Source organism: Netta rufina (genome assembly GCF_964035555.1).
Source record: "Netta rufina genome assembly, chromosome: 8".
Classification (NCBI taxonomy): Eukaryota; Metazoa; Chordata; class Aves; order Anseriformes; family Anatidae; genus Netta; species Netta rufina.
In genome coordinates this window covers 4,054,151-4,115,098 of record NC_140131.1, presented here as the reverse complement: position 1 = coordinate 4,115,098, position 60,948 = coordinate 4,054,151, and the positions used below count along the sequence as shown (strand labels likewise).

The following is a 60,948-nucleotide window of genomic DNA, read 5'->3' as shown; positions in this document are numbered from 1 at the left end:
TAACTTGTGGCAACTGGGGCAATTCCAGTGATCATTCATACCACTATATTCATTACCCAGATCTGAAGACATGACTGCAACCCCCAAGCTGTATCATATTAGTTCACAATTCTGCCTGAAGGATCACCTTATCTGAAAACAGTTTGCAAGACACTGATTACCATCTCAGCATCCTTGCCTCAAACCATCATGGGATGATTTTCTGAAGAAGACCAAAGCAGAGGGTTTGTAAGAACCAATGAAAGCAGTAAGATACACAGCTACTGCCCAGAATAAATATTAATCATAAGCTAGAAGTTTTTATACATTAGTAAGAATAGTTTTAGCTCTCACTTCAAGACCACAACCATGTTTATTCTGTTCTCTACTTTTACTGCTTTCTATCAGCTGTGACCAAGCTCCCTCTAGTGGTATTAAATTTAAACGATCACTTTTTGTTGGTACTGACTTGGAATGAAGAAATACCAGATCTTATGTTCAAGAGGCAAGAAGCTATCACAAATCTGGAACACGTCTTTTGAGGTACTGAACATAGAGCCTTTATTAGTAAACCTTTGTATACCACCAGTGAGGAATAGCAAAGAAGTGAGCAAAAGGGTAAAAATATTATTGGCAATGTTAATTTTCTCTGCGTTCAACCAACCACTTCTTGGAAAGTTACTTGAACAAGAAATAATGGGCAAGCCTCCTGTCCTCTTCATGAACACAAGGTATAAATACCTGTGAAAAAGCACTGCCAATAATAGCAAAACTTGACTTGGCCAACAAATGCCCGTAAGTGATGTTTGCCAGAAGCTAAATCTTAGAATAAATATATATCCCAAGATATACAGACACAGATATACACACACTATATATATATATTTATATATACACACACACCCCTGTTGATTCTTCCAGTTTAAATTTCATCATTGCAGTTGTTATTCAACCATTTCCCCCCTCTTGAGGGCTTGGCTAGGAATAACAAGTGGTCTTATATAAAAGAAAACAAACAAAAAAAAAAACATAAGAGCCCACAATATTTATACTAAAGGAAAGCTAGCATAAAAAGAATAGCTGGTTAAAAATGATTTTTCCAAGAAAAAGATTTAATGCCTTACATATAGCAGAAATTGTAGCAGAACTGACAGCATTAGTATTATAGATTTTTATCTCCTCAGAAGCATGCGACTTCCAAACCCACATTATTAGTCACACAGTCAAAAATCAAAAGCGGATTAGTTATTTTCTTACCAGGTCTCCAGCCCACAAAATTAGTAGGTAGCACAACAGATATGGTATTTTCAATTCACATACAACGTTGTGTGGTAATTTGGGATTATGGTGATACAAGCAGTTTACTTTCTCCCCCTCCACCCCACTTCCACCTTGCGATGTTGTCAATGAATAACCTTAGGTACAAGAATCACTCTTGGGAAATTTGGGGTCTTCCTGCAGTATTGAGCATTTGATACACAACATCCTCTTCTCAAAGAGGCTAACTGCTTCAGAAGTATGTTTTACTCAACTTTTCTGACTTTTCATGACTTAACTCCAATTAATACAACTGCATTGCTTTAACTCATTTTAATTAGTAAACAGAAAAGCAGCTGGCACATCGGATGTCAGCGTTAACCAAACACTGGTAACATCCTGAACTGGTTGGAAATATACCACATACGGACAAAGAACATTACCTACTTCATATTGCTGTTACATGAGGTTTAACTTTCTCTTTCTACAAATTGGAACTAATTACAGCTTTTAGTACATACAGACCCTGTGATTTTTCTACAGTACCCTATGCAAAGCTGCAACAGAATACCTTAATACTGTAGAACGCTCCAAAACTAAGTAGGGACGGAATGCTTTGTCAACAAGAGTGCAGTCTAAATGAGAAATACAGAAAGCCATGCAGTATTTTTCATTAGGAAGTCTCAAAGATGATGCTTTAGAATATACAGACAGAGCCAACATGCCTTAAATAGATGGATTGTAAATTATACACAGAAGTGGGACCTGGAACTGTGCACAAGGAGATATGACAGAGAAGAGAAAGTAGAACATTCACCAATATTTTTTAAGACCATCTCTCTTGAATCTGCATTGAGATCATCATCAATTGCTCATATTTTAATATGATCATGTTCTGAAGTTCCATTTAGAACCAGGAGACTAATGTGAGGCATGATTAAAAAAATAATTTCAACTTCTGCAAAGGAGTTCCCTCATTAGGATGCAACTCTACAATTTTAAAGCTGTTCAAACTCTATTTATCTTTATACAAATGAAAAGATGAAGTTAAAGATTTAAACATATAAAATCTTAAAATTCTACTTATATATATTGAAGCATATACATGTCTGTATTTTTCAAATAAGAATCAAGTCCATTTTCATCCCCTCTAGGATAAGCTCAAATTTATACCCTCTAGGTATAAACTCAAGTTCTTGCTTGCTTCATGTTTTCAAATATATTTCAGACATACTTGAGAAACTTTGTCCAAGATAAGTCTCTGTAAATAGTAGTAACTGTATACAGTTCACATTTCATCTTAGAGATTTAGAGAACAAAAAGTAAAGCACATTTTTCTGTGAAGATTCAGTGATATAGCTCATGGCGCTCATGCAAGTTACAATCAAGAAAAATTCTCAAATGAAGATCCATCTGTTTATGACTAATTTATCTGAAGTTACACTTATATGAAATCATAACTGAAGAACTGATAGAACCAGTGTGTTTTCTTGCTGACCTGCACATTACAGAGAACTAAATTGAAAAGTTGTGGGGATTTGTTTTGTTGTTCTTGGTTTATATTTTTCCCTCCTTCAAAAAGACAAATACTTTTCTGCTTGTTGCATTAAGCTTGCCATCAATGAAGAGCTCGTTTCCACAGGAAACAGTGGCAATTAGAAGTGGACAAATCATAGTGATCTAACAGAACAAGGTATCTTCCTGTAGAATGGAAGATCAGAAAGACCGTAACCTGTAATAAACAGGAGTTACCATTTCCACTGGAAACAAGCACAATTAGTAGTAATGAGAAGTCAAAAACTTGCCAGCCTTTCCCCAGCAAACATGGATGCAAGGCAGCAAAGAATATTCCAAAAAGCTACTTGACAACAGGGATCACTGGGGGGATGACAGCAAATTAGATAAAGTAAAGCAAAACTGAAGAAACCTTCAGATACCAGGAAAATTTAAAACGAGTGAGCTAACAATTTTTCATTTCAGTGAAGTGGTCACCTTCTCTTCTGTGAATTCATTCAAACTTAGAAACTCTAGAGCATTAAGGAACAAATTCACTGAGCATCAAATGTGTACCTGCAGATTAAAATAAAATTAAAGAAAATTCCAAAACTGAGATAAGACAGGATGCACTCTCCATGAAGACTGAATCAGAGTACTCAACTCCTTCTTCCCAAATGGCAGACCGTGGTAATTAACTAACCCTGTGATAACTTGGTTTTTGCAAACTGCTGAACATTCTTCATGTAGTCAGATCACACTCAGTTTTTCAAGGTATCTTTGAGCCATAACAATAAAATAATGCAGGATTCTTTGACTGTTACTATTAAAATGGTAATAATTTTGGAAGTTGACATAATTGGGGTCAGGAGGAAAAGAAAACGGGAAGTAAGAAAAAAAAGTCCAGTTCTGTTTTAAGCTGTCACATTGGCGATTCATTTGAACATTCATTCTTATTTTCTTCAGCATTACTCTTTTTTTCACTCTTGTATGTGGAGAGGAATAAGTTTTCTATTTGAGTCAAGAACTCTTCAGCAATGAAGCAGTTTGTTACCTTGTCTAAAGTCCTCCTCATGCACTCCAAAAGCTGCGCAAAAGAAAAATGAAATTTAAAAATTGTTATTATTCCTGGATTTTTGTTTCCTTCTAGCTGATGAATATTTAATAGGTATTGTTTTTTCCCCTTCTCACTACAGAAAGCATTTAACTGAACAACAAAAGTTTTAGAAAAAAGTACAGCCACACAGGAACAAATTCCAGATTCTTCTAGCCTGGGCCTTTTGGCTTCTCTTTTTTTCCTCCCCTTACACAATTGGAAAAGATGCATACCCAGTCATAGCAGCAATGAGTTACAACCAATTGTACAAAGAGGGACAATACTTAGAGATCTTACTTTGTGATCAGTGCTCAATAACTGGCTATGACAAAAAAAAGATTAAAATAGTGTCTTTTGTGCAAGGCGTGTATTTTGTAAATTAAGTTCTTTAAAACCAATTTACAGCTATTAGTCTACATCTCTGATTTTTACAATTGTGACATCTCATGATACCAAAGAGATTTGTATTTTAAACAGTATTTAAAATTACAAAACATTACAACTGAAAATTCAAAGAAGCAAAAACTTACTTTCTGCAAACAAGTCAGGTCAGAATCTCTATGAAAAATTTTATCCATGGGGACACTGCTGTTGAAAGAGGAAAAGGAAGTAGTAGAAGGGTAGAAAGCAGACTTATGTCTCCATTGAAACACCACTAATAAATATACAGAAATTCTAAACTGGCTATAATATAAACAGATGTATACCTGTGACAGAATTTGTATTTTTCAATTATCCATCTTGTTTTTTCAAATATTAATTCCCATTGAGGTTCCTCTGACATCTGCTGTACTTCAAACTTGTAGGGCAGGCCTGTAATCAATTGAACATGAATATTCACTCTTTATGTTCCTATAGATAACGTGTGCTATTTATAAGACCCATGACTTGCTTAAGGAGGCTGAATTAGAAGCATGACATTTTTCATTGTGAATTTAATTTTGGTAGGAGTAGGCAACAAGCCTGCTTTCCTCCTTATCCTCTGCAATTCCTCATGCCACAAAGCACACAGAAATCCACAGCGTAACAGAATAATGGCAATATTAATCTTTTTTTTTTTTAATATATAATTTAGTACTGCTTTTAGTTTTGGTAGTGTAAGAATTATTGCACAGATGTGGCCACCACTTCACTTCCCCTACAGCTATGAAGCAAGTCTCCATTGTCTGTTCTGCTTACTTCCACAGGAAAAAAACAGGAGGAATTTCAGGTCACATGGCCTCTTCTACTGTCTTGCCAAAAATACTGGAATCCTTCATGCTTGGATACAAAAATCAGGACTTAAAATAGGGGAAGGGAGGACAGAGAGGAGGCAGAGAATACAGCCATAAACTGTTATCCTGGGAATTACCCAGGGATTAATGTCAGGGAACGAGTATCTGATCAACACTTGAAATTCCATACATCTTATGCGTTCTTAACTATACAAGAAAGACATTCTGTTTTCATGAAATGCCAATGATATTTTTAAGCAACAATTTATACCTTGTATCTCAGGTTGGGATTCATGCCAACACACTATTTCTAGGATCTGCTTGACAATTTGTCTTTCATACCTTCTTTTCCGTGGACAGCTGGCAAGTTTGACTTTTTAACCTTCTGTACATTAAATTAGTGGAGTAAAAGTTCTTTGCCACTATAGCAGCCTAGTCTTTGCTATAATTCTTCTGTGTCATTTATCAAAGGATTAGAAACTTTCCTGCTTTACAAGACTTTGCAATACACATGAAACAGTTTCTCAGCTAATCATATGGATACAATACATAAATAATAGTGACCCTTGCCCCAACCTCTATTTCCTTACCAGACTGTGGGTAATACTGTGATGTTAGCACACAGGAAATACAATCTATCTATTTATAGCTGTAAATTTTGTCCCAACAGCAAGGGATTGCAAGATTACTCTTTAGGTGAAAGTTTTGGTTTTGTACAGTAGAATTCCTCCCTTAGCACCAAACATACACCCATTTCTCAAGCCGCAGCTGAAGGATACCCAACATTTTCCCCTTAGCATCCAAAAGAAAAAGAAAAATTAAAACAATGGGTAAACCAGTACTTACGGTAGGAGCCATCAGAACTGATCTCATCGCTAATTACTAGACAAGTCATCTGAGAGTACGGAAGAGGATTATTTCGGTTATAAGGACTTATAATCATTCCAATGAACATGGCACCACCCCTGGAGAAATAACTCTAGAACAAATGAACAAACCACACAGATAAGAGTCTTTTTCACAACAGCATTCTGAAATTAAAAAAAAAAAGAATAGACAAGTCAGAAAACACTGAAAAATCTGGCAAACTTGTTCACATGTTCAACACTTGTTCAACTTCATTTAAACCACCTGTCTGTTAGCATGCTCTGCAGAGCTACAAACCAATTTGTGAACACAGTTTTAATATGCATGAGTGCAGCAATGTGCGTTAACATTGCAAATACCAGAGGGGCTTTAGGCCTGTTGGCTTTTTTGGTTATTTATTTATTATTAATGTACAGACCAGTAAGTACCTGATATTTAGCTTGAGTGTCAATATCTCGTATAGAAGGGTTGGGGTCAAACGCTGGGTGGGAATGGTACCACCCTATAACACTGTATCCTCTGGCAGCAAGCGTTTCTGAGGCTTGTGTTTGCGATACCGGATCCATCTCGCACTGCAGTCCTGTGCTGAGACTATTGCACGGCTCCGCTGCACAAACCTGTTGAAAGAGTCTCCAGATGGATAAATGCAAGAAATCTGAATCAGTTAAATAAAATACACTTAAAGAATTTTAGGAGTCAGTACCAGATCTTCCTCGTGAAAGAGCTGACAAGCCAACGTTTGAACAGAAGCATAAATAACATTTGAAGATTAAAGTAATGAAGGGTAACATTAATATGCTTGAAGTAGTTGCCCTTAGGCTCTGAGCAACCTGGTCTAGTGGAAGGTGTCCCTGCCCATGGCAGGGGGGTTGGCATTAGATAACCTTTAAGGTCCCTCCCAAACCAAACCACTCTATGATTCTATGGTTCTGTGAAATTAATAAATATATTATCAAAACAGTTTTAATGTCATAAAGGAAATGGAAAAAAGATAAACACTTACTTCTACAATTTTATCAGCTTCAGAGTATCTTCCACCTAGTAACCCTATTACTTCTGCCATAGACACATGAGAGTGCTAAAATGATATCAAACAATTATTAAAGTTGTATAATTTCTCCTAGCTTTGATTTGCACATGATAGAATGCATTCATTGGCTTTCACATTTGCAATTAAATAATTTCTCAATGACATTTAGAAAGAAAACTTATGACTAATAAAGACTATAAAATAGCCAGTGTTTCAATTTGAAATAAGCAGGAAAGGTTACATTTGTTTATTATACACATGGATATTGTGCATCTTTATTACTCTTCCATATATAAAGTGAGCTAGCTTCAAACAAAGCCTGAACAATGCTGTGATGTACTGAACAACTGCACAAAACTTTGGTGCAATGCATTGATATTAAAAGACACGTTGTTCTGTAAACACCCAGAGTGGCAGAAAACAAACCGAGAAGCTTTTAAAATGGTAAACTGTTTTAGAGAGGAGTTTTTAGTAAGTTATGATTAAAGTCCTAACACTCTTATCAGTGCACAGCCATTTGCCTTCTAGAAAAACTGAGCACAATACAGAAAATGCATTAATCTTTTAGGGCTTTAATACTGGACTGTCACCTCTAGGTCTGCATGGAAAGAAGTTAAGATTTTGCAGCACCATATTTAGGTCATATTGCCCATTAAAAATAAAACAAAACTTAAAACCACACACATATGCATCATAGCTTTCTGAAAGATAAAACTTTATCCTCACCAAATCCATTATTAAAAGTGCTTCTGAAGACACTTTCACCTGAAAAGGTTCCTGAAATGATAAACACAATAATGAGCATGAGAAAAATAATACAAGTAAACAAAGCATTCTCAGCTATTCACTCATAGATACGTACCTGTTTTTCTTCAGTGAATAAACAGCATGGTATCAGCTGAAAGGGATCAAAGGAACTATAAAATGAAAGAAAATTTCTCTAAAGATGTAGGACAGTCAGGAAACTTTCCTAGTTTCCCACTGTCTCTTTAGTGTAGGAAGAATGTCTTCGTCACTGGATTTGTTCATCCCATATTAGGAGGGCTTCCACCAAGTATAGAAACCTCACCACCCACACTTGTGAATTTTAGTACTAAAATTTTGACATGCATACACGTTATTTGTTCCAGCCTGACGCCACGCAAGCCAGTTGTTTTATTTCTGGACCTACTTTTGAACATGATGTACTTTAAATACCTTTTTATTTGTCTTGAACCTTTAGAAGATTTTGCAGGTTTAAGTTTTTCTTCTTCTCTTCTTCTTGCTAATTCTTCAGCAGATAGATGCTAAAAAAATAAAATTAATCTGAAGATGTCTTACGTGTTCTTTCAGTAGTGGTTCTAAGACAAGGCCAAAATGAATTCTTGCTATCAATGTCCTCTTGATATGCTACCAATTGTTGTGTTACAGAACTACTCAAGGTAGAAGGCAATAGCCACAGCAGAATCAAACAGCGTGAAAGTAATAATTAGAGACCTAGTCTACAAAACTGAAGAGAGAATTCTTACATTTCTTACATTTCTCTTTGAGAAAAGTTAATCCCTGAAAAGGTGTCATGATAAATGTTTTCAGATTTTTCTTTCAACCCAGAGCCATATTTTGCAGAAAGCAAAACTATGAAGAAAGGTAAACTATGACACTGTAGTATGTGATTTTTTTTTTTTTTTTAAATAATAGTAGAAAGTCATCTCATTTAGCTTTCAAATATCTAGAATATAAAAAAAACAAGAATCAGGTAATTTTTTTTTTTTTTTTAAGGAAAAGGTAAACCAGTATTTTCCTGCCAGACTCGTGGTAATTTTGAATCAAATAAAACTGAACTTTGTAATGAAAGAAGACTCATTTATTTTAAGTTACAAGAAAAAGGAATCACCACAGAAATTCATTTCAGGTTTTTCTGATTCTTGATGACTTAATATTTTAAACTTAGCATCGACTTATGCTATCAACCACCATGCAAAGGTTTTATTTAACATGAATCAAAAACGATTTTTCTATAACTTAAAATAAAGGGTCATGAAGTCTCCTACAAAACAAGGCAAAGAGCTTTACAGACATGAAATTGTGTAGGTCCATACAGACTCACAACATGAATACCTTTGTAAACACCCAAGCACAGTTGTATTTATCAGCAAATGTAACAACTGTTACATTATTTTTAGCTTTGCCATTGCAGAACCAGTAATTTAAACACCTATAAGAGGAAAATGGTTGTGCAATATTTGATGCAACACCACCTGCTAGCCATTACCAAGAATTACTTCTGTAAATAGAATTTAAAAGAGGGGTTACCTCAAACGTCTGTCCTTCCAAATCCTTAGCATCACACCAGTTTCCCCAAGGGTCTCGCACTCGCCGTCTTCTTGTACGCTGCAGCAAGCAAATCAATGTGAGTGAAAGATCAAACTTCTGAAAAAAATGCATTTGCTTCATTTAATCAATCATAAGAGCATAATCTAAAAGGTTACTGCTGCATGAGTTTTACTAGCACTATGACATATTTCCACAAAAGAAAAAACACCCCGGAGTTCTCCAGAATTAAGTAGCTTGCAATCTGCCATGATGTATCACCAGTGAAGTTTTCAGTTTTTAAGGCTGTAAAGAAAAACACCTGGATGATGCTCCACAGAAAAATCAACAACCTTGGCAGCAACAGCACATTATTATCCAACTGCAAATTACAGCAGACAACACAAAGCTATAAACCAGTACGTTTACATCTACTGTATGCTACTGTTCTTCATATTTATTTTTTTTAAGTGGGATTGATTTAGTTTTCGTCTCATCAACTGATTTACTCTGGTGTGAAGTACTTAAAAATGCTACATTAAATGCAAATATGAAAATTAAATCTGGCAAGCATTTGTAACTCGTGTAATTATGAATGAGTTACTACTGTGCTTAACTGAGAGCCTTACGCACAGAGGAAGTAATATCATATACACAGTATACTTAATGGTTAAAACAGAAGCAACTTAATCACATACTACCAATACACTCCACTGTTTTCTGGCTGATTTAGACTAATAAATCATAGAGAGATGGAGAAAAGTGGCTGGGGCTACATGGAAAAGACTGAAACGTAATCTTTGATTTCTCTTCAGGTACTTATCTTTGTACAACAGGAGAGAAATTAGGACAGGTACCTGTCAGAAAGAAAGACTTCAGACTAACTTAGAACTTACTTAAGACTAACACTTGCATTGAAGGGCATCCTAATGAAACAGCAAATTGAACAAAAGAAGTTTCCTGAGATGCCCTGCCTTGAAAATACAAAATGAAAAAACTTACACGTTAGGTGTTCACTCCCCCCACCTTCTTCTCCCCTACCCTCAAAAGCGTACCATGGACTGCAAACGCTGCGCCAGCTGGTATGCTTCCACTGTGTCTTTGCCTTCTTTGGACCGTGTTTTATCAGCTGGCTGGGGCCTGTTATAGACAGCCTGTTCTGCAGAACAGATAAACAGATACACGTTGTACTTCAGGAAAGCATGAAGTGATAAGCAAATGCCATAAAGAAGAACCCAACACACTGAAATGACATCTCCTGGTGGTCATGTTACTGACTGATTGTAGTCTTCTCTCGCTACCACAGCATTTTTAAGACAGAAAATCTCCTTCCTTATTGTTGATTAATTTCTAGTAACTTCTACGTTAGACAAAATTTATCTTAGGAAATTCCTCTTCCTAGATGTCCTCCAGCTTTGAACCAAAATTAACCCAATATAGAGCCTCTCAAACTGAGCATTAATGACAGAAACTTTTAGGTGTGTACATACTCTTAATGTGTCAATTGACTTCAGTGTTTGATTTTTGTTAAAGAAGAAGTAGTTGAGGGCAAAAAACCTTGTTTTATTTAGGAAATGCTTCAATATGGGAAAGCAGGGAAAAGAAACAGCAACTCTAATGCTATCTTTGGGGGAAGGAAGGCAGAATTTCAGATACAATATGTCTCAGGACTTCACACTAAATGAGGTACTAACACTCTCTGCTACAGAACTGAAATAAAACAACTACTATTTAAGACATTTAAAGTACAGGGAGCAAAGAAGTTAAAAGATTATCCACATGGACACTTGGTTCTGCTTAAGTGCAGTCATCTGTGCTTCACTGAAGTCAACTTGGACTTTTGAAGATGTATTTACCAACCTTCACATTCACCCTTTCCATTAAAACATTCATTTTAATAGAAAAGCTGACAGCCAACGATAAATACTCTCAAGAAGCACTGATCAGAATTTAAGCTATGAATCAAATTCCAATAAAAATATTTTTTACCACAGCCGAAGTTAATTGCTCCTATTAATTCCAAGTACGTGTGGATCCGTCCAATACAGTTAACATCACCGCAGTTCTTGAGGCCTGGACGCACTGAGGTCTTATTCAGGTATTTGGGTTTACATCTCTCCCTAAAACAAAGTAGAACACATCATCAAATCACAAAACAAACCACTGAAGAGGATGACTTGTGTGACTTCTCTGAGGTTAAGATAAGACACCAAAATGTTTTTTTCCCTGATGCACACACCATGCAGAGCAATTGCAGCAAAAATACAAGTTTCACAAAACAAACTTCAATTAGAATAAGCTGTTAATATACTAAGGCCACTCAATGAGAACCCAGTTAGACTTGGTAATTCTTTCTACTAAAAAGCAAGCTAACCATCCAACAAGCATGTAAACCAAAACCGTAACAAGCTATGTTTAGCCTGCTACCACAGATCATTAAGGTTCCTTAAACTGATTCTTTGCTGATGGAACATAAAATATTCAAATGTACGAGCAATACTCCAAATTGATGCTTAATTTGAAGGTTTTTTTTGTTCAATAATATTTTCTGTAGTGCAGACTTTCTTCTAGCTGCCCTTCTATGATGGCAGTACTACACATCATTATGGAATGAGTTTAAACAGATATTTTGAAGAAACATTAAAATCATATAAGAAAGCATATATACTGGATGACAAAAAATTGAAAGGAAAATAAGCATGACCAAAACAGAAGCATTTTGTTCTGGTATAGGATGCTACTTTCGCTAGTTCTTTGAAGTATTTCCATTGCCTAGCTTCCAGAATGCTACAAGAAAATGGAAGAGTTAGAAGAAGCGTTAATAATCAGGGCTGGTAATCTTTGGAACGCTACCACATAAATACTTGTATTCTTTTCAGAAGTAAGCTATTGGTATTAAGGACTGCTTTAGCCAACAAAGCAGGACACGAGTAATATTGCAACTGGTTGCAATTAGATGATCTTTAATGCACCTTTCAGACCAAACTATTGTATGATTCTATGATTTGAATCCCTTATTTCAGAAAGCAAAATTAACGCATCTTACCATTGATCCAAAATATAATTCCTAATTTTCAAGTAACGCTCTGGTGTTTTAGCCTGACGCCCTTCAAAAAATTCAGGAATAGCTTGTTTTTCTTCTTCCAGGATAATGCTTCTATCAATCTCCACTTCTTGATCAGGTGGCTTAAGCTCCTCTGCTTCCTCTTGATGATCTTCATCCGCTTGGCAGGGAGAATGAAAAAGCAATCCATTATCAGCCAGGTCTCTCTGCTCCTCATTAAGCTCTTGATCAGCAACTTGTCTAGACCCATGAGATGTTTCTGTTCTGCCTTGCTCAGCTTTCTCAATAAAATTATTGCATTGCTGGTAATCTAAATTCACAGATTTATCACCATTCCTGTGCTGAGAACATGTTGCTGCGACACCTCGAAATAGTAACACATCCGCTGTGTCTTGTTTGGTATGCTGAGAATCTTCTTTAGATAAAGAAATAGCAGAACTGTGTCCAACAGATGGAAAAACGTGTTCCATTCCTTTCGTTTCTTCAACTGGACTTCTTGAATTCACAGATAATTCAGGTTTTCCAGCATCTTGCTGGAACGTAGGAGAAAATAATTCATCCGTGTCATCGGTTATATCTACTTCTTCATCATCTGACAGCTTTTCAATTTTCACTGCATTCAGATTAGGGTCTGCACGGCCTCTCAAGTTTCCAGATGACCATGCTTCTACCCTTATCCCATCTTCAGAAGGAAGACTGCTACCACACTGATTTTGCTCTTCTCTTTCAGATTCATCATTTTTTGCCTTAGGAAAGTACAAAAAACTTTTAGGAGGGAAACAAAACAAAACAAAACAATCCTCTCTGCCTCCCAAAGAGTCAGAACTATTTTACTTGAAAAGCAGACAGATGTTTTGAAAAGAGGTGTTTGATAGGCTGACAAAGATTTATGACTGAAACAGGTAGCCACAATCAGCACTGCCAGCAGGTAAACAAGCTGAGTCAGTATTACGTATAACATCATCTCAGAAAAATCAAGAAAAACATTGAGGTGTTTCTTCCTCACTGTAATTTTACTTTCTAACTTTTACTTTCTTTTACTTTTTAACTTTTAGTTGCTTTCTAACTTTCTAGTTACTAGGTTTTAGTTACTTTCTAACAAATTTTACTGTATTGCAGTCAACTTTTACACAGCATTATAGGTATACTAGCCAAACTCTACCACCTTTTAGTTTAGTTCAAAAACAGACAGTAGTAATTCCTTCTAGTAATAGTAGTAGTTTTAAATTCCTTCTAGTAGGAGTAATTCCAAAAAGCCCCTAATATTTCAAATGCAACTAAAGCTAAAACTACAATGAACATGTGGTTCATTGTAGTTCACATAGTAAAGCTAGTGTGGAAAATGAGTATTTTCAGACTAAGAATCAACAGCATAAGAACTTAACAGTTATACTACACATTGTTTAGTTATACCAGCAATAAAAATATTGGAGTCTTTCTAGGAATTTGAAGTTCTGTCTAATTTCATGTTTAAAACTGCAAATAGCATTTCTACTTTTCTGAATATGAAAATAAATAGACTAGGTACTTTGACAGCAGTATCCTGAAAGAGACAGATGAAAACCAAACTACTCATATAACAGCATACTTGAGATACTGCTTACCTTGTTCTTAAAGTACTGCCTAGCATAGCTCTTTACTTGTAGAACAGTGCGACTTCCAATCAGCTTGGCAATTTTTGTCCACCGGCGGCCAAACTTGACCTAGTACAGAGCACACTGAAGTTAGCCAGCCTCAAAGTGCAATGTCTGGAATGTTAATGTCCAAGAAGGATTTAAAAACTCGATCATTCATTACAAACACACAAATAGTACAACTAAACCCAAGAATCTCACTAGTCATATTCTACCAAGGAAAAAAAGCACATCTAGCAGTAAGAATTATTGCTGTTCTTCACTCAGTGCAGACGTGCTATAAATTATGTTGCTTGTTAACTCGAGGAATCCTGCTGAAATAAATTTGTACTTGCTGAATCAAACCCTACTACATTCAACACTGTATAAGCACACCATCTCTAAAGATCTTGCAATACTAGCTAACAGATTTCACTTTATTAACTGACTTGCTTTAACTACAGAATGTAGCAAGCAATTAACTATGAATTGTATAATCATATTGCTGTAAAGCTAAATGTTTGAGATACTTTGTGATCTCAAATTGTAATCACACAAACAAAATCTGGTAAACAGACAGAACCATTTTTGGCAACTCATCAGTGTAAATCTGATTTATCATTACACCCTTAGTAGGTGGCAATTATTTTTAGCAAATTAGAAGTGAAAAAGCAGAAGCAGATAAATATAACAAGCTTACTTATCACTATTTTGCTAATGATGGTAAATTAATGATATCTAAACAAAATATTACATATAATACATACAAACATACCAGTCCTTGTTCAAACAGTTCTTTTTCTTCTGATGTCCACTTTACTGAGTAGCTAGTTGATTTTGTAGGTGATCGCACCCTAGAACAAAAAGGAAACCGAAGTTAGTGGTTTCTTAAAAACATTCTCAAATCCCAGTAACTGAAGACAACTTCTGACAAGAGGACTAATACTCATCTCCTGTAAAGCTCAGGGTATTGTTTTAAGCATGAATGTGGCTGAATTTCTCAATTTCTCTAACACAAAGGAAGATTCAAACCAACACATTTGTCAGTAACTAACAATGCAGAAGTACATAGAACAAGTAAACAGAGAAGTTCAGGCAAGAAAGCCCACTTGAATCAACACTTTTTTTTTTTTTTTTTAAATATAAGGACCACTGTGCTACAAAAGACATACATATGTATATATGTATTTTACTACAGGCCTCTTACTACACACAACATTTCTGTGTGCTGAAAGATCCCTTAAATAATTTTGTGCAGATAATTTAATCTTGTCGAAGTACTTTTTAGGTACTATATCTTAACAAATCAGAAGCCACACTGAAAAATGCGACTCATTTAAAGTGTTTATAAAATCAATAAAATGTATAAAAATTTTATAAAATTAATAAAAAATAATGCTCTTATTAAAGTGTACGTACATGACTTTTCCAGTTTTCTTATGTGGACTGCAAATACAAAACAGAATGAAATTAAAATTAGTAATTGTGATGCTATTGCATATCTCTGCAAGTAACCTTATCGTAGAAGGACTTTTAGTTCCTTATCGTCTGAGTTTTTTTTTCTAGAACACAGCTTACCTTTTCATAGATCTTTTCTCTGCTTCCTTTTGATTGAGCCATATTTTCTCAGAAAGTGATTTATTAGATAAATAATATCTGAAATTGTTATTAAGAAAGCTTTCAAAGTATAAAAAATAGCAGTACATGTGAGAATTCTAAAAACTGTATAAATTACACTGGTTCATAATCATTCTGTTGTAGAAATACCACACATACAGTTTTCAAAACTGAAATACACACTATTTCACATACTCCCACTAGTAACAAAGAAGGAAGGGGTATTTGATTTCTGAATCCACATGCTCGCTTTACTTTGAGCAAACTAGGTATCCTGCTTCCACAACAGAATTTTTCTTTTTTGATGTAGAAACCATACTGAGTACTTCTCTTTGTACTGATACCTTATCTGTTTTCAAATTAATCCTTAATAATTGATTCTGTTGCTTTATTTTCTTGTTTCTTTTATTACTGAGTATTACTCAATCACAAAAAGAACATGAATATAAATTGCTCCACAAGTAGTACTACCTTCACCACCCTTGAATGCTGAGGTCAACTTAGGCCAGAAACACTACTAACGATAAGAATATTTCAGCCAAAACTTAAATAAATAAATACATAAATAAATAATTAAAAAAAATAAAGAAGCTGTTCCTTCTACTCATTTCATCTTGGTTCCTGTCAAAGTATACACGTAGCCAGACCAAAAAAAAAACAAAAAACAAAACAGACAGTGAACAGTGCAAGTGAAGATCAAGTCAGAAGAACCTGTGCTACCTACGTAAGGCCTACAAATTCTGTAGTTTAAGTCATCCCTGCCCCTACCTTAACGTCTTTCCAGCTGTCTCTTCCTCCTTCCCGTGTGACTACCCAAGAACATTAAGTTTCTAACCAGTAAACTATGTAACCGTGACTATTTTTAGGTATTGTCAATAGACTGTGAAGAAGCCAAAGACTTTGCAGCATCAGTGCAAGCTAGGGGTAGCTGTATCATTTAATTAAGCGATCCTCTCTGAATCCTGTAATCCGCCTACTGCCTACAAGGTGACAGTGTTTCAGTCGCATTCACAAGGAAATGTGAATTTGTCCATTTCCTTTGGAAACAAGAAGTTTTCTGTCCACAGGAAAAAAAAAAATAAATCATAAAGGCACATCAGGAAAAGGATACTCTTCCTCCAGCAACATTTTCTCAATGACGGCCCTGTTTTCTTCGCTAATGCTGCTATCCAATGTCCACGGCTGCAAATAATACAAGTATTACTTAATCTTTGAATTCTGTCACACTGTTATTTGAGTACCAAGAATCAATATAGATTTTAAAAGAGCACATACAAGAACATGTAGCATATAAGAGAATAGAGAAAATAGAAGCTGTGATAACCTTGCTATAAGTACTGTTCGTTTTAGAATTACTTACAAGATTGTTATCAGCTCTCCAAGATGAATCAAGATAGTGGTCCTGCAGCAAGCTTGAAGCTGTACTTTCATGTTCTCTGAAAAAAAAATAAATAAAATCCAGTGTTCAGAACCAATGCAAATATGTTCAAACAAAACGAATGCTGTCAGAATTAAAATAAACGTACAGTTAAGTAACAAAATCATTAACAGAAGATGGCAGAACGAGATACTAAAACTAAAAGCCATCCATTGCAGACCATTGTGTAACGTTACTCTTTCATAATACTCCATGAGATCCAAGGGATAAGGGGCAGTGCTAGGTTAAAGGTTGCACCAGATGATCTTAGAGGTCTTTTCAGCCTCAATAATTCTATGATTCCATTATCACAAAGGGCATAAACCCCCCTCAACACCTTTATTAACGCTTTCAGTAGCAACATCTCACCTCTAAAGTGTCTGAGATAACACTGGAACCCCAAGTAGTAAAAAATCTCATGCAAAAACAAGGCAGGCAGGAGGGACCTTGCAAATTACACAGAAATGAATGGTGCCAGGCTTTAATGGGCAATTAGGGAACTATGTTTTTTAATAGCGCCGTTAATTTGTGGTATCTCCACTTCACATTTGTCCATTTTTTCCCTCATAAGGTAAGAACATCCCCTTTATAACGAAAATAATGTCTTCTTCTAGAGGAGTGCTCATAGGCACATAAGATTTAATAGAACCTGAGCGTATAGGGCGGCTAGTACTCTTACAGACCTCCCCCAGGTGATTTTTTTCCTATAAATAAATGGTTTTTACTTTGAGAAGACCACCACTGACGGACAGCCTCCTACCTTAAAACCACCCCGGCAATTTATATAATCACTTGCTATCAAAATCCCCCCAGAGAAGCCCGAACAGCACAGGATCCCTACACCCTCACCCCCGACCCCTCACATCCCCACACCACCACCACGAACACCCCTCAGGGGACCCCAAAACCCCGCGACCCCCCGCGCCCAGCCGACAACGGGGGTGGCCGAAAACCCCCCTCCCCGGGCTCTATCCCCCCGGAGCCCTTCCCCCGGGGGCAGCGCCTCGCTCACCCCGGCTCCCCCTCGCCGGGCGCGGCCGCCGGGTCCCCCTCGACGTCCACCTCGGGCTCCTCCGCCGCCATCACGGCGGCCGCGGGCTCTCGCGAGGCGCAGGGCGGCTGAGGGGGGGCTGAGGGCAGCATGGCGGCGGCGCACGCGCGGCTGCCGGGGTGAGGGCGCTCCCTGAGGAGAAGCCGGGCGGAGGCGGGGAGGTGGCGGTGGAGCCGATAATTTAGGCTCAGGTGAGGCTCTCAGTGAAGTAGTAATTTATTCGCGAGCACGCCTGCTAGCTCCAAAATACAGTTTATGTACTTCTCGATGAGAGGACCCTCCCGTTTCCCCACTGAGTGGGTTATCCAGGTTCACAATCCATCTGATGCTTCACAGCTAGCCTTCAGTTGCTGGCCTGTTAAATTTCAAATTTCTTTTGACGTTTTTACTGCTTGAATTGCTAATATTTCTTCACTTATCTGACTTAACACCGTGATTTTCACCTAATTGTTCCAAGGAGTCTGGTTGTCTGCATTTTACAAGGTTGCCTGCTAAGCTTTCTTATCACTGTAAGCATATCTCAATACCATATTACTTTCCTCTAAACGGTGTAACTCTGCAAAAACATTTCTATGTCCGCAGGGTGAGTGGGGCTGGAAGCCCGTGGGGCTGAGGTGATGGCCGGGCAGGTCCCTGCGTGAGGGAAGGCTGCCCGGCCCCAAAGGGCTATGCGCTGGCTGAGGGACCTCGTGGTGGTGCTGAGGTGCCTTTTGCCTCCAGCCGTGTGGTCACGTCTGTTAGCGCAATCCTAGAAGCCTAGAGTCATTAGGGTTGGAAAAGGCCTCCAAGATCATCCGGTTCAACCATCCCCCACCACCAATGTCACCACCAAACCATGTCCCCAGGCACCACGTCCAACTTTTCTTGAACACCCCCAGGGATGGTGGCACCACCACCTCCCTGGGCAACCCGTCCCAATGTCTGACTGCTCTTTGTGAGGAGAAATGTCTCCGAATTTCCAACCTGAACCTCCCTGGTACAACTTGAGGCCATTCCCTCTGGTCCTATCACTAGTTACCTGCGAGAAAAGGCCGACCCCAGCTCCCCACACCTTCCTTTCAGATGGAGAGCACTGAGGTCTCTCATCTGGGAGATGACAGTAGAAGGGCGTTGTTCTCCTTAAAGCATTGTAACATGGCCATAAAATCCTCAGTTTTATCCCCACATGCTTTTAAACCTGTTCCGTTTTGCAAGAAGCATTTGGCCCTTCATGTGCTGGCGCTTCTGTTCACGTAGTGAAGGGAAGCGTGAAAGGCCCATTGTCACTGGGAAGGAAATGACCACAGAACGCTTGAGAACATGTTTCTGTTCCTAGAGATGGCAGTACAAATACTTTGCCTTGATCCAGTAAATTCTGTTGCAGCCTTTTTATTCTGAACATCTTTGTGGTGGAATCAAAGTGAAATTGATAAACAGAAAATGTGGTAGGTTGATTTCATGCTCTCTGCGTAAAAAGAGACAAAAACAAACCAAATGCTGTAATGAAAGACAGAAATCGATTTTTTATAATCCTAGGTTATGTTAAAGTCACAAGATAGGGTATAACACACATCCAAAGAGGGTCCAGGCCGATATTGAACGTTGGTGCAGAGCCCAGTAGTGCCCTGAAGACAGCAACACTCTCGTAGCAAAGCTTTGAGGCCCCACCACTTTCCTGGTTGGATTATATCAAGCCTTGTGACAGGATTTGTTAGCATGAAGAAGCAGCTGTAGTAAATCTGAACTTGACCAACACTAAGATACAGCTTTTGGTTTTTTCCGTGGCCTCCTTTGATTACTGACTTAATTCTGCCTGTCCTAACATAATTTTGAGTCATACTGGGCAACAGCACTACCCAAATTATTTTAAAGAATAACTCTGCATTTACATTTTAAAATGTGTGCTTTACATATTCATCTTGTTATTAACATTTTCTTTTTCAAAAGTGCGACAATTTGGGCCTGATTTTCTGTTCTGCTAGATTCTGCTACTTGCAGCGGGGTCTTTTTGAGACTGTTAGCAGCCAGTAGGTTTGCTTTTTCTCCTTGTGACCAGCTGATGAGGGAAATTACAGCATTTAAATGACCGGCCTTGCAAGCACAATGCAAAGGAGTGTCCTTACTGTTGTCGAAAGCATTGATGGCTGCCCCGTGACTCAGTAACAAATTTATCAAGTCACCGTGTCCATATTCCGCTGCAATATGCAGCGCGGTCTTTCTCCAAATGTTTCTATCATCAATATTCTTATTTTTCCCTGATGTCAGAAGAAGTTTTACAATCTCTGTGTTTCCTTTGATGGCCGCATAGTGCAAAGGAGTACATCCATGCATGTCCTTAACCCCAAGTCTTCCTGTTGTAGCCAACAGTACTCTGACGACACCGAGATGTCCTCCCTCAGCTGCAACGTGCAGGGGGGTCCTTTTCTCTTTGTCTTGTGCGTTGGGGTCAGCGTTAGCATCCAGAAGCATCTCCACCATTGTTTCGTCTCCTTTTTCAGAAGCATAATGTAAAGGTGATTTTGACTGCCTGTCCTTGGCATTAACACTGGCTTTGTACTGCAACAGCTGTTGGGCAACGTCAGTGTTACCTCTCTGACTTGCAACGTGCAGAGGAGTCAGCAGCTCCTTAGTGACAGCATTAACTTTGGCCCCGGCGTTGACTAGCAGGCTAACTAACGCTGCTTTATTGTGCAGTGCAGCAACATGGAGCGGGGTTTCATCCACCTGATTCGTAAGGTTAACTTCCACCCCTTTGCGCAGGAGCAGCTTTGTGATGGGGGCAGCCCCAGCCTGAACTGCCAAGTGCAAAGCTGAGTCTGAAGCAGGAGTCTTTATTCCCAAATTTGCTCCCTTTTCGATAAGAACTTCTGCAGACTCAGCCTTGCCTGTTTCGCACGCCAGGAGTAAAGGAGTGTGCTGCATTTCGTTGTAGGCGTTCACATCTGTACCTCGGTCAGCTAAAGCCGCTACAACGCTGTGCAGATTTTTCTGTACAGCTTTAAAAAGAGCTGACTCCATCAGGTCAGATGGCAGATCTTTAGAATATTCCAGCAGCACTTTGAAGATGGATGGGTGGTTGCTGTTGAAGGCTCTTTCAGCCATGCTGGAGTCAACTCTGGCTCCGGCCTGTAGCAGCACTTTTGCAGTGTTTTCAAACCCCTGAGAAAGAGCATAACTGAGAGCGGTCTGTCCTCTTTCATCCTTTCCATCAACGGAGGCACCGCTCTTTAAAAGCCTTTCCACCAGACTGCTCTCATCTTTAAGAGCTGCTCTGTGCAAAAAGTTGTGCTGGTTCCTGTAGCTTCTTGCCTCTTCCCTCAGGAGCACCGTCAGGACGTGACCGTGGCTGTTCTGCGCGGCCACATGAAGCGGCATCCTGCCTTCTTTATCCAAGCTGTACATGGAAGCACCGCACCGCAGAAGCACTTTCACTGCATCACCGTGGCCCTTCTCGGCAGCCCTGTGCAGTGGTGTTCTTCCTTTCTTGTCCTTCACGTCTGGCTTAGCGCCTCTGCTGATCAAATATTCCATTACTGCTAGGTGTCCGTTAGCGGCTGCGACATGCAGAAGGGTTTCTCTTGAGGAGTTCAGTGCGTTAATATCATTATCTTTCAGTGTTTTCTCTATCTCTGAAAGACAGCCCTTAGCAACTGCACCAAAGATGCCTCTATCAGAACGACCTTTTCTAGGTTTTGCTGCTCTTGAAAGGTGGGTTTCTTTTTTTCTGGTCTTAATAGCCCAATCTTGCTTTTTTCTTCTAGGAGTCTCTTTTTTTCCCTTGTGCCTTTCACTCCTATTTTCAAACCAAACCTTGTCTTTTTCGAGTAAGTATCCTACCAGTTGTCTTCTTGCATCTCTGATGCTGTCATTAACTTCGCTGACATATTTTCTCATCTCGTTGTAAAGTTTTGGCTCCACCTGCTTTAAACAAGGATAAAAAAAGAGCCTGCAGGCTCGTTCACCTTGAGAAATCAGGATGTCTAAAACTCGGGAGTTCTTTTCAGTTCGTGTCCGGTAGAAACTCATGACCATCTTTTTTTCTGGGGAAAAAATGCCATTGTCTATCAGCCAGTTCAGCAGGTGGTCTGGGTCATTTATGCCTTCTATTAGCTCCTCTCTTTTAATTTGTAGGACTTCGATTGCGTATGGATTTGTGAACAGACTGGTTGAATGCATGCTCACGTTGATAAGCAAAGAGAACTGAGCTGTTGTTCGACGTTTGGAGTTAAGGACGAAGTAGCAAAGTGGGATCACATCTCTGCATGCAGCCTTTTTTATAGAACTGTGACCTGCAATTGTTGTAGTTCAGTGATAAATCTTGAAAGAATGAGAAAGAAAGCAAAACGCTCTCACCTTTAGCTTTCCAGTTTTGTTAAAGTCCTTTGATCTTTTCTGCTCTTCCTTAGCAACAAGTGACATTTAGTAACAAAACAAAAATCGGAGGTTTATAAGGATAATCCACTCGGGAGACTTCTTCCAGACTTTTTAATGTAAAATAAGGGAGGAAAAAAACACGTCTGTGAAGCTGGTATTTTAATAGAAGGCTTGGGTTTATCAAGTTCCTTTGGGCCAAGCTGTTTTTTGTAGGTGCTGAAATGGCCAGTCTTTTAGACAAGACAAAAGAAAATCAGCAGCATAGTTACAGTTGCTATGATTGCATACTTTGTACAGTCTTAAATGAAAGAGTACACGTTGCCAGCTAGGTAGGTGAAAGCCCTATAATGTAATGAAATGAAAACATGAAGATTGAGATAAAAATAAGCTGTCTAAGGCAGCTGGCTATAAAAAGCGTTGCAGCCTTTCTAATATGAGTTACAACTTCAGTCTGTGAGGTGTGTTTGACTGTAAGGTTATTTAGCTTGTCATTCTTAAAGCCTGCCTGGAACATAACTCTTTTACGTGAGGTGGATCAAGGTGTGTGATTCAGGACACAACGTTTAAAGTATAATTAAGTAAGGCTTCAAATCTGTGAATATGTATAGTCTCCAGTATGGTGTAGGACCTTTGAATCTAGCTGTAATTAATTTAACTTATTGGTGTTTAAATCTCTCATGGAAAGAAGTAAATACAGCAATAATCATCTGCATATTCGGAAAACAATTGAGAGAGAAATTAAGATGACAGGGTTCTGTAAGAGCTGGAAGTAAACTGAGCTGAAAAGCTGACAGCTTGACCTTATTTAAGCAAATGGGAAATTTCACCAACTGTTTCTTTGCTCAGTGCCCTTTCTGTTGGGTTCTGCTACCTTTGCATGTATTTTCTTTAATAGTATGTACAATGTGACTGATAAGATTTTATTTTTTTTAAAGTTGATTTTATTTTTATAAGTAAGATTACAAAATTTATTCTATTAAAAAATAATAATAAAGAAATAGCCAGGAAAAGCAAGAGTTTAATATATATTTAGAAAGCCAGCCAGTTACCAAGTCAGCAAATTTGACAGCCAATTCAAGAGCCCAGTAATTCCTCTGAAATGCAAAGGAGGGCACTACACCAAGAACAGCAAAACTTTTGTCATTTGGTTAATCATTGTTAACACTTAACATGGAAAAGTCGAGTTTATTGTAAGGAGTCAGAGGTCTGAATTGTGCTCCCAAATCTGCTAATGACTCAGCCTGTGATCTGCAAATTATTTAATCTTCAGGCCTGACTCAACAAAGTACTGAAGATATATCTGTCCTGGGTAAATTAATAGTCCTTACTTGAAGGTTGCTGCAATGGGATCTTTATTCCTCCACTGTTACTGTTCCAGTGCACAACAGAGGTAGCGATGCTTGATTGCCCTCACAGGAAAGTTTTGAGCTCTATCAATGGAAAATGTTACACGAGTGCTAAGCAGCATTGTTAATAAAGAAGGCAAGCGAAAAATTTGGAGCTCCGGAAAAAAATTAAAAACAGAAATTGTGATATTCTTTAAGAGCCTAGTATTATGGCAGTAATTTCCTAACGCGCTGAGCACAGAAATTGTCCCAGTAAACTGTGCTAATTACAGGGTGCAGTACTCTTCACTGGCCTTGAGGAGGAACATTTGAACAATATATGCATGCAAGGTCTCTTTTAGAGCCACTGTGAGACTTTATTTTTGGAAAATAATATGCAGTAAATTACTTGTTACTAGATGCAAATCCTAGGCTTCAAAACGTAATTTTGCATATTTTTTAAAAAAGTTCTTTATATGCATGTGACATGAGGAAATTCTGTGTTAAAACAAGGACCGTGTTTGTCAAGAAAATTTTGGAAGCAGGTTGTAGGGATTAATTTTCAGAAATTACATTTTAAAATCCTTTATTTTTTTAATTAGTGTTTTAAGTACTTTTAGAACTAAGTCTTTGTTCCAGCAATGACCTCAAAAAAGAACAAAAACCCAAGCAGCTGAGAAGAAAAGATATTCATGACGGGCTATTTGAAGCACACGTTCCGTTTATATCTTTTGAACTTATTAACCCCATTCATGTGAAATATAAATGTTTTAGAGAAGGAAGCTATATTAAAGTTCCACATCTCCACATCCTTTAATTAAGTGCATGAGACCACACACGTGTAGGATCACCAAGAAGATCCTCATTAAAAGTCAGAATGGCAAAACTTCATATTACTAAGGCAGATCTTGGGCCTGCTTTATTATCTTTTACTTATATTTGCTGTCTATGGGTCACAAGGAGATTTTTTTCTTGCCGGGACTAGGGCAGGTTCAGCTTCAGGGGGATCATCGGAGAAACTCCGTGCTGTAGGTGTGCTGCTGGTATTTTAATTAAGTGTTGCCAAGAAGCCTGTAGTGAGCAGATTCTCTTGACAGAAATACCGACATTCTTCACCATAAGCTCTCGTGTCATTGTTAAATGCAAAGCAAGACTGTGTAAATGTAAGTTTACCTAGAAAAGCCCTAATTCAGATAGATCTGTGTGTGTACTCTGTGGGAGGGCATCAGCTGAGAGCAACACGACAGAGTTTAGAGCAGGCCTGGAAAAGGGCAGGTGATGCTATTGATGGGGAAGGTCTGCATTTTGGCCTCTGCTGAGTGATTTCAATCAGGGAGCATCTAATCAGCATTTTAACCCAGCAGTCGCTGGTCGGAGAAAGAAGGCTTGAGCCAGTTATTTCATACGTGGAGTCTCAGTTTTGCTACTTGTGTCCTTGGGCAAATCACTTAATCTCAGCACCCTGTTTACACAAGCATTCAAAAAGGAAATTTTTTTCTACCTCACAGACATGTCCTGTGTGTTTATTAATGGTGGTGCAGCGCTTTGAAGTTCCAGAGCGCTTTGAAGTTTTTGTCCTTTGAAGTATTGTTTTCTGCCTTCTCAGAGATGAACATTTATTTCTTAAATTAACACGTGCCCGTGTTTTCGAGCCTATTTTATGTTGCAATGCCATCATCAAACAGACGTTTAATTTTCTTTATTTTAATTTCTCAGAGATGAAAGCAACCAAAACTACACCTTGCATGCTGGTGAGCCACCATTTGCGACGAGGAGGACTGAGGGACCTGCAGAGGTCACCATTTCTCCACCGAGGCTTTCCCCTCTCAGCGAGGAACCTCCAGCTGCGGTTACTGCCTTCTGCTGAAACTGCATGTGCTGCACCGAGTGAGTGACTGCCAGTAACTTCTTGGGTTCTCTTGGGCATTTTCTTGACAAAACTGATGGAAAGCCAAGCATTAATAACACGGTTTCGCTCACCGTGATATTTTTATGTTTCCCAATGTGTGCTTTAATTTCACTGCAGACAATTGTTTGTAGTAATGCCAGCTGTTTATTGGAAACATATCTCACTGTAGAATAACCAGTTTGGAAGAGATAGCAAAGCCAACGTCATTATCTAAACATAAGGGATGGGGAAACGTATCTGGGTAATCAAGGCATTGTCATTAAGAAACATGGCTCAGGAATAAAGCTTTGTTCTGGATAACCAGAAATCTAAGTGTGGCCTGGCTGGTTGAGGTTGAACTATATTTAGGTATAGTTAGATTGAGAAACAGCAGCGTATGAAGTGTTGGTGGTGATGATTAGAGTGTGCTTGACTTATTATAACACTGGAAGAGAAGCTGACTAGTCAGAACGTCTGCGAGAGAGACAAAGTGTAGTGCTTGGTTTTGCCTGAAGATTAACGACAATAAATTAGGGAAGTCGAAAGGGGAGCTTTGGCACGGAGCGATCCTGTTTGTGTTTAGTCACATTTCTGCCCAGAGCAGACCTGGGGCCTTCCTGGTACTGGGAAGTCTCTGCCCGGCTGGTATTTAAACGCGAGGTGTTCCCAGGAGCAGTGCCATCCTCCCAGCGGCACTGGCACACGAGAACATGCCTGCCCTCGGGGCCCGGCTGGGGCCTCCTGGAGGGGGGAAAGCTGATCTGTCCAGCCTCGTGTTTTGCACCTCACCCCGTGCGTTGGGCTCCCATCTTATCCTCTTCGCAGCTTGCAGGCTGGCAGCGCTGAACCACCCCTGCCGAGTGCCCCGTGCCAGGTCTTGTCCTTAAAAAGCTGCCTCGCAGACAGCACGGCTCCCCAGCCTCCTCCAAAAGTCATGGGTGCCTTCAAAATACTAAGTAATAATACAACAGCTGATACAATAACTCAGGTATTTTATTCTATTTACAACGCAGGTCACAAACAATGTTATCCTAACACTACAATACTATTTCCTCAAGAATAAACAAATGAAGATCCCATTAAGTGCTGCACTTCTGCAATGCCAAATGTTATTTTCCCAAAGATTAGTCTGTACTTTTATGAGATTCCGTCCTGGGGTATTGTAAGTGGGTAATACCCATCGGGGAAGTGCCACAGATGGCTGTGAACGCCGTGAGAGCAGACTGTGTGTCCGGATCGAACTGCAGAAGTGAGGCCCAACGTTACATAAATCATCCGAAGTGAGGACTAGGATTGTTTTTCAGTTCACCGTGGGTATATTAGTGAGGTTTTAGAAGAGCGACCAAACTACTTAGACAGCTTTTTTTTTGCCGTTCAGGTTTTTTGAGTAATTAGATTTCGGTATTTTTCCAAATTCTCCGTGGAATTACTCACCAGGTAGTTTTCCCAGAAGCAATGTAGCAGAGGTAGAAGGAAAAAAAAGCGTGCTAATTTAGCTTCACACAGCTAAGGAAAAGCAAGGTGCTTGTTTTGAGACATAATAAATAGGGAACAAGTTACACTGAAACAAACAGAAAAATTATTAGTGATGATATGATGAAATATGCATTTAGTTACTGAAATTTACATAATGCAAAGGCCAAAAAAGAAAAATAACTATTTTTATGTCTGGTGATTATCAAGAGTTGCCTGTTTCCATACTCATCTATTCTGCAGAAATCTTTGCTGTCACAAGCTTAATTTAAGTCTATGAACTAATTTGTCTGTTAATTCCTAAACCCATATGGACCCTAATACTGATTTTACTAATGAGGAGAAACCATTCTTCAGTAATTGGCTTGAAGTTGTGTCAATGTTGTGATTTTTACCTTACCATTTGAGGTGTTTAAATGTGTCTTTTCACCCCAACCCTAACAGAAAGCAGTTATGGCAAGATGTTAGTCCTCAAGCCATTAGCATGAAATGTAACTGATGTACGAGTATTAAGTTACTAAATGCTGAGGCATCTTCAGGGATCAGCAAAACCAAATGGAGAGCAGGCGAGTTGGTTTGTTTTGTTTTTCTTTTTTTTTTTTCTTTTTTTTTTTTTTTTTCAGAACAGGCAGATTTTTTTTTTCTTTCCATTTTAAACCAAACAAGCCCTTGTGGTTTTGAGTCAGGAACGTACACTTTGTCAGTGAAATCTTACAGAAGGAAATACTTCGTTAAAGTTCTTTAACTGTTGAAGGCCAGGATCCTCCCTCCCCACGGCCCCTGTGCTCACTGGGCTCCCCTTGCGGGCAGCGTTGCTCCCAGAAGGTGACCGTGGTGGTGCCACCACATCTCCTGCTGAAGCCTTTTGGCCTGATTTGCTTTGCAGAGCTACAGTAGCTTGTGGAAAACTGCTCTGAATTCAAACCAGCATGCAAGCAGGATTTGGTTCCTACTGATTATAAAATGCTGCAGAGATTAATAGAGACTAATGGGACTTTGAAAGGAAATAATGTTTTGGCACATCATAAACCAGTTTTAATTGCTGTTATTTATTAAGGTATTACAGTTAGATGTCAAGCATCAGACATAGTACAGACATTTACCTAAACAATGTCTTGCCAATGAAGTCTCCCCCCTCCCAGTGAAATTTTGCCCTCTCTGAGGAATCCATTTATGTATATAAATTTTATTTATTATGTCAAAAGAATTTTCAAAACCATTTATTTTAGTTCCACAGTTGTTTTTTTCTGAACATGAAGAAATATAAAACTTTTTAATTCAGTGTGGAAAACCATCTCAATATATTTTTTTTTTCTGGTAAGAAAAACTACTTTATATTTTTTCTGTAAAAAACACGGTGTGCCTTCTGAGTTAGTGGTGGTAGATTTTAGGTTCAAGTAACACCAGCAGCAGGAAAAGGCTACTGTAGGCTTGTAAATGGGAGAGCAGACACTAGAGACCAGGAGCTCGGGTAATTTCCCTCCTTAAAGCTATCTGAGGGCAAGTGGGCCTGGCTGAGTCAGATTGGTCTTCCTGATGGGCTTGTACATAGGAGGAGATTCCCTGCATCATAGCTGTCATGCAGGCCTCCATATGTTTTGATTATTTATTTTTTTTCTTAATATTCTAGCTCTGCTGCTTGTCTCTCTCCCTGTTTACCTTGAAAATGGTCCCCATATTCCTCGCTCCCTGAGCTCGGAGAGGGAGCTGTTTCATTGTCAGTCCTTAAGGTTTTCTTACTGCTGTAGTTTAACAGAGGACTGGTAAAGCATTGGGTCAAAAATTCAGCGTAAGCTTGCAAATCTTCAGTGGAAATAATTCCCTTATTATTTCTCTGTTTCTCAGTTTTTCAGTAGCATCATTCATCACTGTATAGAAAAGCAAGGCAACTCAGGGCTAAGGGTGAGCCTGGCAATGCATATTTAGCTTGTCTTCATTACTTTTTTTTTATTTCTTTTGGTCAAGTATTCTATATTTAGAGAAATAGCAGGTTGCTTTCAGTTATTTCATGTTAAATGGCTAAAATCTAAGTTTGACTTAAATTCTACCTGCCTTCATGTATCTATCACCATTAGATCTTCACTACTCGATCTAAATTATAGCTCTTTTCTAGACTTTGGACTATTCAAATTATTCAAGGGGCTTTTTAAACATTTTTTTCTTTTTAAATCAGGATTTTTCCCCCTTTTTCCTGTAAAATAATTTATGGAAGCTTTTTTTTTTTTTTTCCCATTTACCCTTACTGTGATTCAGTTGAACTCCATCCTGGTCAACTAGTTAATAGTTTTCTTATGCTTGTTTATGCTTGCTGTAAGTCAAAACAATGTTTAACCTGCCTGCTATAGCAATGCTGTCAAATCATCACCATTTACTTGTTTTTTCTTATTAGTGTTCTGATCTGTTCACAATGCTGTAATTTGGTTGGAAGCTTTTTTGTTTCACAGCATTTCTCTTGCTAGAGTGTTTTCTGAGGCAGAGAGCATCAATTCTTTCATGTTATGTTACTTCTGACTGCTTCCCCTGTCCCTCACTTGATCCTCTGGCTGTGCTGGTTCCCCAGACCGTCTGTGTTTCCTTGTTTGTCAGCATCTGGATTCCCTTGCCTCACCTTGGCTCCTGTTCAGAAAGTGTGTGAGTGTATATTCGACTATAGAGAGGTGCTTCAGTGGAGTGCAGGTTTGATTCCCCAAAACTTCAGTAAGACATTAGCAGCTTCAATCTGTTTGAATTCAGAACTGTGCTGAAGCACGGAGGAAGTGATTAGCTGCTGCTCTGGACCAGGGCCTCAGCCCTCCTCCTGTCTGACTCCACGTGAGACACCCGTGCTGACTTGGGTCGCTCCCTAAATCACAAAGCCCTGACAACTCCTCCAGATTCATGGCGTTTGCTTTCCTTGGCATATCCCAAAACATCCTTCTCTGTTCAGCTGCACCTGTGATATTCCAGCAGCTCTCTTTGTTCCCAAGCCATTATGTCTTCCTACTCAAATTTCCATTCAAAGAGTGATTCATCCAGCAGGGGAAAGGCATGACCTAGCTGCCCCCTCAGTTTCCATCGCTTTGCAAATCATGTGCAGTCTCATCTGAACCGGAGCTTTCATTTCAGACTTCTCTCTTCCCTTTCCTTAAACTATTTTTTATTCCTTATTCCTGTAGAAAACCCTGAGAGCAGAGAAATGTTGGCTGCATAAACAGGCTTTTTTATTTTTTTATTTTTTTATTTTTTTTAAACTAGCTTTGGTCACAAGAGCAAGGAAAACACATCAGCATGGATTTTCTTTCCTCTAGGAATGCCTTTTCTCACAGCAGCTGATTACATGTGGTTGTTACCTGTGCCGTAGCTACTCTGAGGACAAAGCACACGCCTGACTCATTGCACCAGCATCCCAGCATCCTTTTTTTTTTTCTTAATCATAGCTTTCATGCTCTGAATGCTTGGTTCTAATGTCCAGCTGGAGAGAATTGCACACCTCCACCAAAAGCCTGTGCATACTCTTCCATCATTCTTTATGATGCTTTTGATGTCTTCCATTGTACCCTGTATACTACTTTACTCGCCTTCCTTTGAATACTGTCTTAGACATTTAAAGTCCCCTATTCCCCTTTTTCCTCTGTCATCAAACCTATTAATTTGCAACTGCTGTCTCCTCTGCTGTGCAGCAGAAGCATTCCCTGTTTAAGAATTGTTTTCCTTCCCTGCCTAAATAGCCATTCTGGGTTTACAAGACTCTCAGGGTTAATTTCTGTTCTCCGAGACTTCTGGGACTCCTGCCAGCTGACGTGGTGGATGCTGAAGAGGTATCCAGAGCCATTGTAGCCTACCTGTAGGTCTGTTTGCTGCTGTTACAGTTCCCAGTGAAGCAGTCTTTGGCTCAATATGTATCCCATAATAGTACACAGAATAGTAGTATGTCTGCTACAGATTTTTAAGACTCAGATTAAGGAAAAAAGAGCTAAGTGTTAACGTAGCATCGTGAGAATGGGATCAGCGTGACACTAAGTGAAAGAAGGGATATTGTAGTGACAGCTCAAGCTATGTTAAATTAATGCTTAATTCAATAAAGTATCACTATTAAATTTATCTAAACTAGTCTGAGCTTGCAACAGAATTCAGAACAAGCTTACTAGAGACTATACAAGGCCATGATCTACTTTCTAGAAATATTGGCAAATTTAGCTTAATTTTGGCAGATTACATCCCAGAGTTCTGCTTCCTGTACTGTTCTGAATTGGTACCTCTGTTCTTTTTCTTTGAGTCTTTTAAATCAAAAACTATGAAATATCTCCTGTGTTCTGTGGGTTCTTGTTGTTGGTCTATTTTACAACAGGATGCATTAATGTTATCTCAATATGACTTTCAGTTTTGCATGGATTGGCACCAAACCCACCAGAATGGTAGTTTGCTCTCCCCCCCCTCCTTTTCTACTCACTGGCATAATTTCCATCCAACAAAGCTTTTCAAAAATAAGGAAGGAAAAGGCCTTCCTGTACAAGCTTCCTGTGGATCCTATCCAGATATAAAAGACTTGTGTAAAAGCTTGGCAGGCGATCCCAGCATATGCCACTTAGTGACTTCCTTTTTTTATGTATCGTTCCATCTACAGCAAACGAATCTGAAAATCGGAGTAATTTTCATTCATTTTCGAATAAGAAATCTTAAATGGTAAATTTCCTATCTGTGCAGAACGCCCACATTTTAAATTAAAAGTTTTGAATGCTGACAGCATTAGTCATAGGAAATCCTGTATGAACATCCAGCACTTAAGTTGGACCTTCCCCTAGATCACACCATAGAAGGAGTTTACAGGAAAACATTCTGTTAGTTTTGAACACTTCGTCAATTTTTAACCCTTCACATGCCACCACATCTGGTAGAACAGCGTGTTTTTCCTGGAGCCCATTCCCTTGTGATTGAAGAGGTAGTAAAAATCTCTATATTTCAATGCTACAATTTTCTGTATTTTAATGGTATCAGCTTACACGGATGGACTGTGCTTCATTCTCCATCCTATTGCTGTCCTGGGTAAAAGCGAGGCACAGGAGCAAGGTAGCACAGGCACCACGTGCCCCTTGCTTGGGTGCTAGGTGACAGTCTGTGAATGGCAGTGCTGAGGGGAAGGCTTAGTGCACCCAGACATCAGTGCCAGCTGAAGGATGTCACAGCTTAGAGAACGGGCTGAGAGGACAAATATGTTCAGACAGTGCTATCTGCTTCAAGCAAACTGTATGATGTAACTGTAAAATGGGAAGCTAAAAAAGGCAACAGAGCTTTGTAAATTAAACCGTAATGTGAATGAGGCATGAAATAATACATGCAGCTATGTCGCACACAATCACTTTCACGTTACACAGGTGAACCAACTTTGATGGTTTCTTTGTCTTTATTAACAAGGAGCCAGCCCACAATGGGCTTTAAATCTTAAAAAAAAAAATAAAATACAATAAAAATCTAGTTTTCATTTTCTCTGAGTGGGAAAATTCCACACGTGTCTAGTTACTGTTTAACAGCTGGCTTAAATTGGGGTTTCAGACTTAAGGAAGGAATCCCAGAGCGTGAAGTATCAAATAATACCTATCCTCAAGATGAGGATGAGGTTCACGACGTTGGGCACAGCAGGCATAGAGTCAGCAAATGAAATTAAAAATATCAGTGCTGTGGAGCCTTTCCTAGTACTCCAGCTTTAGATCAAAGTATAGCAATGTATAAAGTTTAATTAATGAATCAAAATATACAGGCTTTAGATTAGGCAAATACTGATGGTTGACAATGAACGAAGTATAAAGGTATTAAAATACTCAGTATTTGAGAGCTTTACTTCTATTCTGACACTTCTCATGGATTTAAACAGCCTTTGATTTATTTGGGGGGGCTTCATCATTATAAGTGATTAGTTTTGGTTGTATAGGCAAAAGTGAGCATTTTTACTGGCTGCACGGAGAGCTTCTGTTTGTCTTAACCTCTACTCATCAAACTCCTTCTCAACTCTGAGACTCGCTTTTGAGTCCCAAGTAACTTTGAGTCTTCAAGTAATTCAAGTCAGAGTGCAGATCTCCATGAAGACCACAGCACTGTGAAGATCTGAACCAGAGAGAGGATTTAGGCCTAGAAACAGTTCTTTGATTTGGGGCTTTTGAGTGGTTGTTGTTTTTTTTTTTGTTGTTGGTTTTCCTTTTTAAGCTAACACCTGGACCACACCATAGATCTTCCTTGTGTTTCACACAGAGAGCTGTTGTGAGAAGCCTTGTGTGTGACTATGGAGTGGTCCCGTGTAAAGCTGTACCTGGGATTTTATCTCAGCTTCACTACTTACAGCGCTGCTGTCTGATGTAGACCAGCTGAACCATAGAAACAGTGAGGAATCTGGTTTTATTTTTGGATGTTAATTGCTAGATCTCGCTTGTTCCCGTTTCCGTACAGCGGTACAGGACAAGGAGTTCCATTTCTTCTTACTGCCCTTAGAGCATTACTGCCACCACAGGAGCTAGAGCCTCCTAAGGGGGCAGGGGAAGGATGAGGCCAGCAGCACTGCGCTTTTCACAGGTTGCCAGGCCTGCACGTCTGTGGCTGGGCTGCACGGTGTATTCCCAAGGGGGATAGCGTTGGCTTTTCCTTCTGAGATCAGGCTGTGGGCATGTCAGGACACTTAGAATTGAAATTCAAGAGAGAATACCATGAGAAAGACATCAGGCAGTACTGTTCCTAAACTGAGATGCTTATGGCCTTAATTTGCAACAGATTTGGGAACTGAGCTGTTTCTAGCAGAAAAGGAGTAACTTGAAAGATCTTCCATGCCCTGAGCTCATTGCCCTGTTCCTTTTGTCACTTTGTCATTATTACCTTCAGAGTTTGATTGGAAATGTAACTGGCATTGCTAGTAGCAAGTAGCTGCCACAGATGCTAACAGTACGAGCATTTCATCGACCCAGATGCCCGTTCAACCCACAGGCACATAACCATGGAAGCAACAACAATTGACATGAAGTTAAAAACCAAGCCTTTCTCATATTGCCAGTCTGGCATTTCCTGTCCAGTGGAAAACACAGAAGCAATTTCTGCACATAAGAATGATAAACAGTGAACAGAGGGGGGCAAGGAAATAGCTTGTAACTAATTTTGGGTGTGCTGGTGTATTTTGTAAGTAAATTCAAAACAGACATGGAAGGCGACATCAGGAGCATGTGCAAGAAATTCCATTTGTAAGACTTTGAATAATAACCTCGCTGCCCTCTTAAATAATTTTAAATATATATGCACAAAGGTAGTCACCTCACACAAAGCAGTTTCATAAGCAGGTATGCTAAGGACTCCCAGTTCTCATTCAAGTTAATGGGCGCATGAAAATTGTTCGCTGTGAAAGTCAAGCCACGTTTTATAGGTTTGTCCATATGGGAAGTTGGGCTTGTTTAACCCAAAGTGTGAATTCAGATTAAGTTATTAAAACTGCTGCAAGAGCTGCCTGGGCATTTTTGTAGTGCAGTTTAAATTGGGAAGAGTGAATTTAAGAATTCTGACTCAATTTCTGGTAATCTGGAGATTGCTGATGAGCGTTTCTTTCAGAGTGATGCCACATCCCTGCTGCTGGTTACCTGCACTTAGGTTCTGGTGCTGCATGGCCCCCATCACTTCAGTGTTTGTGGGGCTGTCTGCTTAAGCAAATAAGGGAAGCAATGCAGATTGAAAATATAGTTGTTGTTTTTTTCTTTTTTTTTCCTTTTGGCTAGGTTATTTCTAGATGATCAGTTTCCTGCAATATTCTAAGAAGTTCCACCAGCATAAATAAGTGGAAAAGAAGATGCGAAGAAGGAAGGAAAAGGTGGCTGCTCAGGCTGGCACCGACGTGAAAAAAATGCTTATGTGCATCAAAGCTGAGCGCCCTGAGGCCTGGAGGCTGACCTGTCCCTGCTTGCCTGGCAGCAGCAGCCCTTGCAACAGTGGTGGCCAAGCCTCAGTTACTGCAGTCCACAAACTAGCAGGTAAACCTAAGTTATTTTATTGATATCTTAAAACACTGTGGCTAAAGCTACCCAAGGTCATACAGCAAAGTCCCAAGTTGTATCTAAATCAGTGCAATAAGAATGTGCATATTTTTAATGTTTTAACTGAAACTATCAGTTTTAAAGAGCTAGGGCCATGTGACTTTCTGGTGAAGATAAAAGTTTGGTTTGAGGCTCTGCAAATTCCTGGTAAGAAAAAAAGTCTCTTGGGACAAAATGGTTTGCCCTTGCTTGTTTTCTTTCCTTCTACGCTAGAGCTTCTGACATCCCTGTTACCCAACATGAGAGTACACTATGATTTCTAAGCATGTTTCTTTCCCAGTGTGTATCAGTGGCCTGATTTCCAGAACTGCTATTTCTGTCAAGCATCGTTAGGAGTTGTGCTGCTTTTTGGTAATTGTTGCTCAGTAATTTGGAAAAACAGAAACATCGGTCAACGTTATTGTTACTTTTGCAAAATTAGAAGTAAAAGCTGCTAAGTAGCACTGAGGCTCAGCCAGGAGCACTTCCCTAAATACGCTAAGCTTAGATGGTTTGGGCAGTGCAGAAGTGGCAAATAAAAGTCAGAAGTCTCTAACCAAGCGAAAATATTAAAAGCCCAGCTGAATGTGCACAGAGAAGAGTGGCCTGCTTTTTCACAGGTCACAGCCCCGAAACCTGATGTTGCGGGAAGTTAGATAAAGATGTGCTGCTTCCTGCGGTGCTGCACTGGAAAGATACTGGTTAGAAATCTCTGTTTAAAGGAGAAGGAAACTGGACAAAGACCGCTACGTTCTGCTTGCTTTCCATCATTTAAAGAAGGAAACTTTGCTGCTGGCTTTTCAAGGGCTCTCTTTGTTCGGCAATCTTGTTGCAGGCTAACTGTAAATTCTTGTAATGTCACTCCTAAAGGCAGCTATGCTTAGAGCATGGCTTTGCGTGGTTTTTGTGTAATTTGATGTATAAAAGCAATTTGTTAAATAATGAGAATATTTATATTTAGAAATTAACTGGTTCAGCCAGGAGGGAGAATGGGCGATCTGTATGATAGCGAAGCCAAACAGGAAAACTAAAGGTGCGTTTTGAGATTTTGGGTTCCTTTTCTCCCTTTTAGGTATTTGGGTCAGACACTTAGTGATTATTCAGCATGATAAGGATCATATCTTGACTGGGGCCCAGACATACCACCGGAGGGTTCATAATGAGTCTTGTTTTTAATGACTTGTTGTAAGGAGTTTTGAACAGTTAATGTTTTATACGAACTTTATTGTTTGTATAGGGAAAATAGCGTACATCGTATGTGTGATGCAGTAGAATAAAACTTTGCACATAGAAAGTTATTCATTGCTAGCACATGGTAGATGTTTACAGAACTTTTCCGTTTAGTAAAAGAAGTGTCTCCTGATCCTAATCAGGTAATCATTAGACCCAGGTTTCTCCTATCGGACTGAGGCTTTTAAGTTAAAGAAGGAGACAGCTGACTTAGAGGCACTTCCCATTAGCCATGTAGCTTTCCCGAGCCCCTCTCTGAAGAGGCATGTGCTTTTCTGTTGATTATAAAGAGAACCCATGGTGCCTCCTAACCTAGATAACTTAACCGAATAAATCCTTAAATTAAATAAATCCTTACCCGTATCTGTAACGTGTTATGGCTTCGTTTCAAGAGGAACTTTCTGTGTTTGACTTTTCAAGGTGAAAGTAAAACAACAACCAGAGCTTGCAAGGTGGGTGCAGCAGCCAACAATTTTTACTATTGTTAAAAATTCCAAAACTACTTTGGGATAAAAATGAACTTCTCATTCACAAGCTGCCAAGGTGCTGTGATTTGTGGTCACGCAGAGGTCAGCAACTTTGAAATCTCATTGCTTGAAATAGGTAGGCTTCAATTTTTGTAGTACTAAGCTGTGCTTTTAAACCTGCCAATAATCCATCTAGTGGGGATTCAAAACTTCTGCAGTTACCTCTTTTCAGCACTGGGTGCTATGTGAATCTCTCTGTGAGTTTGAATAGCAACACTCACTGGATCATACTTGCATCATGCTTGTTTCTGTGACTTGTTATCTGAGATGTAAAAGGCATGATAACAGGAGTCATCCCCATTAAGTTAGTGTCCTGGATGAGAGTTCAGAAAAACAGAGGTGCTGGGTTTTGAACCCTTAGGATCCTCTGAAATATCTGTGGTTATTCTGCGATTACAGTGATGCAGGGTCTCCCTACTCCTTGCAGTGATTATTTTAAAAGTTTAGTGGAGCTGTTAATTTTTATTTTTTAAACATCTGCATGACAGCAGATTTCCTACTGAAGACTTTTCTGGCTACTACACCGTGTAAGCAGAAGAACCTCGTGTTGCAGGTATCTGTGCAGCTTGTTCCAGGACTGTTTGTTTTTGAGCTCCATCTGCTGGAATTGTGTCCCATTTCCCACATCTTCGGTGTTATTAAGCTGCCAGGTTTCACAGGAATTGTCTTAGATTTAAAAGAGAATAAAGAACAAAGGTCAGATTGGAGGATTGCTAGTGAGTTGCTGGTCCTTTTGTTTATGGAATCAACATAAAAATTGCTTGGAGAATTCAAGGCTCAAAACAGAAAATGATTGTAAGACTGAGGAGGATAAATGTTAGTTCTGCTTTTGTTTACAGAGTTAGTTTCTAGGTGTTTTATAGAGATTTGGATTAATCAGGTCATAACCTATTCAGTTCTGTCTTAGTAAAGATTTCAGAAATAGGTTATGTACTTCACTCATTTTTCTGAATTAGGTTTTTTCCCCCTAATGTCTGTTGTTACTCTGTAACTGAGAAAATTAGCAGCATTTTCAATATTTAATTAAGTTTTTAAAAAGCTGTGCTTTCCCATTGTAACTCTGTTTCTAGTATTTCTGAATATTTAAGGACGGAAGGGACCACGATGAACAACTAATTTGATTTCTGGAGTTCCATTGTTCCTTAACAAAAACGTACTGCAAAGAATAATGCACAAAACTGGAAAGGAGGGCCCTGCTGTGCAAAACCACTTTAAAACTGTTTAAGTAGTCAGAGGCTTTCATGGTAAATTATATGATGACTTCCTACAAGTTCTCTTTGTAAGAAGCACCAGTTGTGTTCAATACACACAATAATGTGTATATGTAGAATTAGGACTGCCGCCAGTCTTTGGGTGCAGGCACCAGTGCTGGCAGTGCATGCAGTCCTAAAGAACAAGCACTTCTCTGGAAGAATGATCCCTTCTCACAAAGCAAGCCACCTACACTGTCCTTTTCTTTAGCTGGAAGGCTAATACCACCTTCCTTCTACCTGTCCCACGGTAAAGGTCACTGAGGTAGAGTGTGCTTTGTAATGGGTTTGGATATACAATAACTTGAAGTATTTCCTTGCTGCCTGTTAGCAATATTTTGTATGATTGCAACTTTTTTTTTAATATAGCAAACTTTGCCTGAACTAATCTTAGTTTCTTGGTGTGGGTGACTCTCCAGTTTTACCTCTGCCTTGGGGACAGGGGTTGTGTGGAAGAGATGGAGAATGGAGAAGGCACGAGGGGTGATACTAAAGATAAACGCTCCCTAGGCTTCTGCATGGGACAGAACAGCCAGCCTGTTTTCCAGGCAGATTTAGAGGGACACTCTGCAGTTGGTGACAGGTTCCTGTAAAACAAAGTTAGCCAAGGCATCTCTTGGCTGTTGGGCTTTGCCATGAGGTGGGCACACGCTGCCTTAGGCTGGTCCTGAAGTGCCATGGTTTGAGGTCAGACCTGCAGAGAATCGGGCGATTCGGCACCGAAGGGCTCTGCTGCTGTGCTCTGAGGCTAAAACTGGCTGGTACGCAACTCCGTGCCACTAGAATAAGTTGGCTTGTTACTGCTGTTTCTGGAATGGCAAGTAATTGGGATTTAAAAGTATTCTGCAGTAATCATGGTCAAACCCCCACTGCAGCTCACCTCTGCTCCTGGGACAGAAGAGTGCCGTTGTTAGCACAGACCCAAATTCTAATTAATATCTCCGTAACCCAAACATGTTGTTCTGATTAGCCGCTCTTTGCCTAGGCATTTCTGCGCAGCCTGCCCTGTTTGAAACCCTGCCTTTTTCTGACTTCACTTCCTGAATCCGTTGACAACACTCACAGCCAAACAAAATACATGTTCACAATGCTGTTATTTGCAAAATATTCCCTTGTGAGTACAGCTGGGGCAACAAAAAGAGAGTTTCTCTCTAAATCTCAAAGAGAGCTGACTTTTCCTTATAAAAGCGAGGCGCACAATGCATTAGGCAATTTTAATCTCGAGTTAAGTAGGTGTTAAAACTTTACATTTCACCACATATAAACGCACGCATGTCTTTCATTACAGTCATGTGTATTGATTACCCAGCGATCTGGTAATACGCGAAGAGCGCCGGATTTTAATCTCTGCTGAAGGGAACCAAACCAGGCAGCAGCGGGCTCGCAGCCCACCGCACTGTGTACAAAACAGCCGGAGGCGATGCCAACTTTCTTTGCCTCGTCTCGGGCCTGATCCTGACACGAGGGCTAAGAAAGCATCTGTGCTCTGGTGCCCCTCATCTCCTTGTGGACGTTGGGCACCAAAACCCACCTTGCTTGATGGCAGATTCTCTGCGGGGCTGGATGGAGCCCAGCAGCCCTGCTACTTGCTGATGCTGTGCCGGTGCCACGGAGCGTCGTGCCGGAGAGGGACGGGACAGAACCGCACCGCCAAGTGTCTGTGCGCGCGTTAGGACGGGGTGGAGCCGACTGTCACTCAGCTGTGTTTAATTAACATAGTATTTTATATAATGTATTTATTTTTTTGCGTAATTAGGTGATTAAGCAAAATGCTTGCTAGTAACATCTATTCCATAACCCAGCACTGTTGAGTTAAGCAGGCACCTTTGCAGGTAATTAATCTCCTTGCCCTGCTTATTTTGCTAGTTGGCACTTGCTAAATCCCTGTAAAACCACACCCAGCAGTGCTGTGTATTATCCCTCTGCTGTCTATTCCTACATATGGTCAAAATCAACTTACCTTCCGGGTTGCTGACATCAGCAAAATGTACTCTTGGCAAACTGCAGTATCCTCCTAGTAACCCTTTGTTTGGTTGGTGTTGTTACAAGCCTATTCCTCTGGCAGCAGCAAACAGCATCTGAACGCTCGCCTACCTTGACACTTGGGCTGCGACGTGGAAGGATATTACCACCAGACAGCTGAAACAACCCCTCACATGATAAAGTTCATATAAAATGCCCCCCTCCACCCCCCCCCCCCCCCCTCCAAATTAAATCTGTCAGGAGAGAGAGCTCTGCGCTTCCTGTAAGGAACTGCTCTCTGGACACACAGTAGCTGCAAGTTTCAGGGCATCATTTTGGTAACAGTAAAGGTAAACATACACAGTTATCTAGTCATTTGGAGAAGTGACTTTAAGCAAGACTCACTTCTGTTGAAATTATGCCTATCTGTATTTTAAGGAAAAAAAACAAACATTAAGACTGCCTACTCTGAAAAGTTAATATTGTTACTTCTATAATAACTTTTACTATTTTCTGCCTATCTTTTGATGGCATCTTTTTCCTCTTACTTCTTTGGCCATCAGGCAGGAAAACATCTGCTCTCCCCTCAAGTTATATATTCGTGAAACAGGTACAGTGTTCTGAAAAATCCGGCACCGAGATCATTTCCCCAAAGAGTTCAGTACTATGTGTCTAAGGTATATATTTACATCATTGTACTAAAAATCAAACCAAGCTTTTATTTAAACTACATGGGAAGTGCCAGAAAAGTTCCTCTCATGTCTTTTCATTTCCTGCCAGGCAGTTTTCCCAGCTTTCCTAGTGCTAAAAAGTTTCAGAGTTGCAGTAACACCTGAAGGGAAGGGATTTCAAGGTACAGAGAGTTACAAAGTTATTTGCTGCTGACAACAGCATCCTCACAAATACTAACAAAGATTAACTCTTACCTTGGAAAGAGCATGTAGTGATAAAGGTGACCATTCCTGAAGTTTTGAGGTTTGTTGTTTTTTAAAGAAAACAAACAAACAGCCTCTTGCCTGATCCTGCTGAGGGCATTAGCTTAATGAGAGGTAGGCAGGAGCACAAGCAGCCGCTACGAGTTGTGGAGCAGCTTCCCACAGCGGCCGCCCCTCTGCGCTCTGCTTGGAGTTCAAGTCAGCTGCCTCAGCCGGGCCACCGGGATACAGCAGGCGATCCGCTCAGGTTAAGATTAGTAACTACAACTTCAAGACAAGTCAAAAAGTTGTATTTGTGTAGCGCCCGGGATCTGGTTTCCCCCCCCTCTCCTCCTCACACGTTCTCCAGGACATGCCTGTAGTTACAGAGTAAATTTAACATAATCCCTGCCCTTTAGAGTTCAGCATAAAGGGCATTTTCCCAACTCAGGTACTGGCAAAAAAAGTGTGAGGAGGAAATGCATTTTAAGTATTTTATTTTTTTCTTAAATATAATAGAACCTTCTAGATTTTTTTTTCCAGAAACAGAAACATTAAAAAAATTATACTTTATTACAAATGGTAAACTCAGAGTGCTAAAAAAAAGCCTCTTATTTACAAACAATACTGGGCAGCGCCCAAATAAACAACATAAAAATAACTTACAAAGTCATGAAGTAGTTTATTGACATTAATCAACTTTCATAAAATAAAATAAAAAAAGATATGTACATACACGATTTACTTGAAGGCAGGCAGAACAGTTCTTTTTTGTTTATCAGCCTCCCCACAAAACCTCCCTCCCACTTTTTTTTTTTTTTCTTAAGGAATACTACATAAAGCAATCTACAGTTTCTATTGCAGTTTAACCTTTAATACTGAATGATCATCGAATGTTAGGTCCATGCAGGTCTTGGTCAATGTTAAACGAAGATCTGACGTCTCTGAGCAGGAACAGCACTTCTCGGAGCGGTGCTGGCTGCTTCGCCAACTCGGGCTGAAGGCTTGCCAGTCTTTCCACACATGCGCTTTGCAGAGCACAGGCAGGACTCAGCCTTTCAGCTCTTACCATCAGCTTCACGCATCTGCCGCTTCGGGTCTGTCGTTGAGTTATACCACAATATCACAGTTCGCGTTTTTTTTTTTTAAAGCCAGTCTCTTCAAAACGTTTGCAACTGTTGTGTGAGCATTAGCTGGCACCCGCTGTTGACATGGTTCATGACCTTCTGCTTAAGCTGTGCAACCTGTTCTCTGAGCATGTTGGCAGTGGATGCCAGCTCTGAGTTCTGGGCTTTCAAAGTTTTCACTTTTTCCTCCAACCTGGCAATCCTTTCCAACTTCCTTTTCCGGCACTTGGACGCGGCGATCCTGTTTCTCATGCGCTTTCGCTCGGCTTTGATTCTCTCCTGCGACTCCATGTCGATGGGGGACAGCGGAGGGGTCTCCCCGGGCATCTCGGGGACAGTCTGCGGCTCCTCCTTCAGAGCCTGGAGCCTGGGGTGCTGCACGGGCATCTGGGCGTTCAGGTGGTGCTGCGGCGCGTAGCCCATGCCGTTGGCGTTGTAGCCGGGCGCCGAGCTCAGCGCGTTGGGGTTGAAGTTGCTGAGGTTGGCGTAGACGGGGGGCTCGCTGTGCAGGCCGGCGTTGAAGCTCCCACCTCCGCCGGCCATGGAGGACACAGGTGCCATGCCCCCGCTGACGGGCTGGGCGGCCGAGGTGACGCTGGGCAGCGTGTTCTGGTTGTGCAGCTCGGCCAGCGCCCGCACGAAGCCCTCGGCGAAGCCCTCCTGCTCGTCCGTCACGTTCTTGGGGCAGAGGAACTGCGTGGGGGTCGGCGTGGTGGTGATCAGCCCGTTGCTCGACTGGATGATCAGGCGCTCCAGCTCGGGCGAGGCCAGCTTCAGCAGGCCCACGTCGGGCGAGGTGAGCAGCTCGGCGCTCTTGTTCCGCAGGTGCGGCTTCAGGTTGCTGCCGGGGTCGGCCAGGTTGAGCGTCATGCTCTGCTTCAGCACCTTGGCGTTATTGTATCCGTACCCGCCGCTCTCCGGCGGCGCGTAGCCGCCGCTCAGCGCGTCCTCGTAGAACGTCGGCTCCATCTTCGCGCTCATAGAACGCAGCCGGGAGCGCAGCCTCACCCGCAGCCCGCCCGGCCGGGCCGCTGCTCCCTCACGGCTCCCTCACCGCTCCCTCACGGTCCCCTCACGGCTCCCTCACGGTCCCCGCGCGGTCTCCTCACAGCGCCCGGCCCCGCGCTGCTGCTGCCGCTGCTGCCCCCGCCCGCCCGCGCCGCGCTCTGAGCCCTGCTGGCGGCGTGCAGCCCTTGGCTTATCAGCGGCCGGCCGCCGGCTAAAAATAGCCCATGATGTCACCCCGCCGCCTCCCTATTGGCTGCCGCCGCCTCTCCCCGGGGGGGGCGTGGCCCCGGCCCTCCGTCGCCATGGCGACCCCGCCCCCTAGAAGCTTCGGAGCGCGCGCGGCCGCGGGGCAGTGTGGGCTGAGGTAATGCGGTGGGGCGGCGCGGGGCACTGTGGGCTGACGTAGTGCGTTTGAATATCTGGTTACCGCCGCCCGCCCGCGCGCCGCGCGGGTTGGACGCCGCCGGGCGCCTCCTCAGCCGGAGCGTACCAACCGCAACGCCGCCACGGGGGGGGGGTGGGGGGGAAAGCGCACATCGCCTCGCTTCTCCCCTCTTTTCCTTTCTTCTCTCGTCGCCCCGCTGGTTGCGAGGGGCGCGCTGCGAGGTGAAACCGCTCGCACCGCACGGCCTGGGAATCCCTTACATACACACCACCCCCCTCCCGCGCCTCCAAGTGGTACGGCCCCCAGGCGGCGCTGAGGGGAGGGGGGGAGCTCACGTGACTTCCCCGCCGCGCCGCGGCCGCTTCCGGGCAGGGGCCGGGGCGGGCACCGGGAGGCTCCGCCCACAGCGCGGGGGGGGGGGAGGAGGAGGAGGAGGAGGAGGATGGGGGGGGGGAAGGAGGAGGAGGAAGGTGCGCGCGTAATGAAAGCTGTGGGAGCCCCTCAGAGGTGCTCAACGCCTCCTGACGCCTTCCTGGGGTCTGATGTGAGGCGAATGGGGGGTCGCAGGGCTCCCTCAGGGGGTTGTGACGGGAATTTGTGCCCGACGAGGCTCCCCAGCGCCCCGTGTGAGGGGGGAGCCCAACGGCCCCTCAGCCCCTCGCTGAGGAGGAAACCCGGGAGGAGCGCGGGGCCCGGATCTTCGCTGCACGGAGGCTTCTGAATAAAGATTTTTACATAAAAAGTTGTTTATCCTGGTTGCTGGCACTTAGCAAGCCGTGGCAAATCGCCCCCTTTGAGTCCTGTGTCCCCTCAGACCGGTAACCCCAATGAGAGCCGTTCAGCCAGCTGCTGGCATCCCAAACTTGCCCGAATTTTGTCTTTCTGTTTCCTCTGCACCTCAGCTCTGTCCTAGAAAGCCGGGCTCAGGAGCACGCTCAGGGCGCCTGTAACCCCTCTGACCCCATAACCGCCCGTCCTGCCCAGCCCCACGGGGTCACCCCAAATCCTTCCTCCCTTCACTGGGCTGGGGACACCGCTTGGACTCACTCAGCTGGGGAGGGTTTTCCCCTTTTTTTTTTTTTTTTTTTTTTCTTTAACCCCCCACCCCTTTTAGTTTTTCACTTCCTTTTACAGAAGTGCAGTTTCAGGACCAGACATTCCAGTTTGCCGGAGACGTGTTGCTGCCGAGGCCCCATCGCTGTGGGGGACACCCGTCAGGCCACTCATTACCTTAATTGCTACTCGCTTAGAGGTTACCTGGCCGAGGCTGGCAACAGGCAGCCAGGTCACAGAGGCTGAGAGGGAGCAGGAGAGCTCTGAAAGCAAAGATCAGGTTTTGGGTTCCCTGTCCCAGGGTCACCAAGTGCCACAGGGAGTTCATCAGGACTTGGCCCTGTGCTCAGGGGGACAGCGAGCCTTCGTGGCCCTTAGCCAGGGAGCTGGGAGTTTTTGGTGACCATGCCCTGATTTATTAATCAGCTATTACTTTAGGGCTCTTACCCCCCCCTTCCTGATGTCCTTAAGTAAATTCTCCTTCAGTGGTACGAAGGAACACTTACCGACCCATCTATAAACCATCGCCATTTACATGTCTCAATAAACTAACTTGTGGGTAGGGACTGGAAATCAGCCCCGTCTCTCCACTGCTGTGCGAGGCAGATGCTCTGGCCAGCAGTAATGCAGATTTTGATTTATAAAGTTCTCCAATCAATCAATACAAGACCGACTGAGGCAATCAGATAATCTGAATAATTAAATGGCTTTTCAGGGACAAATTAAAATTACTTACGCATGCTATGTCCAGCTAAATTATTTTTGGAGTCCAGGAATAAATAGGTTGGTTGTTTTGTTTCAGGCCTGTATCAAGTGCTCTTGGCTTATTTCTAGACCATTTGGGAAAAAAAAATAAAAAGGATAAATGGTAGTTTTACTATTTTTGTATTGGAAACAGTGCTTGCAGAAGGAAAACACTTCCATGCAGATTTTCTTTTTTTAAACTTAAATGCATTACAGCATCAAAGGAGTTTCCGCAATATTTTTATTACACAAATGATTCTCTTCATTTATTTATTTTTTTATTCATTTCATGCTTTCAAATGCGATATCCTGCCTCGCCTCTGCATGAAGTGAGTAAGAGTGGGAATCCGTGAACCTTCTCACACTGCTTGCTTGAGGAATTGCTACGGAGCAGGTCTCCCTGCCGAGGGAGGGGAGGGTTTGAGGAGTCAGAAGGAGCAAGTGTTTCTCTTTTATTTACTCAATCAGAGCACAGTACAAAAAGTTGTGAGTGCGAGGGCACGAGGAGCAGGGTTTCCTTAGGGTTAAGGTAATGGCAAAATAACTCTCAGGTGCTCCCGGTTCCTCCAGGTGTGTTTTCGGAGCCGGTTCAAATCCGCCGTCTGCAGCGCCAGAGGTGTGGCAGAGGTGCCCCGCCGGCCGCCCCCAGCTTCCGCCTTCCTCGGCCGCTCCTGCTGCTCTTTGCCCTCCCCGTGGCCAGGTGGAGATCCAGGAACGGGGTCTGGCTGCCAGCTGAGCCCAACTCAAAACATTTATTTGAGGCTTTGAGGCAGAGGTGGGAAGATACAGGCTACGAGAAAAGGAGGCTCTGAGCTTGAAGTGAAGGATACCAAACCCAACTCCGTAAAACAGAAGGCTCATCCCGAGCTGGTCTTTTCTGTGCACATGAAAAAGGCTCCTCAGAACCATAAGCACTTGTAAATGAATATCGTGTCCATCTCCTCCACCCTCCATTAGTCATCGCATAACCAAGCTATATGCGTTCAGTCCTTTTCATCTTTCTTCTTGTCAAGCCCTTTAGCCTGTCCCCCTCACCTACTCATCCCACCAATCATTTTAATTAATCTCTGAATTTCTTTGAAACTACTAGTTTGTGGAATGGAGGAAAATGAGTAGGTTAGGGAGACAAGATTGTGAATGATGGAGGTGGGGCAAAGCTCGGAGACTTTGCAAGACCTGTTGGGTTACCTCTGGGGCAGGACAGCAACGCTGCCTGTAAACATAGAGAGTGCAGGAGGAACTACTAAAAACATGTATTTTTTTTTTGTTTTCTTAAGAAATTGTCTGAGCAATTTGAACAAACTTTGGATGTTTCACATGCAGCAAAATACGAGTGAAAGATTTAATGAGATTGTCTCCAAAGTGGGAAGGGTGACCTCCTGTTTACCCAATAGCTATCTATACTAGACTGCTTGGTATTATTTCTTTTTACGTTCCCAGATAGCTTTATAGAGGACTGGAGATGTCACTGCAAGTTCTCAGAAGTGTATTTACAAATAATTAATGAACTATGTTTTTGTTATTCAAACAGCTGTGTGTATTTGCATAATTTGTGATGAAAAAAATGTCCAAATGGAGGTTAGCTACATTGTTTAGAGATGAGTCTGAAAGGGACCCTAAGGTATTGTTCCCCTTGCGTTTTAGGGTGTTAAAAACCTAAATGTCACACCATTAATGCCTCTGTGTTCATTCCTTCTATGCCGTAGTGTGCCCGGTGCTCTGAGAAATGGAGAGCTGTGCAAAGTTCCCCTCCCGTGGAGCTTACAGCCAGAAAAATCCTCTGTGCACAACCCAGGCTGGCAGAATGGCAGCTCATCCGCAGTGGGAGCCCAAAGAGTGCAGTGGGTTTGAAGGTAAGCAGGAGAGGAGGGAGGACGTGTGGCATATGGGAAGCAGACGGCTGCGCTCGGCGCTGTGGGCTGGCAGTACGAAAAAAAATGTAACATACAAATAGAAGCCCACAAATGCTGAGTGCTGGGGAGGCAGATGAACACCTTCAAAAAGATATTTGCTGTGTTTGAGGACAAAGATCCCACTGGAAGTATGTGTTTGTTCAGGTTCAAATTGAGGCAGTTTCACTGTGAAGAACTGAAGATGGCTTTCTGGCATTTTGATATTTTTGTAAACATGTATTAAAGTCAGCAGTGACAACAAAATGCGTTGATTTACGGTTGCCAATTGCGACTGAATGCCTCAGAATAACCAGATTTAACCACTGAGAGCCCTGGGTAGGATAGGTCCGTTTTGCTTTGGGTCTCAGAACGATACAGAATGCTTGGCCTTTTAATTAATAAACAGTCTGGCATCCCGTCAAAGTTGACACCTCACTCTGTCTTAGCAGCTGCTGGAACAGTAGGCTCCTGGCAACCTGGGATAAAGCAGTGCTTGCAACAGGAGAAGGAAAGGAAGCAAGTCAGCATGAGACCAGAAATGCCTCATGTAAAGCACCCCAGAGCACAGGAATTTCCCATGAGAAATCAGCCTTTCCTTCCCTGTGCTGTGGGGTCAGGTCTGGATGTGGCCAGCAAGTTGCTGAGCATCACCAGTGGTTGGTGGCTGGCAGACGTCAGGACTCCTGTCTGAATCTGAGGGATGGTTTTCGCTCTGACAGTGGTAGCAATAAACAGGGAAAGCACTGAACAGTGAAAGTAGGTCCTGCAGGTTGCTCCTTCCTAGGGATTATAGTGGCAGAGCCTGTGGGGAAGTTTACAGAGTGCCTGCTCATGTCATTCAAATGGAAACATTCCCTCTGGATGACAGTCATTTGAGTTGGAGTCATGGTGTGGGAGCAGCCAGGGTTGCCAAAGAGCTAAGGAAGGCACTGCGGGGAGGACAGGGCACGTAGGAGAAAAGGTAGGATGATACCTGAAAACACAAACAGAATTAAAGGCTTTGGTTTAGGAGAAGGTGCTGCTGGACTGCTCCTCCTCCTCAGTCCCATCTGATTAGGAATAAACACCCTGATCTCTGGTCGCAGCTGACATACCACAGGGTGGCTGCCTCGCTGCTACCAGCCAGGCCAGGCCGCCCCGGCCCCTCAGGGTGGAAACGCCCTCAGGGTCCTCCCCACAGCAGCCGCTCTGTGGCTTCTCCTCTCAGGAGAAGAACCAGGCAACTCAAAACCCTCAAAACTGCACTTTTTGCCTCTTCCATTCAGTAAAAATTACAGGCAGCTGCCGACCCTGCAGTGCCTGTGCCTTGCCTTGTGTCAGAGCGGAGGTGGAGATGGGAAATGCTGTCCAGGCCTGGTACTGATCCCTGCCCGAGCTCTTGCTTTTTATAGCGTGTTCAGGAGCACTGCTCACATCCATGCTAGAGGAAACGCTGCGTGAACAGCAGGCAGTGCACTTGGCAGACGCGCTGGTCAGCTCACAGGACTGTTTACACAGTCTGTTGAGAACATATGAAACACATAAAGAGCCATAACATTTGAATATATTAGAAACAAGCTCATGAGATCAAGGAAATTTTTGAGGATAAAAGGACAATAATAAAGCAAACGCCTAAGGGCTGTGATGGCTGCTAATTGAAATTCAGCTGTTTTTTTGTTTGTTTGTTTGTTTTAGGGAGCACAACTAGAAAGACATTCCAAAACTGGCTGCATGGTATTTAGAGATCTGGGTACCAGCTGTAACGTGCACATATTTGCAGAGGCTTCTGTTCAGCCAAGAATGGGCTGTGGACTCAGGTAAGTCATGTGAGAGAGGTTAAGCACACGTGTTGTAAGAGCTGATGGTACAGCGCAGCCTTGTTCTCTATAAGCATGTTTTGTGCCGATGTTCTCCAGCTCTTGCGTTCCTTGCAGTCAGTGTAGGAAAAGGCGTGTGGCTGGCAAAGCTGCAAGCCCGGACAAAGAAGTTCTGGGTGTGGATGCTTACAGCCTATTGCCAGGTGCTTCAAATAGGCATTTATGTCAAAGATCTGAGGTCAATTCAACGATAGCCAATTCCAGCCCTAGATGGTTATATAAATATTAATACGAAGAGTAATACATTTCACGTTTATGTTCTTGGTCTGCAACGCATTTACCTAACCCTGTAGCAGCAGTGGTGGGGAATATATATCCCATCAAGACAACCAAAAGAATTTACAAGGTGAAGCAAAAATATGTTCACCTCTTTAATGCTGCCTGACAAGTAGAATGAGAAGTAATTTTATTTTCTGTGTGCCAGTAGAGAAAAACAGGAGAACCCAGTAAACTCAAATGGGATAGAACCGCAGCTTTCCCTGGTTTGGCCTTCATGCTGAATGACCTCAAGTCACTTTTGGATCTCTGTGGCTTGGTTTGCCTGCCTGTAAAATGGGTATGACGAGACCGAGGCTGTCCTAAAGCATGAAGCTCTATGTGGAAAAAAATGCCATGCAAGTGGTATGAACTACTTTTATTTCTAAAAATGCATTAAGAAAATAGGTACAGAAAAGGAATGGAATTTCATCTGGAAGAATATCTAGCATTAACTTACTGGTATAAAATATTTGTTACTGGCCCTGCCTGCTTTTAGGATATCAATCATTGACATTTTTATTGGTTCGTCAGCCTTGTAATGCATTTTGAATCTGACCCAGAGCTCTGTAGAGCATACACTGACTGGCACAGTTTTATGCCATTTTCACTCTCTAGTCACTCTTGACATTTTGACCAAATAGTTTCTGTCTATCCTGCTGCTATGGACCTGATTTTTATTTTATTTTTATTATTTTTTAAATTTTTGTTTTTATTTTTATTTTTTCCTTTCCCCTCCCCACTTCATTTAGAGTCCTTGCTATGAGAGCTTCTGACAATGGTTTGGAGTTGTTAATGTCAGAAATGCTGTGTAGGAGGAAGTATTACATGTCAGTTTCCCAGAAGGGGGTAGCTGAGGTACAACGATCAACACCTCTCCAAAATTGCACAGTGTGTTTGAAGAAAAGGTCTTGATACTTAGTCCAAAACTTTGACGAGAAGATACCATGTGGAACACGGGAACTCCTCTGAATTTTACAGCCTTTGGGGAAGAGGGTGAGTGCAACAGCCACTCCCTGCTCTCGTGATGGGGCATTGCTGTGGAGGTGATGCTTACAGCCCCTTTTACACCTCCATCAACACATCTGCACCTAAATGTTCTTGCGTGCTTTTACGTCTGTGCTGTTTTAAAATGCATAGCAATGGCATGTAAGGAAATCCAAGGAACAGATGTAAATCAGCCCCATTTACTACGTCATTAGTTCCCCAAGTGCTTTGGGCCGGCTCTGCTGACAAAAGAGGCAGTCCTGCCCTCTTCCTGCTCCCACGCTGTCCCCTCCCTTGCGCTGACACAACCAGGAGGTGAAACGCGTTGGGAAATGCATCCAGTTCAAATCTTACCCCAGCAAAAAGCCTGAATGGCTGGGGAAGGAGAGATTTGCTTCTGTGCAGGGTGTCGCCAGCATACGCCGGATTAAAGTCCTTGTGGAAGCACCACGTTAGTGCAATTCACTGCTCTCCCTGAGAGCCAGGAGCTTTGCTAGCTTGTCCCAGCAGCTCCTGGCTCAAGGAGAATTGTGCTGCAGCTGGAAACTCAATCAGGCGGCTTTCAAAGCGTTTCATTCATACGTGGTCCTCACTTGGGTCTTAGTGCACCTTTACTACAGGCAGTGGTGCTCCAGAAGCCTGTCAAGGCAGCCGTCAAACAAAGGCTCGTCTCAAGACTGTGTGTTGTGTAAATAAACCTTGTGCCTAGCAGGGTGTCACCGAGTTAATGTAAAGCCTGCAAAGGGGAGGGCGTGGGAGCAGCATGCCAGTGTGAACCGTCGGTTTTCTGCGCAGGATTGCAACAGGATTGCAACAGCCCAGCCTATCTGAGCCGCTGCACGTACTGTAAACACGTCTCGGCGCTTGAATTTGATATGGGTGGTGATAGAACAACATACCTGGCTGGGAAGTGGTAGTGGGCAGCGAGCTGTCGTTTGAAGGAAATTGTGCACAAATTGCAAGAGCAGTTTTCTGCTTAGAGTGCTGGTGCTTTCCGGGTGGCCCACGGGGCAGGCAAACAGGCAGTATAGATGTCAGCAGGCACTAAAGGGTTAAAGTTTCAGGGTAAGAAAGGGGGACATAAAAAAAATCCCATGAACATCAATAGTTGTGCTTTTATCTTTGTGGTAGCTCTGACTACTTTTTGCTTCTCACAGATCAGTGATCAGGGGACAATTGACAGCAGTAACCACACTGGTAAAAATACACAACTTTTCTGAACCAAACAGCATTTCGTATGCAAAGCTGTCTGCTAAAGCACATGCCCAGAGTGCTTTTTGAGGACTCCTGGGAAGTTTTAGCAAAGAGCAAGCTACCTTTTAGAAAGTTTTATCAAGCAAGTGCTTTGCTGTTGGCTTCAAAATCCTCTGTTGCTTTTTCTATAATCTTTTTTCTTTCCCCCCCCCCCCGCAAAAGGTGATACAAACTGTAAGAAAATCTTCAGCAGAGCTCACTGCTCCCCCCACTCCCTTTTCTCTCCCTCCCTCCTCCCCCCATAATACTGGGAGCTCTCAAAAATGTTTTAGTACCCCGGAGATTACAACCAGTATCTTTAATTTGTATTTGTCTGGTAATAGCTCTGACTTTCACCGCCTTGTCCTCCCCTTTATTGGGAGTACATGCGTGAGCACTCCCTCTAATGTTATTTACACCCTCACTGTCAGGTTCAATAAGCAGTTTCTCAGCAGGGCACCTTCCCACGTGAAGGAGATGTTTCCAGTTCTGGTCTGAGCTCCTGCTTCCTCCGTGTGCGGTATCTTGACAGAGCACAGCGGAGAGCAACAGAAATGAGCAGCAGTGGTGTCACTGAATCTCAGCTGATAAATGGAAATTAACTCTCGAACCTCATGAATCCGCTGGCAGCTGCTTACAGGGCATTTTATAGGTGTTCCAGTTGTGCAGGCTTTGCATAGATCCCATTTAAAGTTCAGGTATTTTATTAATAGTGGATCTGGAAACACTTAAAGCTAGTACGCCAACGAACCTCCTAGGTAATATTGAAAAGGATGTGATTATGTATTTAAAAATACTCTGTGTAAATAGAGATATTGCTAAAGAGAATTAAGATAATTGCCCCAAAGACAAATTGGCAAGTAGCTGGGTAGAAATTAGAAATGTAACTGGTTTTATACCGTGGTTCCTAAATCTTACTGGTCGACTCTCAGGTCTAGTCAGGGCATGGCAAACCCCTGTTAACTCACAGAGCCAAGGGTTTCCCCTTCGTGAATGCATATAGATAAGTAAAATTTCCCAGAGCAGAGAGCCATGCTATCAAAGTGGCCAGATTTTCAGTTTTGAACTAGAAGAGATACTTTCATTTTCAGTATCTCCATTAGAGCTGCTTTTTGTAAGGCCGGGAGTGTTAACTCCTGTGTCTGAGCCAAAATTCCAACCTAAGCAGAATGTACTCATCTAAATTTCCCTTTTGGTTTCATTTGGACAAGGTATTCTTCGGTGTAGAGTTGCTGTGTACTGTTACAGCAGTTGCTGTGTTGGGAGTTTGGGAATGCGCCCGCATGGAAGAGGTTACATAAAAACTAGACCATTATAATCTGAGAGCAACCCCTCAGTGTGATGATTAAAAAGAGAAAACGATTAGGGAAAACACATCAAAGAGTCTCCGTGAGAGTCCTAAAAGGAAAAATACTGATTATATTTGTTTTGATTTTGTCTTACATGAAGTAAAAGATGTGTGGTGTGTCCTGGGTCACCACCCTAAGGGGTGTGTGCTTAAAGACAACAGAATCAGACTCCAAGACTGCAATGTGGTTTATTTTGGTTGCAGGGCTGGGAAGATAAGATATAATTGTACCATATACTTAGTGGTGCTATCAATCTGATAGATTGTACTTCCATACACCTCTGACCATCTTACCTGCCCTCTGCCTGCTAACTCCTAGCTTTCTGACCTTTCAAGAAACTTTCAACTGTGATTTGTTTAAAGAGTCACAAAAATGTTTTCCTTCTCCCAATGTGCAATTCTCTCTGCAAGCAGACAGAAGCATGAGATGGGTAACATTGATTACTAAAGCTGGTGTGCTACTTCAGGTTCAATAAATTGTGAATCTCAGAGGCTAAAAATTGTTTAGAATTCCTTTCAAGGTCTGGGAATAAGAGCAGACATTTATTGATTGATAGCCCCGTTGTTCGCCCTCCACCAGATCCTAATACTGCTGTTTTAGAGCAATGCTAGATTTGTTTTTAAAAGTTTGTTAGACTTGGCCTGCCCTGGGAACCATGTTAGAAAAGGTTTGAGCTAATAAAATATGCAAATGTGGTTTTCGGGGTATCCTTTAATGTGGAAAGGGGAAGAAAGATTTTAGTCGGTTATAGCAAATCCAGTAAGGGAACTGTTTACTTACTGCTCTTACAGTTATTTTTTAATGTGCTTTTTCAGAGCCTTTCAGCTGGATTTAGTTCATGTGGACCAGCACATTAAATAGTGTTTTCTTCTGATACGTGTTTTTCAGTTGGCACTCTGACATAAGTACTTACAGTCATTTTCTTTCTGGGAGACTGGCACAGCAGATCCCAGAGATCTAAAGGAAAATGAACAGGACATTGGAAAAAGTGGAATATAAAATACAATCCCAATTTAGGTAGGAATACCGCATCTGATTATTTTTTTCCCATGAAAAGATCTAGCATATATAAAATGATGTGGCAGTAAGACGATACGGCTTGCGTGCCTTTTCACTTGAGTGATGCAACCATCCTAAGAAAATGGAAGCCAGCAAAGCCTTTATACTATTCTACTGCAAATACTGTCTCTCTTCCCAAGTACTTGCATGTAACATAAAACCACATCCAGTGTGTGTCTGAAGATGACAGAAAAGGTGCCCCTTTGCATTTTAGCAATCCCTGGCTGTCTCGTGTTGATAGTCATTTGAGGTTTATTTTGTTTCCACCTTGGGAAAAACACTGACTGTCCTGGTTTCAGTTAGAACAGAATTAATTTTGTGCATATGGTGCACAATAATGGTGCATATTATTTTCCTAAATAAACAAAAACAGGTCATAAAAAATGCTAGGTACAGGGACATATTCCTTTTTTGCCAGTTAGGTGATATATTGATTTTGCTTCTTGTGCATCTTTGGCTTTCGCCTTTTCAGAACCCTCCCAAGTTCAGGTCCAAGCTGCTGAAGTTGTCTTGTGCTTTTTGCTTTTATGAGTGTAAACAAGAGGCTGCTTGGAGCACAGTGTTCTAGGTGAAAGATCTGTGCATTTTCTTATATTTCCTTATATTCTTCTGCCATCTTAAATCGATGATATGTTGTAAAATCTACCTGTTTTCCTGGCTAATTTGGGACTCTGGAGAGTAATAGGTGAGTGGGTCAAACATGAGAAACAGAACAGAGAAATGGGTGTAGAGAGCAACATTTTCATTAAGACCTTAAAGACCGAGAGACTTTTTTCTATGCCTGGGATGTCCTGCTCTTGTGCATTAGTCAGATTCTTTTTTGGTTCAGATCAAAAGTCTAATCTTTTTTCCTTCCTTAAAAGAAAGATTAAAAAAAAGTCAGTCTATTTATATTAACATGGAACTCAATTCTGATTCTGTTTTGATCTGATCTTCACAAAACATCAGACATGTTTGGAAAGGTAATAGAAGAGCAATGGCAAAAGCAGCAGTGGCAAAAGCTGTTGATTTTTTTGTTATTGTTTTTCTTAATATCAAAGCTAAAAATGTGGTGTTGAATTATCTGCAGTATTACCGATTCCTGTACTCTTATAGCTACATAATCTAGAGTCTAGCATGCTTTATAAACACTCGGAATATAAGTAACTTATTAGGGTTAATTTTTTTTTTTTTTCCCTGCTTACTCTGTCCTGCCTTTGTTATTCAGGGCACTAATGCTGCACTGATGTAAGCAGCTATCTGCTGCATTTCTCATCATTTTATTCTTCCAAGTCACAGCAACATGCTGGAGGGAAAACCATTGTCTATAGCAAATGTTCTTAGGTCTCTTAAGGGCATCCAAAAGACTTTTTTTTGTTACAGAAAGAAAGACTTTTTGGTTATAGAAAGGCTGATGCTGTAAGTATTCATCCCACTAATGGTCTCATTGATTTGTGTTTACACTCTTTGCAGGTTGCACAGAGTCTCAGTTTGAGTGAGAGTTGCAGAATATATGCTGAATTCAAAAATTACATGCATATTTTAAGCTAAAACAAAGTTTCTGTGTCTGTGTTTAGGATGCTTCATCGAAGTGGTGGCTCAGAAGTAGACTGGCTGTTCAGTCTCCAGTGAAGCAGATGAGAAGTGCAATCGGTAAGCACTGTTAAAAACCAGGTGCATAAGTTTGAAAATGTTGATCCAAATCACATTATTATAAGTAGTGGGGAAATGTCATGACTTACTGAGATTAAACAAAGACCTGCTTAGAATCTTGTGACTTCAGCTCATAAATGGATTTCATCACTCATTACAGCTGCATAAACAAATGCATGTGGTATATATGCATGTTTTGTTTTTGGAAGTTGTTGTTTTTAAAATCCCCTCAGAGTTTTTTTAATTGCTCCTAATGAGCCAATGTTCCCCAGTTCTGGAGCAATGCCTCATGTACCTGCGCAGCACAGCACACTCATTGCTTTTAAGGGAATAGTTTGCCTGCTTTTCTCCCTTTCTGGCAGCTGAACTGCTTTGGCAAGCAAGTTATTTTAAAGGAGAAATTTACAATATGAAAACCAGTGTCAAAGCTTTTATTCCTTTTATGAAAATAGTCCTACCATAGTGCTCCTTTGGAGCTGTAGAAATGAAATCCCAGCCCCATCAGCAACTGGGAAGTTGTGAAGTCCTACACAATGGTTCAGCTCATACTGAATAAGTTTGTCGTCTATGTAGATATTTTTCAGTTGTTTAATGCAACTGTTCCTGTTTTCTGTGTACTTGTTTCTCCTGATGTAAAGAATCATGTAAAGAATCCTAGAAACCGATGCCCTGTGATTATCCATGTGTAATTAGTACTTCACCCATGTTTTCTTCCCAATATGTTGCAAGTGGGATGTGGCAAGATTAATCAAAGTTTTGGTCTCCCTGCTGAGGTTATTACCTGAAGGCACTAATGATGGCAATAGTTCGTGATGTAGAGCAGGTGCTTGTCATCTGTGGATTTAAAATGTGGTACAGACCAGAAGTATCAAATCATTCGGATGTCTCTGGGTTAAAATTCGCTAAATTTGATTAAAAATTACACTGCTAAGCATTTTAAGCCAGGCAGTTGTCAAAGATTAACTTTGAGAAACTAAGATGGCAAAATGTAGGGGTAATCCCTAGAATTCCACTTTGCTATTTCCTGTTCAAAACTGGGATGCTGTGTTTATTCCTGGGTGGTAGTGGCTGATTTTAATATTACTCTGTAAATGCCTTTTTAATCATATCTAAAGGAAGAGAACTTTTTTTTTTTTTTTCCCCCAAAGAAAAATGTTCAAGACCATCTTTTTGCTGCCATTTTCTAGGAAAGGTTTAAAAACAAATTCAAAAATAAACATTGGTGGGGAGAAATTGTTTGTTTGTTTTCCTATTTTGCTCACAGCCTCCTCTTCCTCCTTGAGAAAGCTAAAGCCAGGAAAGTAGAAAGAACATTGATATGGGACAATTCATGGTCAGGGTGCTTACCCATATGTCCTGTATAGATGGATTTGGTGTGAAGTAGATTGCTTTTAATTACATGTTTTATCTGTCTGGAGAGCAAAACAAAGTAATATAATTTGAGATCACTAAGGCTAAAATCTCTTTGCTTTCTGTCCAGCGCTCTTAATTTTTAGTCAAATGGGGAGGAGTGTGTGTTCCTAAAATTTACTTAAATAAATTGGATTTCGGAGGCTCTGAGTATCCCGCCCCTTCTGTTGAAGTCTCCAGAAAATCCAGTTGCTCCCCAACTCTGAAAATCTGCCCTGTTACTCAGGCAGTTAACAAGATGCCTGCCATCAGGGGCTCGCGCTCCAAAACGTCGCCTCGAACGCCTTTGAAATGTCACATTAAAATCAAGTACGGTTCACCCACAAACCATCTGGCTTTTACAGATAGGAAAACGATTAATGAGGCTCCTTGACTTCCTAATAAGGCCTATTGGAAGTGCTCACAGGCTGGCGGCGCGGGGCTGTCGCCCTGCAGCCAGCAGGAGGGTGGCCGCGGCCGAGGGTCCCTCAGGCCTGTGGCGGGCCTCGCCTCGCCTCACCTTGCTGCAGGGCTGGCCCGGCTCCTGAAAGCCTTGAAATACCTGGGTTTCTCCTTAAAAGGCTCGGGAGCTGCTGCGGGAGCCCTGCTGCCTGCTGGCTTTGCTCAGCCAGAGTCCTAAAAAGGCAGTTCCTCGCTCCCGCTTCCCACAGCCGAGCTCCCCGGGGAGGGCAGCCCTCCCGGGGCAGGCGTTTCGCTTACACGGAGAGCCCTGCTTGGGGGGTTTGCTGCTGCTTCTTGAGGAAGGACAGCGTTTACAAGCCCTGCTGGGGTTATCCTCCTGTTTATGAGGAGTGGAAAGCGTAACAGAGCCTGGTGGCTGAGCCTGCCGCCCCGCACAGACACGGTGCTGCGCCGCTATGGAGCCCTGTAGGGTGCTGCCCAGGGAAGGAGGTGCGCCATGCCAGGCACTTCAGAGCCCTAGTCTTGAAAGCGTATTAGGTTATGGTTTTATAATAGAAAGTAGTCAGCAGCAATATGAGCCCAGAGCAATTCATGTCCTTTTTCCTCCCTCCCCTGGCTGCCATTCCTGCGCTGCCTCTTCGCCTGTGCTCGCGCAGTTCTTTGCGGGGGCCATGCTGTGTTCTTGGTTTGATTTGCTCCCACAGCCAGAAAAGAGTTTTCTGCTCAGCTCCACAGCGCAGCTTCACAAAAAGTTGTGTTAGCAGAACTAAGCCAGCGGTGGATAGGAAAGAGGGGCAAAAAGCTTGGTTATAAATGCCCCATACTCCTCTTAACATGAAACCGTAGCTGCTGTACTCTCCTCCCAAAGAAAAGCTCTTTGAATGCTAAGCATTTTATTAGAAATTTCTACAGGTTTAATTGAGCATTTCTGAAGGATCTGATTATTGGTTTATTTATTTCACGTGTCAAGTTACAAGCTTAGTTACAGTCTGATAGATTTTTAAGGACAAGTTCCTTCCCAGAGCCAGATTTTGGAAAGGCTTGAATATGCTAATTCAGAAGGGGATTTACATAGGATTTTTTTTTTCTTTTTGTTAAATTAACAAATCACCCTCGGTTAAAAATTATGGGGAATGTCTTTCAAATTTGAGATCTGTGAAATTCTGGCATGTGCAGTGCACTCGGTGGTCAGATACTCATTTCAGAAAGGGGCTTAAATACATCTTTTCCAATGGGGTTGGTTGGGAAAGGCCAGCGAGAGAGGTCCCTGCTTACCGTGCTCTTTTGAGCGTGCAAGACGTTGGGTGCAGCCCGCAGAGGCTGGACATAATGTACTCGGGCACAGCAGTGTGTCTCCTCAGAGCCACATGCTTCCTTAGTTTATCAGACTGCTCCTGGCAATTCTGTGCAACCTTTGGACTTTATGGCCCCTCTCAGGATGTCGCGCTGGTTCCCTAATATCTCTTCTCTCGTCTTTTGCCAAGTTTCCAGCAGGCAGCGAGGCTGCGACAAGCAGGGTCACAGGTGTTAAAGGAAGTCAGGCGCGCAAACAATTATTATTACAAAACCGGATTCCGCAGTTACAAGGGTGAAATGCTGCTTTTCTTTGATTCTGTTGTTCCGTCCCTGTCTTCTCTTTTTCTGAGATCACGAGGTGTTTCCTACCTCATTTTCCTTTTGCACCAGAGCTAGGTGTGTTCCTGTGGATTAAGTAGGTGAGGTTAACAGTACTGATGGGCTGGATAAAGGCAGTGACAATGCCTTGCATGCATTTAATGCACATTGTTACAAGCGATTACTCTATGATTTCTAATGTTGTTTTTATATCTGCTGGTACTTTTAATATGTCTGTCATGTAAAACATGGTAAAACTTGTGTTATTTGCATATTTGACTGGTGGTCAATGAGATATGTAGGAAGAAAGACCAGACGATAAGGAAGGAGGTGATCAGACAGAATCATTGATCAGGCAATAAGGAAGAGGGTGATTGTCTGCAGCTCTGGTACGAGGTGAGAGGTGGCACATCTGACTAATGGCTATGGAATTTGATAATTTGGAAGAAAAAAAAAAAAACAAAACACATTTCCAGCTGCAGGTTCGGAGCTGTCTGGTGGTAGTGGTCCCTATGTACACCTCGTGTCAGGTTTTATGACCCAGAGTTTGGAAAGTGTGTACTGTTGGGAAAATGCACACATGAAATGCTGGTGAGAGGACTGCCAGCAGCACAGCAGTGAGTCTGACTTCAGAAAGTGCACGCCTGTACTTTTTAAAGTGAAAAGCAATTTTTGGTGCAGAGTGGCTTGTCTTCCATACAGCATCGTTAAGGCAGACCAAACTGTCGTGGTCTTGGATGTTTTAGAAAATTTTAGATTTTTTTTGAATTTTGGAAAAGTTCTTTATGTCCATAAAGCACTTTAACATAACTGACCCACAGTCAACCTGAATTAACAACCCTCATCTCACACTCAGTGGTGCCATTCTCAACCTGCGATTGTGTTGCTTTTCTTAGCCCACAATGTAGGAGCTCTGCATGGGGCTCTCACTAGTCCTTGTTTATGTACAAATTTGTAGCAAAGCGCCTCTGTCAGTTTTAGTGATGTTAATATTTTTTATAGACTGTTCCAACTGCGTTCTTTGTGTGTACACAGTCACATCAAGGACATATTCTCCTTCCAGTACGTGAATTAAACAGAATCGTAGAATCACATTTCAGACAATATAAATCTAACCACCTTAGGAGATTATACTGTTTTAACCTTACTGACAAAGCAGCTAAAACATATGAATGTTTTGAAGGGGATACTTAGAAAAGCAGGAGTCCTTTCAGTCACACAGGTGCTCTGAATTTCCACTGCCAGATTGTATCCCTTGTTTTAGCCCTGTATGCAGCCTCAGCCTTTTGTTCATTCTTTAATAATCTTCAGTTGATTCCATAAGACTTGTGGAAAAAAAGTGACTAAAGGTATCTGAATTTACCCTTTACCCACATGAGGAGTTCAAGGACAATTCCAGTAACACAGGATAAAGCACACTTTAGTACAAGCTAATGTTGTTATAGCCATGCATATTAAACGTAATCTGCACTTGTAAATGGGACTTTATCAGGAAACGTCACTAAATAGGTAAGGAAACTTTAATGGATAGTTTATTACTTCCAGGGATGGGCTCTACGTAGTTCATGTAAAGCTAACATTTTAGTGTTAGTGTAGTTGGTCAGTAAGCAAATACACTTTCATTTTAAGTATATTTTGATATAAACAAGGCAAGCTCATATATTCAATCTGTCAATGTCATAGCCACTTACGAAAACCAAATTTATAGAATTCAGAATCAGCCATCACAGCTTGGTTTACTTGTTAGTGTTGTCACACAGTATCCTTTAAACACAGTTACTTTAATAAGTGTGGCACTTCGCTCATGAGGCAGCGGTGGCCAGAGGGTGTTCAGCGATGTGTTGCAGGAGCTGGACCATGCGTGTATTTTCCACTTTTTTTTTAAAGGCTTCATTAGGAATATTTGATTTAGCCTATTGAAAACTCAGCAGTATGTGATTTGGCCATTTTTAAACATCATGGCTTCAGGATTCACTTAGGTGAGGAGGGAAAACATGATATGTCATCTCCCGGCGTG

At 41.7% G+C, this 60,948-nt stretch overlaps 3 protein-coding genes across 4 annotated transcripts; all 3 read right to left on the bottom strand.

Annotated features, from left to right (window-relative positions):
- Window positions 1-295: 295 nt before the first annotated feature.
- On the bottom strand, window positions 296-18,069 carry MYSM1 (Myb like, SWIRM and MPN domains 1). 2 transcript variants are annotated; one of them, XM_084290999.1, is made up of 20 exons: window positions 17,950-18,069; window positions 16,881-16,956; window positions 16,632-16,702; window positions 15,482-15,559; window positions 15,323-15,349; window positions 14,679-14,757; window positions 13,895-13,993; window positions 12,273-13,036; window positions 11,216-11,346; window positions 10,282-10,385; window positions 9,230-9,307; window positions 8,135-8,223; window positions 7,800-7,854; window positions 7,664-7,714; window positions 6,911-6,985; window positions 6,336-6,524; window positions 5,887-6,019; window positions 4,534-4,639; window positions 4,357-4,414; window positions 296-3,817 (listed from the first exon to the last, which is right to left on the bottom strand). In XM_084290999.1, the coding sequence occupies exons 1-20, from the start codon at window positions 18,018-18,020 to the stop codon at window positions 3,653-3,655; spliced, it is 2,499 nt and encodes an 832-aa protein (XP_084147125.1). In that variant the 5' UTR covers window positions 18,021-18,069; the 3' UTR covers window positions 296-3,652. The 2 variants fall into 2 exon arrangements, with proteins under 2 accessions (XP_084147125.1, XP_084147126.1); XM_084291000.1 differs by having other exon boundaries at window positions 4,357-4,411.
- Window positions 18,070-19,881: 1,812 nt separating this feature from the next.
- On the bottom strand, window positions 19,882-22,143 carry LOC311211788 (CARD- and ANK-domain containing inflammasome adapter protein-like; the record flags this gene model as incomplete). Its single annotated transcript, XM_084290724.1, has 1 exon — window positions 19,882-22,143. One exon carries the CDS (start codon window positions 22,141-22,143, stop codon window positions 19,882-19,884), a length of 2,262 nt encoding a protein of 753 aa, XP_084146850.1.
- A 19,262-nt stretch (window positions 22,144-41,405) lies between these two features.
- JUN (Jun proto-oncogene, AP-1 transcription factor subunit) lies at window positions 41,406-43,215 on the bottom strand. The gene has a single exon (XM_084290952.1). It carries the CDS (start codon window positions 43,031-43,033, stop codon window positions 42,086-42,088), a length of 948 nt encoding a protein of 315 aa, XP_084147078.1. The 5' UTR covers window positions 43,034-43,215; the 3' UTR covers window positions 41,406-42,085.
- Window positions 43,216-60,948: the final 17,733 nt, after the last annotated feature.

Excerpts from the sequence above, each read along its gene's own strand:
- JUN (XM_084290952.1), bottom strand. The coding sequence starts at position 43,033 with ATGAGCGCGAAGATGGAGCCGACGTTCTACGAGGACGCGCTGAGCGGC.
- MYSM1 (XM_084290999.1), bottom strand. The coding sequence starts at position 18,020 with ATGGCGGCGGAGGAGCCCGAGGTGGACGTCGAGGGGGACCCGGCGGCC. Across the intron at positions 13,994-14,678 it reads AACTGTTTGAACAAGGACTG|GTCAAGTTTGGCCGCCGGTG; the intron begins GTATGTTTGTAT and ends GCTCTGTACTAG. Across the intron at positions 8,224-9,229 it reads TGGAAGGACAGACGTTTGAG|CATCTATCTGCTGAAGAATT; the intron begins GTAACCCCTCTT and ends TTATTTTTTTAG.